Raw genomic sequence first — 66,302 nt, 5'->3', positions numbered from 1 at the left:
AGGGATCAATCCTATCAGGAGAACCCCTTCCCAGGGGACGTGACATCTCCAAAGGCCTTGTTGAAACAGCAAGTGCTGTCAGTGATGGTTGGTGTATTATATACGTGCCGGTGTGTCACTGACCTGTTTTCACAAGATACCCCAATTTTATGGATGAATTAAATGAGGCAGAGAGAGGTGAGGTGATCTACTCACTATCACACAGCTAGTACATGACAAGGCCAGGAATTGAAGGCAGTACTCACTGTTTGCAGGGAAGGGCAGGTGAGAGCTGATGGAGGTGTTTGGGGACAGCTGAGATTCTGGCTATGTGGGACTCTGAAACCTGGAATAAGCAGGTGCCAGGAAAATGAGGGAAAGACGGTGTCTGCTGCCCCCTTGAGGTCATGGAGGTGCTGGGGCTCAGAGCTAAGCCTTCCAGGCTGCCAGAGGCTAAGACCGGAAAGGCCGGTGCCTTTGAGTGCGCAGGTGGGCACTTGAGGCAGGAGGTGATGGTGAAAGGGGGCTTTCAAGTGGGCTATCCTGGATTGCAACTTCACAGCTTGCCACAACTTGCTGTGAAACCCTAAGTAAGTCCCTTATGTTTGCTCTTTATTTTTTCTTTTCTGGGTCCTTTGAGAGGATAAAAAGAGATCATCATTGGCTAGTCGAGGTGGCTTGCACCTGTTAACCCAGGACTTTGGGAAGCAAGACGGGAGGATCCCTTGAGACCAGCCTGGCGACACATGCAGACTCTGTCTCTAAAAAGCATAAAAGTACACCGGTCCGAAACTAGCGAATTATCTCAATTGATTATTCAGTCAGTTACAGATCCAACTCCTTGTTCTATTCTTTCCCTCATTCTCACTACTGCACTTGACTAGTCTTAAAAAAATTAATAAATAAAAATAAATTTTAAACATAGGCCAGGAGCACTGACTTATATCTGAAATCCCAACACTTTGGGAGACCAAAGCAGGAGCATTGCTTCAGCCCAGGAGTTCACGACAGCCTGGGCAACATGATGAAACCCCATCTGTACAAAAAATACAAAAACTTAGCCAGATGTGGTGGCTTGTGCCTATAGTCACAACTACTCAGGAGGCTAAGATTGTAGGATCGCTTGAGCCCATGAGGTCGAGGCTACAGTAAGCTGTGATTGTGCTACTGCACTCCAGCCTGGGCAACAGAGCAGACCCTGACTCAAAAATAAATACAAATTTATAAAGGAGATCATCTTTTATCCTATTAAGCCCTTCCACGGCCTTTATTGTCTCTTTGCAATTGGGAAACTGAGGACCCAATGGGCAGATCCAGGATTGGGGGGCCTGAAGCTTGTCTGGAGGAGGAGTCTTCCTAAGATAAAGAATGCTAAGTTAAGAATACAAAAGGCGGCCAGGCACAGTGATTCACAACTGTAATCCCAGCACTTCGGGAGGCGGAAGCAGGCTGATCACAAGGTCAGGAGTTCAAGATCAGCCTGACCAACATGGTGAAACCCCATCTCTACTAAAAATACAGGTATTAGCCAGGGATGGTGGTGCATGCCTGTAATACCAGCTACTTGGGAGGCTGAGGCAGTAGAATCATTTGAACCTGGGAGGCAGAGGTTGCAATGAGTCAAGATTGTGCCACTGCATTCCAGCCTGGGTGACAGAGGGAGACTCCATCTCAAAAAACTAAAAGACTACAAAAGTCCTGTGACCACTCAAAGCCAGATGACACAGTGGGAAGGAGGAGGAGTAGAGTGGAAGAAGACAGTGGGCTCTCTCCACTGAGGTTAGCACGGTTTGCTTTTCCAAACTGTAAGGAAACATGTGATCTCATAAACACAAGGCCGAGGTCCCTCATAGGGCCTGTGCAAATGTGGGGCTACCCCTGGGCCTGTGATATCTCTGGCTCTGTGCCCCCACCCAAATCTCATCTTGAATTGTACTCCCATAATTCCCACGTGTTGTGGGAGAGATGAAGTGGGAGATAATTGAATCATGGGGCGGTTTCTCCTATACTGTTCTCATGGTAGCAAATGATAAGTCTCAGGAGATGTGATGATTCAATAAGGGGAAACCTATTTTGCTTCGCTCTCATTCTTTTTTTTGCGGGGGGGGGGGCAACTCACTGTGTTGCCCAGACTGGAGTGCAGTGCCACCATCATGACTCACTGTAACCTCCACCCCCCAGGGTTAAGTGATTCTCCTGCCTCAGTCTTCCAAGTAGCTGTGATTAGATGCCCACCACCATGCCCAGCTAATTTTTGTATTTTTAGTAGAGACGGGGTTTTGCCAAGTTGGCCAGGCTGGTCTCAAACTCCTGACCTCAGGTGATCCACCCACCTCAGCCTCCCAAAATGCTGGGATTACAGGGGTGAGCCATCGCACCCAACCTTGACTCTCATTCTCTTTCTTGCTGCCACCATGTAAGACATACCTTTCCCCTTCTGCCATGATTGTGAGGCCTCCCTAGCCATGTGGAACTGTAAGTCCATTAAACTTCCTTTTTTTTTTTAAATGGAGTTTTGCTCTCGTTGTCCAGGCTGGAGTGCAATGGCACAATCTCGGCTCACTGCAACCTCCGCCTTCCAGGTTCAAGTGTTTCTTCTGCCTCAGCCTCCCAAGTAGCTGGAATTACAGTCATGCGCCACCACACCCAGCTAATTTTTTGTATTTTTAGAAGAGACAGGTTTTTCCATGTTGGTCAGGCTAGTCTGGAACTCTCAGTCTCAGGTGATCTACCTGCCTCAGCCTCCCAAATTGCTGGGATTACAGGCGTGAACCACTGTGCCTTTTTTTTTTTTTTTTTGAGAGAGAGAGTCTTGCTCTGTCACCCAGGCTGGAGTGCAGTGGCAGGATCTCGGCTCACTGCAACCTCCACCTCCTGGATTCAAGTGATCCCCCCACCTCAGCCTTCCCAGTAGCTGGGACTACAGGTGCACACCACCTTGCCTGGCTAATTTTTGTATTTTTAGTAGAGATAGGGTTTTTTGCCATGTTGGCCAGGGTAGTCTCAAACTCCTGACCCCAGCTGATCCACCCACCTCGGCCTCCCAAAATGCTGGGATTACAGGCGTGAGCCACCGTGCCCGGCCCTTCTTCTCATTTGTTAAACACACTCACTTTACAGTGTTTTTAATTCATTTAATTGAAATAGCTGTTAGGACTTTTCATGTGCCAAGTGCTGCATAAGGCACATGGGATTGAGAAAACTGCTGCATAAGGTACACAAGATTGAGAAAACAAAGATAACAGCTGTAAGGGACAGCAGAGCCTGACATATAATGGACAGTTAGTCAATGATAATTCCCCACCTCCCTTATTCGTGTCCCTCTTTCAGGAACCAGTGCCAGTGCACAGCTTCCAGGGGTGAGCAATGGAGGACAGAATGGAAGAGAGCAGGAATTAAGCAAGGATGCTAATGCAAGATATTGCCGGTAGGTGGCAGCAGCGTCTGTGAAATGAGCCTAATCTCGTGCAGCCTTGCCTAAATTTCTCCCAAGCCAAGCTGTTTGTGTGCACGTGTATGAACACAGGTGTACAGGTGTGCATGCATATGGGTCAGGTGTATGGGTCACAGGTGTACAGATGTGGGCCTATTTGTATGTGGCTGTGAGGCATGTGTAAACGGCTCCCCGCCGCCCCCACTCCCTAAAGCAGCGCCTCTTAAACTTTTGGGTTCTGGACCCCTGGAGCGTCCAATGAAGGTTTAGGATCCTGCAATGCAAGGTTAGCATTCCATTTTAAAAGGCTCTGGAATCGGCCGGGCGCGGTGGCTCACGCCTATAATCCCAGCACTTTGGGAGGCTGAGGCGGGTGGATCACGAGGTCAAGAGATCGAGACCATCCTGGTTAACATGGTGAAAGCCCGTCTCTACTAAAAATACAAAAATTAGCTGGGGATGGTGGTGCGCGCCTGTAGTCCTAGTTACTTGGGAGGCTGAGGCAGGAGAATTGCTTGAACCCAGAAGTCGGAGATTGCGGTGAGCCGAGATCACGCCATTGCACTTCAGTCTGGGTAAAAACAGCAAAACTCTGTCTCAAAAATAAAATAAGATAAAATAAAAGGCTCTGGAATCAGCTGTGGACCCCTTGAACATTCTTCTGGGTAAGGAAATACACCCAAATGCGTGTGTGTGTGTGTGTGTGTAGGGGGACGTTGTTCTTTTTAACTCAAAGATATAAATAATTACTTTTTAAATTTTTGGATCGGGCTTGGTGGCTCGCGCCTGTAATTCCCGCCACTTTGTCAGGCGGAGACAGGCGGATCATTTGAGCCCAGGAGTTGGAGACCTCCCTGGGCAACATGGCAAAACCACGTCTCTACCAAGACGGATTCTCTCTTGTCCCCTGGGCTAGAGTGCAATGGCTCAATCTCGGCTCACTGCAGTCTCCGCCTCCCGGGTTTAAGCGGTTCTCCTGCCTCAGACTCCCGAGTAGCTGGGATTACAGACACCCATCACCACGCCGACTAATTTTTGTATTTTTTAGTAGAGACGGGGTTTCGCCATGTTGGCCAGACTGGTCTCAAACTCCTAAGCTCAAGTGATCCACTCACCTCGGCCTCCCAAAGTGCTGGGATTATAGACATGAGCCACTGCGCCCAGACCATTTTTTGTTTGTTTTTTGAGATGAAGTCTCTCTCTGTTGCCCAGGCTGGAGTGCAGTGGCATGAACGATCTCGGCTCACCGCAACCTCTGCCTCCCGGATTGAACTGATTCTCCTCGCTCCACCTCCCAAGTAGCTAGGATTACAGATGGGTGCCACCACTGCACCCAGCTAATTTTTTGTATTTTTAGTAGAGATGGGATTTCACCATGTTGGCCAGGCTGATCTTGAACTCCTGATCTCAGATAATCTGCCTGCCTGCCTAGGCCTCCCAAAGTGCTAGGATTTATAGGCTTGAGCCACTTTTTTTTTTTTTTTTTTAATAGATGAAGTCTCACTCTGTCACCAAGGCTGGAGTGCAGCGGTGCAATTTTACTCACTGCAGCCTTCAACTCCTGGCCTCAAGGGATCCTCCTGTCTCAGCCTCCAAAGTAGGTGGGTCTACAAGCATGTGAGCCACTGTGCCCAGCTAATCTTTACTCACTTTTTAAATGAGATTGTTATTTTTTCCTGTTGAGTTGAGTCCTTTGTATATTTTGGATATGAGTGCCCTGTTTGTAAGTATTTTCTCCCATTCAGCAGGTTGTCTCTTCACTCTGTTGATTGTTTTCTTTGCTGTGCAGAAGCTTTTTAGTTTAATATAGTCCCATTTGCCTATTTTTGCTTTTGTTGCCTGTATTTTAGGGGTCTTATTCATAAATTATTTGCCTAGACCAATGTCCAGGAGTTTTCCCTGGGTTTTCTTCTAGTAGTTTATAGTTTTCTGTCTTATGCTTAAGTCTTTATCTCATTTTGAGTTGATTTTTGTACACGGTAAGAGATGGTACAGTTCCATTCCTCTGCCTGTCACTATCCAGTTTTCCCAGCACCATTTATTAAAGAGGAGGCCTTTTCCCCAATGTCAGTTCTTGTTGGCTTTGTCAAAGATTTGTTGGCTGTAAATATGTGGCTTTATTTCTGGGTCTTCTGTTCCATTCCATTGGTCTATGTATCTGTTTTTATGTCAATAACATGCTGTTTTGATTACTACAACCTTTTAATACATTTTTAAGTCAAGTAATGTGATACCTCCAGTGTTGTTCTTTTTGCTCAGGATTGCTTTGGCTGTTTGTGCTCTTTCTTGGTTCCATATGAATTTTAGGATTGTTTTTTCAAATTCTGTAAAGAATGACATTGGTATTTGGATAAGGGTTGGATTGAATCTGTAGATTGCTTTGGGCAGCATGGTCCCCAAATGTTAATAGAGTAAGGAACTATGGGTGATTCCTCCCTCCCCCTTTTTCATGTTTGTCAGGTTTCTCAGGGTTTTTTGGGGGGGAAGGGGGACAGAGTCTTGCTCTGTCTTCCAGGCTGGAGGGCAATGCACTGCTTGGCTCACTGCAACCTCTGCCTCCCATGTTCAATAGATTCTCCTGCCTCAGCCTCCTGAGTGGCTGGGATTACAGGTCCCCACCACCATGCCCAGCTAATTTTTATATTTTTAGTAGAGACAGGATTTTGCTATTTTGGCTAGGCTGGTTTCAAACTCCTGACCTTAAGTGATCCACCCACCTCAGCTTCCCAAAGTGCTGGAATTACAGATGTGACCCACCGCGCCCAGCCAGGTTTCTCAGTTTCTATAATGAGCACATATTACTTTGATATAGGACTAAGAAACCTCATAAACATTGAAGAAAAAACTTTAATACTCTTTTCCATCAGTCTTTCCTTTTTTCCTTAGGGACGATGGGGTTCCCATGTATTTGGTGGTGAGGTAGGGTCCCCAGCAGTCTATTGAGAGAGAGAGAGAGTGGGCAGGTCTTGCTCAGGTGGGGCACCCTGCTGGCCGTTGTGGAAGATCCAGGCAGGGATCCAAGAGTATAGCTGGAGCCATCAGAGAAGGCTTCCTGGAGGCAGAGGCAGTGGAGCTGACCTGGAAGGGTGATGAAGCTGGCACAAGACAGGAATGTGCTCTACTTGCCCCTCACTGAGAACTGCCTGGCCTGAGCTGGACTTCAGCAGTCCTCCTCCCAGGGTGGGTTCCCTTCCCCCTCAAGAGAGTTCAAGGTTGCAGGCAGGGAAGTTGGAACTTAGATTCCGAGTCCTCCATTGGAAAGGGGCCTAAGAGATCATCTGATTTTCCACACAAGTAGGAACTATTGAAGGTTTAAGGCAGAATGTTTTCCCCCATCAATAAGAATGTACCCTAGTTTCCATGCGCAGCTGTTGTCTCATTGGACCCTCAAGAGAGTCCTGGTAAATGCACTGTTTTAATTATTATTGTTATGTTTTTCTTTCTTTCTTTTTTTTTTTTTTTTTTTGAGACAGAGTCTTGCTCTGTTGCCAGGCACCAGGCTGGAGCGCAGTGATGTGATCTCAGCTCACTGCAACCTCCACCTCCTGGGTTAAAGCAATTCTCCTGCCTCAGCCTCCCAAGTAGCTGGGACTACAGGTGTGTGCCACCATGCCCAGCTAGCTAATTTTGTATTTTAGTAGAGACAGGGTTTCACCATGTCGGCCAGGATGGTCTTGATCTCTCGACCTTGTGATCTACCCACCTTGGTCTCCCAAGTGCTGGGATTACAGGCGTGAGCCACTATGCCCGGCTTATTGTTATGTTTTTCAAGAGGAAAGTGAGGCCCAAAGTGGTCATATGGACAAGGTTTTCCTCAGGGTATACACAAAGGTGAATAAAAAATTCTCTGTATAGGCCAGGCGCTGTGGCTCTTGCCTGTAATCCCAGGACTTTGGGAGGCCAAGGTAGGCAGATCACCTGAGATCAGGAGTTTGAGACTAGCCTGGCCAACATAGTGAAACCCTGTCTCTACTAAAAATACAAAAATTAGCCGGGTATGGTGGCAAGCATCTATAGTTCCAGATACTCAGAGGCTGAGGCAGGAGAATCGCTTGAACCCAGGAGGCAGAGGTTATGGTGAACCGAGATGGCACCACTGCACTCCAGCCTGGACAATAGAGCAAGACTCTCTTGCCTGGCACGGTGGCTCATGCCTGTAATCCCAGTAATTTGGGAGGCCAAAGCGGGCAGATCATGAAGTCGAGATTGAGACCATCCTGGCTAACACGGTGAAACCCTGTCTCTACTAAAAATGCAAAAAAATTAGCCGGGTGTGGTGGTGTGCACCTGTAGTCCCAGCTACTGGGGAGGCTGAGACAGGAGAATCACTTGAAGCTGGGAGGTGGAGGTTGCAGTGAGTTGAGATCACGCCACTGTACTCCAGCCTGGGCGACAGAGCAAGACTCCATCTCAAAAAAAAAAAAGACTGTCTCAAAAAAAAATCTGTATATACTCACATCAACCCTGAGATGCTCTCTCTCATGCTGTGCACACATATGCGAGTACACACACACACTCACACACACACTCTCACACACACACACACACACACTCACTCTCTCTCCCTCTGTTTCTCCTTTGCAGCTGTCCTTCCCAGCTTTGGTTAGAGTTGGCTCTGACTAGAGCTGTCAGGCCTCTGTGAAGTCTCCTTGACTGAGTCCCTCTCTATGAGCAAGGGGGAGCCAAGAAGCCACCCCCAACCCCACCCCCAGGCAGCCTGGCCGCCCCGGCCCTGCCCACACAGCCTGTGCTGAGGCGTGCTGAGATCCCAGTCTGGGTCAGGGCTGCCCATCTGCCTTGGTGCTCATCACCTTGACATGAACAGGCCCCAAGGTGGGTGGCCCTGGGTTGAAGCCTCGGAAGGGAAGTTGGCCGAGGGGTCGGGGAGACTCCAGGCTCTGGTGGCCTCCTCAGGATGGGTCACATGTGATGGGAAACAGATCTGCGTCAGGAAGAAATTGCCTTCCAGAGAGAACTTACTAATCACAGGGGCCAGGACTACTTGAGAACATGGAGGAGGTGGAGGTCTCCTGGGGCACGGGGTTCTAACCCCCACCCCAGAGTCGCACGGACTGCACACAGGGGAGGTCTAGTGCCTCCACGGCCTGAAGGAAGGGTCACTAAGGGGCAGAGAGATGGGAGAGAGATTTAGTGGAGCCCCAGGAGGCGTGTCGGGGTGGACAGGGCTCTGGAGGACAAGCGACTGGGATTAGGGGAGTGGCAGGGGCCCAGGGAAGGGGAGGGGCCAGTTCGGAGGGTGGAAGGGGAAGGGTGCGAGGGAAGGGAACACGGAGGCCTGGTTTGGTTCAGAGCTCACTCCAGGAAATTCCTGCCTTGTGTGTCTGTCTCTCTCACTAAACTAGGGCTTTTTTTTTTTTTTTTACAGTTTTGCTCTGCCGCCCAGGCTGGAGTGCAGTGGCATGCAACCTCCACCTCCTGGGTCAAGAGATTCTCATGCCTCAGCCTCCCAAGTAGCTGGGATTACAGGCACAGGCCACCATCCCTGGCTAATTTTTTGTATTCTTAGTAGACAAGGGGTTTCGCCATGTTGCCCAGGCTGGTCTTAAAATTGAGCTCAGACACTCCGCCTGCCTTGGCCTCCCCAAGTGCTAAGATTACAGGTGGGAGCAACTGCGCCTGGGTCAAACTAGGGCTCTTAAGGACAGCAGTGCCTCTCCCTCTGAGACAGGTCCTCAGGTTAGTGCCAGACTTCCCCATAGGCCTATGTGACCCCCCCATACTGGGGCCCCCTCACAAGGGAACTCGGCAGAGATGAGCCAAGAAAACAGCCAGAGACGCAGACACTGAGAAGAGGCCTCACTTTATTGAGAAAACAGAAGGTGGGTCCTTGGTACCAAGATGGAGCCTGGGGCAGGCAAAAAGCTTCAACACGAAGCTTTGAGTTAAGCTTCCTTTCTTGCCATGTTCCACCTCCCTACCCCCAGTTGGGGAAGCTCCTATCACAGGCCCCAGGCATGCTTTTCCCCATCTCTGGGCAAATGCCCAGTAGTTTTACCGATAGATGTCTCTCTCTGGGGTCCAGGAACACGAGGGCAATGTCTCAGTTCTTTTCAGGATGGCAGAGCTTCAGAACCAGCAACTCATACCCTCCATCGTACAGAGGCCCAGAGAGGGACAGAGACCTGCCCAAGCTCCCAGCAAGGAGGCAGACAGTGAAGATTCAAAACCACAGTTGCTGTCTCCTCATTCCCAGGGGAGGTTCTAGATGAGCCCCATTACAGGGATGCATCTGCACTGCCACCCGCCAAGGGACTCCATGCCCATGCTGCTGATGGCCTGGGACCTTTCCTCCTTTCCAAGCTGTCCCTCCCTCTCGAGTCCCTGAGAGGGCAGTCCTGGTGGGGGCAGGAGAGGACAGTGTGGCTAAGGAGCTTGGGGAGAAGACGTCCTCTTGAGAACTGCTTTCCAGCACGTCCCACTTTCTGAAACTCAAGGAGATGGTTAAAAGAGAAAAGCGTTGCTCTGGACACAACTGTAGCATTAAGAACCATAGGTTGGGCCAGGTGTGGTGGCTCACGCCTATAATTCTCCTCGTACTTTGGGAGGCTGAGGTGGGCAGATCACTTGAGGTCAGGAGTTCGAGACCAGCTTGACCAACACGGTGAAACCCCGCTACTACAAATACAAAATTAGCTAGGTATGGTGGCACTGTAATCCCAGATACTTGGGAGATGGAGGCAGGAGAATCGCTTGAACCCAGGAGGCAGAGGTTGCAGTGAGCTGAGATTTTGCCACTGCATTCCAGCCTGAGCGACAGAGCAAGACTCTGTCTCAAAAAAAAGAAGCAGCAGCATGGGTTGGTGCAGGCATGAACTAAAACATTAGATAATATGAACAAAGCTGCCTTTGTTGGACACTTACTATGTACCACAGACGTCGCTCATTCACTCAGTAAGTTACTACTCTGTGCCCATTTGCATTTGCTGGGAACACGTTCGTGACCAAAACAGATAAGATCCTTCACCCATAGACTCTTTCTGAATCTTCTCAACTTCTCACCAGGTAAGTGCTGTCATCCATGATTGAGAAATGGCTCAATAAAATGACATGCCCAAGGTCACATGGCAATGACATGGCAGGCAGGCAGCAAATTATCAAACAGGCAGGACTTCCAAGGCAGGAGGAAACAGATGGGGAGAGGGACCTACCAAGGTCACAGCAGTTTTTTTTGTCAGCTGGCACGTGCCTCTGCTGCCCACATGATGAGGCGCAGAACCCAACACAGGGAGTGCTCAGCCTGTGACCGTGAGCTGGATGTGGGAGTCTCTCCAGGGCCCTTGGTGTACTCAGAGCATTTCCTCTCTGGAGGTGGGAGGAGGAAGGCACAGGAAGTGGACTTAGCAGACCAGAGATGGGATCCTAGCTGGGCCAGTCACTGACAAGTCATATGGTCTTGGGCAAATCATTCCCTTCTCTGAGCCCCAGTTTTCCCTGTAAAATGGAGGTAATGATACTAATGCCTACCTCATAATTGTGCTGTGAAGATGAAATGAGTTATGCCATGCTGTACATTACCCATTGATAGTGTCTCGGTGGCCTTTCACTGAAACAGTGTGTGACAGTGCGCCACACTCTGAAACAGCTCGCCCCCTACGATGGTGCTGGGGCTAGAACCTGGGCAACCTCCCAGGGCGTGCTCTGCCACATCACTATGTCCACCTCAAGGGCCCCCTCCAGCCCCTCTCTAAGCCCCATTTTGAGTTCCCAAGCTGCCCACAGCCTGAACCACACAGCCAGCTGTCCTTGTCACCCAACTCTCAACATCTGCAAGCTCAACATGGGGCAGCCAGGTCCTGATTTGCTCCCATCACTCCTCTCAGCCCCCAGCCCACACTCTTTCTAGTGTGGGGCTCAGAAGTGAAATAAAGGAATAAATACATGATGAAAGAGAAGCATGTGTGTTTTGTGTGTGAGTGTGGGGTCCAGGATCTGGGTGCCAGGGATGGGGGGTGGTCACTTCCTAGGGACTTTGGGGCCTCTGGGGCCAGCTCCATCTGGATCTGTAGCAGATGCAAGGAGTAGCTGCCAGCCATGCCTAGGCGAGGGAGCTGCCGCTGATACAGAGAGGACTGGCCTTTGGACAGAGGCCCAGCAGGTGCCCAGGCTGGACTGTCGTTCCTCCAAGTCCTCTTGGGATGCTAGTGGGCCATCTCCAACTTGACAAGCATTTCTAATTCCAAGCCCAGCAAGCCTCCTTAGAGCAGCAGCCTCTGGCACCCACATCATTATCAGAGAATAATCCTGTATCCAGGGCCCACTAGGTGCCAGTCAGTTTGGTGGCACTTTGTTCACCACCAAAGTGACTTTCAGAGAGGCTCATGGAGGCAAAGTGACTTGCCTAAGGTCACGCTGCTAGCACGTGGCCAAGAATTCAGCAAAACCAGGACTCTTATTAAGTGAGACTGACGGTCATATTAGAGATGGATCAATTCCCTCATCTCAACTCTAGAAGGAAACAGAAGCTCAGAGAGGGCAAAGCCCATACAGCCAGTTAGCTTGAGAGCTGGGATTTCATCCAGGCTTGGGGGCTGCCTGGGCCATGTAAAAAACTAAACTGGAGGGTTCCCATCACCCTCAGCCCTCCCTACTCCCATCCTCTCTGATGACGCTTGACATTATCCATCACTCCCTCCCCCTGGGAACGCCCTCCTCCTCCAGTTTCCATGGTAGCACATTCTCCCCATCCTCCTCCTGCTTCTCTGGCAGCTGCTCATTCTCCCTGGTGGCTCCTGAGCCAGGAAGCCAGGGGATCCCCAAGCCAGATCTCCAGTCTCTCCTCTCTCTCCATCACTAGCCCTGATAGCTCATGTACTCTTCCCTGTGGGTCTCTAGCTCTGACCCTGAACTCTGGCTCCACTTTTAAGCAATAACTGCCACTTACCATGTACTTAGTTTACTTATGTGCAGGGCCCTATCCCTATACATACATTAAATCCTCACAACCACCCATGAAGGAAGTCCACTCTACCGATGAGGAAACTGAGGCTCAGAGAAGGAAAGCCAAGATCTGATTCCAGCCTTAACCACTACTTGTATTGCATCAAGTCGAGGTATGAGGGCTGGGCACAGTGGCTCACACCTGTAAACTCAGTACCTTGGGAGGCCAAGGCAGGAGAACAGCTTTAGGACAGAAGTTCAAGACCAGTCTGGGCAACACAGAGACACTCTGGTCTCTATTCAAAAAAAAAAGCTGGATGCGGTGGCTCACATCTGTAATCCCAGCACTTTGGGAGGCCAAGGTGGGCAGATCACCTGAGGTCAGGAGTTCGAGACCAGCTTGGTCAACATGGTGAAACCCTATCTCTACTAAAAACACAAAAATTAGCTGGGCTGTGGTGGCTCACACCTGTAATCCCAGCTACTCAGGAGGCTGAGGCAGGAGAATTACTTGAATCCAGGAGGTGGAGGTTACAGTGAGCCGAGATGGTGCCACTGCACTCCAGCCTGTGCGTCACAGAGAGACCCTGTCTCAAAAATAAAATAAAATAATAGAAATGAATAAAAATAAAATTGCTGGGGATGGTGACATACACCTGTCAGCCAAGATATTCAGGAGGCTGAGGTGGGAGGATCACTTAAGCTCAGGAGTTTGAGACTGCAGTGAGCTACGATTGCGCCACTGCACTTACACTCCAGGCTGGGTAACAGAGCAAGACCCTGTCTCAAAAAAAAAAAAAGGTTGAGGATGAAGGTGAAGAAGAGGAGATCTGGAACAGTAGGACATTTTGAAATTTTGAAATCAGGGGCAAAAACTTCTCTCCCTCCTCCTGGAGGGAGAGAAATGGAAATTTTGGGGAAAACAGACCTACTCTGCAGTTTTAGAACCCTGTGAAGATCTAGAATTATACTGTCAATTTAGAGTTTAACAGGCACCATGCACAGTATGTTCTGAAACGTGAAGATCTGGAGAGCTTCAGGAGGAACAAAAGTTCATAGAAAATTGCCTGTTTCCTTTAGATTTTTCCATGTGGTTTTAGGTCTTCAAAAAACCTCATTCTCAAGATTAAAAAAAAGAAAGAACATAAAAAAAATTAAAAAAAAAAAAACAACCTCATTCTGGGGTTCCAGCTTCTAAGGCCTTTCTACTTCCCTGATACCTGGAGTTTTTTTTTTTCCTTTTCCTTTTCTTTCTTTCTTTCTTTTTTTTTTTGAGACAGAGTTTCACTCTTGTTACCCAGGCTGGAGTGCAATGGCACGATCTTGGCTCACCGCAACCTCCGCCTCCTGGGTTCAGGCAATTCTCCTGCCTCAGCCTCCCTAGTAGCTGGGATTACAGGCGCGCACCACCACGCCCAGCTAAGAAGCCTGGAATTCCAGGGACCCAAGTTCTGCCACTACAAACAGGCTCTGTGCCTCAGGAGCAAGTAGCCGGACCTCTCTCAGTCTCAGCTCTCTTTGTCTACAATGGGCATAACACTACTTCCTCACCAGGCTCTCCAGAGGATCAGGTGGGCTGATGCACACAAGGCACCTGGCAGAGAGCCTGGCACACACAAGAGCCCAGTGAAGCCCTGTGCTCCAGCTGCACCCTACTCGTTGGGTTTGCCAAGCATTTAAACATCCTCACATGCTGTTTCCTCTCCTTGGTGGCCAACTCCTATTCATCCTTCAGGGCCCCCGACCCTTATCCACCTCTTACAGAATTGCTACAAACGTGTTTTAGTGAAAAGCTAGAAAAGGCACTTCCCCGTGACACCCTCCCTGGGGCTCCCTGTCACTGCACTCATCACACTGAGGTGCACTCATCTGCTGATGCTTTGTCTCCCAGAACTCGCTCAGGATTTTGGAGGGCAGGGCCGAGGGTGACTCATTTCCGAGTCCTGGTGCCCAGAGTACATGCCTGGTGTGAAGCAGATTTCAATAGAAGTTTGCACTACCTTAAACACACATGGTCCAGACCTGGCCCCTGATGACCCAGCACAGATTTATGTATCAGAAGGGGCAAAAACCAGCCAGATCCGTTACAGCCACAGGAGATGGCAATGAGTGGGCTTCAAGAGCAGGCCTATCCTGGAAGGGACACAGTTCTTGCAGGGAGAGTAAACAGCCTGGCTCCAATGTCACCTCCTTCAGGAGTCTTCCCCAGTTCCTAGATTGTCCCCTTTCTCTGCCATACCCCGAGAGCATTCACAGGAGGAGCCCCTGATGAGGAGAAGTGTCTCCTGCCTTACTGACAACCTCCCACCCTCAGACCCAGGGGTCTCTGTGGTCACAGCGTAGGTGGGTTGGAACCCCAGGTCACAGTGGGTTGGCAGGCTGGATCTGAGTGCTGGGCACGGCCCCACATCTTTCCAGGACCCAGGGGAGCCATTTCCTGAAGGAGGCACGTCCCTGGGTCTGGAGCTGCTGGGAGCCTCACCCTGAGAAGGGGGCTATGCTTTGCCCTCCATGGGCATCCCTTCCTCCTAATGTGCCCAAAGCCCCTCTTGGTGCCTAAGTCCCCAGCCCCCTGCATGCTATTCAGTCCCTGTTGGAGTGACAGCCTCCCAGCTTTTGTTCCAAAGATATGGCTGTCAAAAAGGAAAGAAGTATATTGTTTCTTTTTCTTTTTCTTTTGTTTGAGACAAAGACGTCAATTTCTTTCCATCTGTCCCAAAAAAGGAAGAAAATTAAATTTGTTTTTACAAGGATGTCAGCACACTGCTTCAATAGGGAGTCAGGGTGCATCACTGAGGCAGTGTTGGTGAGGGAGGGGAGAACAGTGGGGGGAGAGGAGAGGAGGCACGGGGGAGGTGCAGGGAACAAGGGCAGACACAGATATTCTGGGAAGCAAAGATCCTGAAAAAAACACCAAACCAATGAAGAGAAAAACTTCTACACTAACTCCAGGTGGATGCCACCCTCAGCAGTGTGAAGCGGGCAGCTGGGCTGAGGCAGGTGGAGGACCCGGGGAGACTGGGGGGAAAGGCAGAGGGGAGCGCACGCTGATGCTGGCCTTGCAGTTACAAAAGCTTCTGCCCCAGTTCCTTTAAGGTCAGGTCCCCCTGTGGGCAGTTCCAGTTCACTGGAGTCATTGACACCAGACACATGGGCGCAGCCGGATGTTGGGAGAAGGGAAGAAGATTTCATCCAGGTTCTTATCAGGGGCCCAGGACCCAGCACCAAGTCCAAACTGATGCTTCTCACACCACATCCACCCCCAGAGTCTCAGGCACCACTTACCATCGTGGTCCTCTGTCCTCCAGTATCTGGGCTAGAGAAACTAGGGCTCTGGGGACCCACAAACAGCATCCACCCTCCACTGGAGGACCTAACCTTGAAGCAGAAGCCCACCTCTCTTCTTCCACCCATCCACAACCACCCCTTGGCAAAGAAAGAGGTCCACTCCGGGCCTGGGTTTTGGAATTGGTTTTGGAAGCCTTCTTCTCCCAAGCCTCTGGGCCCCCATTAGTACTCAGGTCTGGGGACCCTACCCCAACCAAGACCCTATCCTGGAACGGCTGGCTCCCCTCTCTGCTGTCCTGTCCCAAGCCCTACTGGGACATTGCACTGTGGCCACTTCAATTCTAAGGCATTCCTGTCTGTTCCAAGGAAACAGATGACCGCCAAAGAGATAAAAGGTACATTGTTTCTCTCTCTTCCTATCTCTTCCTCCCTCAGTCTCTCTCTTTTTTCTCACTCTGTCACCCAGGCTGGAGTGCAGCGGCACCATTATAGCTCACTTACAGCTTCGAACTCCTGGGCTCAAGCAATCCTCTCACCTTCAAGGAGCTGGGCCTGCAGGTGCGCACCACCCTGCCTGGCTAATTTTGTATTTTTTGTAGAGACAGGGTCTTCCATGTTTCCCAGACTAGTCTCTAACTTCTGGGCTCATGCCATCCATCCGCCTCAGCCTCCCAAAGTGCTGGGATTACAAGCTTAAGCCACTGCACCTGGTCCCTCAAGTCTTTTCTGTTCTATTTACAAAGGTGTCAAGTTGCACCTGGACCTCCACGAGCCTAGCCCCTTGCTAGAACTGGGGTCTGGGGCTGCATCCTGAAGTTGAGGCCACAGGGCCTTTGCACGAGCCACCTATCTGGTGACCAGATCTTGAGCTGTAGCCACACCCAACTGTCCTGTCTCTGGGTCTCCCCTCACAGGAGGCCCCTCCCTACTACACAGAGGCCCAGTCTTCCAGCTCAGTTCTCAAGCAACCATCCCGGCCACTGCCCCTCCTGGTCCTGGGCTCGGACCCCCAACTCCAAAAGCTGGGCTCCAAGTTAGAAACCAAGGCTGTCTCAAGGTTGAAGCCCCGCTCCCCTGGAGATGCCCTACTTAGGGACTCAGTTCTAGGGCCACAGATCCCGCTCCTCCCCTGGAGTCACTGGCTCCCCTGCCCCACCTAGAGCCGTGGACGGGGCACCCAGTCCAGAGGCACCGCGCCATCGATCTGCCCTCTGCCTTGCCCCAAGCCAGAGGCCCACCCCATGCCCATCTCACTGCCTGGCCCCGTCTCCGAAGCAGGGTCCCCACCCGGCGGTCCCAAGCCTCCGACCTTCTACTGACCCATTCCAGACCGTGGCCCGCGCCTCCCATTGGGACTCATGTGGCCGCCGGGTCACTAGAGAGGGGCGCGCTGGTGGCCTGGTCAGGCGGCGGCGCCACCGCCGGGACCATCAGACGGGGTGCAGGCGGTGACCCGCTCACGGGCCGTGGCTTCGCGGGCGCGGCTGAAGCTGCTGGGGTCCGGGCGGCCGCAGGGCTTCCGGCAGAGCTGGCGGAAGCAGCGCTTGAAGTTCTCGTCGAGGAAGGCGTAGAGCACGGGGTTGAGGCTGCTATTGGCGTAGCCCAGCGCGATGCACAGGTGCAGCGCGGCCACCACCAGCGGGTCGCGCCGGTCGATGTCCACCAGCGTCCAGACGATGACGAAGATGTGGATGGGCGCCCAGCACACCACAAAGGCGCCCACCACCACCAGCACCATGCGCGTGATGCGCCGCAGGCTGCGGTCCTTCTCCTTGGAGCCCGACAGCAAGCGCACGCTGCGCAGGCGCAGCAGCATGAGGCCGTAGCACACGGTGATGATGAGGATGGGCACCACGAAGGCGAAGAGGAACACGCAGATCTTGGTCACCGTGTCCCAGTACCAGCTGGGGCTGGGGAACTGGAGCATGCACACCACCGCCCCGTCTGGGCCACGGAAACAAGGAAAGACAGATGGGGTGAGGAGCCTGTGCGCCTGAGGGGCCCCCACCTGTTCACCCACCCTTCTAAGGCTTGGGCAGGTCCCACCTCCCCTCCCAGCCTTTGCTCAAGGGGATTCTTCTGTCTGGAATGTCCTCCCCGGCTTCTGTAGTTGGTGAACTCTTGGTTATCCTTACAGACCAGCAGGATCGGCCCTCATCTGGGAGGTCCCCTTTCCATGTTCTCTCCTGGCCCTTTAATCAGCTTTTGTGTCCATGCGCGGCAGTAATGAAATCATTTAGCTCAGCCCACTGAATGCCAGTCATTGCAGTAACTCAAAACACCCTGACCCATTTCCAAACTAGCTCCACTGGGGACAGGACTGCTAAGATGGACTTAGCATGAGTTAGGAGCAGGACTCAGGCCCTACTCCACAGTATGAGCAAATTACTAAACCTCTTGAAACTTCAGTGGAGTCGAGCTAATGACAGGATCCACATCTCCAGGATTGTTGTGACAAGTAAATAGGCTAAGGCCCCTAAAGCATTTAGCACAGTGGGTTTAAGTTCTTGGTGTACCCACAGGGAAGAGGGGCACATATGTGTGGGAGTCTATCACTCAGGGATAGGGCCAGCCTCCCCAGAGGGAAGCAGGTCTCAGTTGAATCACAAGAACCTCCTGGCCAGGCGTGGGGCTCATGCCTGTAATCCCAGCACTTTGGGAGGCTGAGGCAGGTGGACTGCTTGAGTCTAGGAGTTCAAGACCAGCCTTGGCAACATGGCAAAACCCCATCTCTTGGAAAAAAAAAAGTAGCTGGGTATGGTAGTACGCGTCTATAGTCCCAGCTACGTGGGGGGCTGAGGTGGGAGGATCACTTGAGCCCGGGAGGTTGAGGCTACTGTGAGCCGGGATAGTGCCACTGCACTCCAGCCTGGATGACAGAGACTCTGTCCCATAACAACAACAAAAACCTCCTTCCTTCTGGGAGGAAAGCAGATTTCAGCTTAACTGCAAGGACTTCCTTCTTGAGATAGGAAGGGCAGCCAGGATAGAATGAGCTCCCCATTCCTGGAGTGTTGGGCTGGGCTTGGGCTGGATGAACACCTGGGGGGTGCTGTGGGATTCTGATACAGCCTCAAGGCTGGCCCAGGGGACTCCCAGGATCTCTTGGAATGCTAGGGTATAAGAAGCCACACAGTGGACTGGAGCCTGAGAGGTGAGAAGGGTTGGGATCCACAGACATGGGGGTCCACAGGACATGAGGCTGGCGGGACCCCTAGAAATGACTAACTCCAAGACCTTCACTGTGTAGAAGTCAGAACCAGAACAGCGCTTGTTTAAGGTCACATAGCAAGTGGCCCACAGGTCCAATAAGTGCTGATGGCCCACACTGGGGAAGTGTGTGTGTGAGGGATTGTGCAGTGAGGAGGCCCATCTGGTCCAGCCCCAGCAGGAATGCAGTTAATGGCCCATAAACTGAAGGCTGACAGTGAGGAATGGGGCCCTGCTGCTGAGTTAAAACCAATGGCTCGTAGGCTTAGAAGGGCACCAGGGGTTCTGCCCTTGTGAGGGTCAAGGGTAACCAAGAAGCTTGTTCTCTCCCACCCACAGCATGGGCCTTCTGCAAACTTCCACCCAAGGAGTTAGAAGGAGGAACAGACCTGGGGGCAGGAACCCTAGGCTGCAGGCCAAATTCCACAAAATGCCTGGCTGTGTGACCCTAAGGAAACTGCCTGACCTCTCTGATTCTCTTTTCTTACAGTGACATGGAGGTGGGAGTCCCTGCCTTGTCCATCTCACAGCCTTAATCATTTAATAGCTGCTATTCATTGGGTGTTGGTGATGAGCCAGGACTTGTCCTAAGTATTCTATACATATTATCTCTTTTAACCTTCTCAACATCCCATAATATTGTGTGGCTCAGAGAGGTTAATTAGTTACTGTGTCTGTGGTGCCCTTCTAAACTGTATTTCTCACTTCAGCTGCATTAAGGTGGGGTCATGTGACCAGCTGTCACTATTTTGAGAAGTCTTGCTTTGTCGCCCAGACTGGAATGCAGGGGTGCGATCTTGGCTCACTGCAACCTCTGCCTCTCAGATTCAAGTGATTCTCCTGCCTTAGCCTCCCGAGTAGCTGAGACTATAGGCATGTGCCACCACGCCCAGCTAATTTTTGTATGTTTAGTAGAAATAGGGCCATATTGGCCAGGCTGGTCTGGAACTCTTGACCTCAAGTGATCCACTGGCCTTGGCCTCTCAAAGTGCTGGGGTTACAGGCGTGAGCCACTGCACCCAGCCAACATTTCAAGTAGCTGTGCTTTCTCCCCGCTCCCTCTCCATATTCATCTGTGGGCCAGATGCCAGCAGTAGAAGATTCAGAAACCATCACCAGGAGCCTGGGTCCCTGAATGACTGTGCTTCTCCCACTCACACAGGCTTGTGATGGGAGTGAGAGAGAAACCTCCACTGTGTTAAGCCCCTGAGCTTTGGACAATGTCATAGCAGCTCCCCGAATGCAGTTACTATAATAATTACCATGTTAGCTCCTATTTGTCATTCCCTGTGGGCCATTCTCTAGGCCTTGCTTCGGTCATCCAGGCCAGTGGTTTTCAAATTGGGATGAAAGGGGAGTTTAAAATGGGACTGCAGATTTTGCGGCCTCCACGGCTCACTGGTCAGTGAAACCATTACCTCATTGCATATCTATCCATATCTCTAGAGATCAGTCATCCACACACCCCTGGCCAGCCACCTACAAGTACATGACCAGCCACCCATAATCGCCTTCATAAATTCATACATTCCCATTGGCCAGCAACCAGTATGACCACTGATCACATTCACCCTCACAATAGTCAACCATCCTCATGCCTCACTGGCCAGCCATTCCCATTCCCATTGGCTGACCTTCTACACTCCCACTGGCCAACCACCACATCATCACTGATCTCGATCAGAAGCCAACCTCTGCTGGTGAACCACCTACACTCACCCTGGTAAGTGCCCTGCAAGCCCACAAAGGCCCATGTGCTGCCTCCTGCGGTCAGTGGCCTGTGCCACGGCGTACTCGCTCACTCACCCCGGGGACGCGTCACTGCCATGACCATGATAGGCACGCCAACACCTGAGGCCAGGACCCAGATGCAGATGTTGATGAGCTTGGCCTTGGCAGGTGTGCGGAAGTCCAGGGCCTTGACAGGGTGGCAGACAGCGATGTAGCGGTCGACACTCATCATGGTGAGCGTGAAGATGCTGGTGAACATATTGTAGTAGTCAATGGAGAGCACAGCCTTGCAGAGCAGCTGGCCGAAGGGCCACGTCTCCATCAGGTACTTGGCACTCTGGAAGGGCAGCGTGCTGGTGGCCAGTGCATCGGCCAAGGCCAGGTTGAAGATGTAGATGTTGGTGGCTGTCTTCATCTTAGTGTACCTGAGAAGGAAATGCATGTGTAATTGATCCTATTTCACAGATTTCAGTTTCCCAGCACTTTTGGAGGCCAAGGTGGGTAGATCACCTGAGGTCAAGAGTTCGAGACCAGCCTGACTAACATGGTGAAACTCTGTCTCTACTAAAAATACAAAAATTAGTTGGGTATGGTGGCAGGCACCTGTAATCCCAGCTACTAGGGAGGCTGAGGCAGGAGAACTTCTTGAACCTGGGAGGCAAAAGTTGTAGTGAGCCTAGATCGAACCATTGTACTCCAGCCTGGGTACCAAGAGTGAAACTCCATCTCAAAAAAAAAAGGGTCAGGGGCAGAGGTGGGACTAGAACCCTGCACTATCTGATTCGGCATCACTCCTTTCACTACAACAGAAGCAAAAAGAGTTCTCTGGTTGTGAATAACTTTGGCAGAAGTTTTAAGAAAAATCCTGGGCCAGGCAAAGTGGCTCAGGCCTGTAATACCAGCACTTTGGGAGGTGAAGGCAGGTGGATCGCTGGAGCCCAGGAGTTCAAAACCACCCTGGGCAACACAGTGAAACCCCATCTCTACAATAAAAAAATATATAAAAATTAGTCAGACATAGTGGTACATACCTATAATCCTGGGAGACTGAGGTGGGAGGATCACTTGAGCCCAGGGTGGGGTAAGCTGAGATCCTGCCACTGCACTCCAGAGTGGGTGACAGAGCAAGACACTGTCTCAAAAATAAATAAGTAAATAAAAGAAAATAAAAAGAAAAATCATTATCTTCCAAGAAGTATTAAGTAATATGTTTAAAAATAAAACTGGGCTCCAGAAGAAAGCAGAGCTGGGTTCTAATCCTGCTTCTACTATTTATTATATTAGCTGAGTGACTCTGAGTTAGAAACTTGACCTCTCGAAGGCTCTGCATCCAGAACTGTAAAAGAGGGGTGATGTTTGTAGCAACCTCTTAGGATGGCTGTGAACATTTAATAAGCTAATACAGCACTTAGCTGCAAGCCTGATGCACGGAGAGCACTCCAGACATGATTGCTGTTATTTCTCTTCATAGATAAAGATTGGAGGGGGCTAGACCAGAGTGACTTGATTCTCTAGCTTCTGCCACTGACCTGGCCTTTGGGGAATATGCTTGCTGAGGGAGGGACACTGCCTAGCATATTGGCTGGGGCCTCAGGCCCCCGGGTGTCCTCTGAGGTAGACCAGAGCTCTCAGCCTTTCCTGTGGCCCCATCCGGGCCTCCCCATCCCCGTGCAACTGGACTCACTTCTCTGCAGAAGCCACAGTGCATCCCTCTTCCCATCCACAATGGTGTGGGGAAGGGGAGCAGTGACATCCGACCCAGGGCATGAGCCCAGGGGTCCAAGCCGGATGTCTGCAGCCAAACTCAGCAACCAGCCCTCCCAGCTTCCCTCCATGCTCTCTGCGCTGCACAACTATCTTGTTTGGCCAGCATTTACAGCCCTGGCCCCTTCTTCACCAGGGCCTGGGCAGGGCACCAGGTAACCCCAGGGAGAGGCTGCATACGCTGAACCAGACCTTCCCAAATGCAGCATCGCCACCACAGCAACACATGAGCACCTGAGGCAGGGCTATGCAACACTGCTCTCATACTTCTGGAGCAATCCGAAATACCCAGAGGAGGGTTACGTGAGTGACTCCTCAAATTCCAGAGCAGGAGGAGAGATGCACTGAGGGGAAGTGATTTTGTTAAAGCATGGTCCAAGGGCTCTCTTCAGAATTGCTGAAAGAGCCTGGAAGAAATGCAGAACCCTGAACTGCACCTCGGATCCAATCAATCTTCATTTCTGGAACTGATCCTGGGAATCTTCATCTTTTAACAAGCACTTCCTCACCCCCAAGTGATTCTTATGAACTCTAAAGTCTGAGAATTACTATGTAGCCTAAAGCCTACATCTGGGACAGACAGGGAGACTGAAGCCCAGAGAGGCAGTATGACTCACCCAAGGTCACACAGCAACAGTGGCAGAGCCAAGGCGAGAACTGAGACCTCCTGACTCCCCGTGCTCTCTTTCCTCTACCCCAAGGCTGGTCCCATACTCCGTGCCTCCATTTCCTTTAGAATCTCTCTGATCCCATGCCCAGCCCTGGACGCCTAGGACGAGGCACTCAATGTTTTGGAATGATAGAACACACTTGCATCAGCTAAGGCTGTTCCTGCATGAAGTGACTGGTATTTTTGGTTAGAAAGAAACTGATGCACTCATTGTCCTCCAGGGCAGCATCTGTCCTACTCCCTCCCAAACAGCTGTCATTTGCTCTGGGGCTGGAGAAGGAAAAGTTTTGCTCGGAGACAGCAGAATTGCAAGTCTCAGGAAGTGTCTTCAGTGGGATGCAGGATCACAGCTGTGTGAGAGGCGGCCTCAACCCCACAGCTGACTCGTCTAATTTCTCTGCTCTTACGCAGAACAATTAGAGGCTGTTCTTTGCCTGCTATTTTGATTTGTGAAGGATCCTTCCATTCCCAGAGGGGGCTGGGATGCTGGGAAGTGGGTGATGAAGCTGCTGTAGTTGGTCCAAGTGGGCTGAGCAGCCCAGGGCTGACTGCCTGCCAGGCGCCCCCACCCCTCCCCCCGCCACCCTCTCTCCCCTCCCCCACAGCCATGCCCTGTCCTTCTGGCCACCTTAGACTCCCTTCTCCAGCCCAAGACAAATCACGGCATTCCCCTGCTCCCAATCCCCCAGCGACTTCCCAAAGTTCCCTCTGTTCCGCAAGCTGCCCCAACCACCTTTGAGATCTCAGATTCCAGCACCTTCCCTTCCACCGATGTGCCGCTGCCACACGCTGGCCTCTTTGCTGTTCCCTGGACAAGACCACTCCCACCTCCCCACTTTGGGGCCTCTGGATTTGCTCTTGCCTCTTCCTGGAACCCTCATCCCCCCATATTTTGCATGGCTTACTCCACCACTTAATGCAGGACTCAATTCAAATATCACCTCCTCAGAGAGGCCCTCCCAGACCACTCTATCTAAAATACCATCCTCCCCACCAACTCTCTCTAGCGCCTTCAGCAGCTTCATTTTTCATTGCAGCACAAACCACCCCCTGACTTACATTCATCTTTTTTGCCCTCTTGGCTTTCTCACCCATGTTAGTTCCCTGAAGGCTGAAGACTGTCCATTTTGTTCCCTGCTGTATCCTTGGGCCTACCAGCAGTGCCCAGCAAAGAAGCAGGCTCTCGAGAGACATGCGTGATGTGGATGTCTTAGTCCCACCTCACCAGCTCGCGTGGGGACACTGCAGCAGCTTCCTTCCCCCCACAATTCATCACCCATATAAGTCGGCGGCTCACTCTAAAAGACAGATTTGGCCAGGCATGGTGGCTCACGTCTGCAATCCTAACACTGTGGTAGGCTGGGGTGGGAGGACTGCTTGAGCCCAGGAGTTTGAGACCAGCCTGGGCAACACAGAGAGGGGAGGGGAGGGGAGGGGAGGGGAGAGGAGATTGGCTGGACACAGTGGCTCATGTCTGTAATCCCAGCACTTTTGGAGGCTGAGGCGGGCGGATCACGAGGTCAGGAGTTCAAGATCAGCCTGGCCAACATGGTGAATCCCCGTCTCTACAAAAAATACAAAAATTAGCCAGGTGTGGTGGTGGCACCTGTAATCCCAGCTACTCAGGAGACTGAGGCAGGAGAATCACTTGAACCCAGGAGGCAGATGCTGCAGTGAGATAGTGCCACTGCACTCCAGCCTGGGCAACAGAGTGAAACCCTATCTCAAACAAAAAAGAAAAGAAAAGAAAATTTTATTTCTGCTAGTGTAACACAATGACATAGTGTAAAAAGTCATGCAGGACAATAATGAGAACAGCTGCCCCTCTACCCATCCTGGCTCACTTACTCCTCTGCCCTGCTCCCCAGAGCCAACCACTCTGAATGTCTATAGCTATTCTTATAGTGCTTATCTCCACAATTTCAAAGAATATGCTTAAGTGGCTAGTTCTTGATGCATCCATTTTAGACAGTGTCTGTTGAAGCGTGGGCTTGGTTAAGCAAGGCTATGCCTAAATACCATATCCCAGTGCTTTAACAAAGGAAAGGGTTAACTTTCACAGAGCCCATTCAGTGCTTACAGGACAACTAAATTCCAGGGGGCAATTCCAGGCTGCTTCACTCCTGTGGCCCCGCTATCTTAACCCAAGGCCCCCTTGATCACCAGAGAGGGAGAAGAGGCAGTGCAGGGTGGTCTAAGCTTTAGTCCACTGGCAATGCCTCACTTCCACATGAAGCTGACTGGCTGAAAGTCGTCATGTGGCCATGCCCAGTTGTAAGGGGTTGAGAAATAGTCTTCTACATGACCCAAAGCAGGGAGAAGCAGATATTAGTGAGCACTAGTCATGTTCCCCACAAGTCCCTATTACAGTAGATGAGGGCTAACTCATCACGTCACCCAACTGTTCTCTCCATCCTCCCAACATAGTTATGTTTCTAAGAGACGGGGTCTTGGCTGGGCATGGTGGCTCATGCCTGTAATCCCAGCACTTTAGAAGGCCAAGGCAGGTAAATCACCTGAGGTTAGGAGTTCAAGATCAGCCTGGCCAACATGATGAAATCCTGTCTCTACTACAAATACAAAAAATTAGCTGGGCATGGTGGCGGGCATTTGTAATCCCAGCTACTTGGGAGGCTGAGGCAGGAGAATTGCTTGAACCCAGGGAGGCAGAGGTTGCAGTGAGCCAAGATAGTGCCACTGCACTCCAGCCTGGGCAATAAGAGCAAAACTCTGTCTCAAAAAATAGAAAAGAAAAGAAAACAAAGAAAGAAAGAAAATCCTAAGAGACAGGGTTTGCAGGCCGGGCGTGGTGGCTCACGCCTATAATCCCAGCACTTTGGGAGGCTGAGGTGGGTGGATCACGAGGTCAAGAGATCGAGACCATCCTGGTCAACAAGGTGAAACACCGTCTCTACTAAAAATACAAAAATTAGCTGGGCATGGTGGTGCGCGACTATAGTCCCAGCTACTAGGGAGGCTGAGGCAGGAGAATTGCTTGAACCCAGGAGGCAGAGGTTGTGGTGAGCCGAGATCGTGCCATTGCACTCCAGCCTGGGTAACAACAGCAAAACTCCGTCTCAGAAAAAAAAAAAGAGACTGGGTTTGCTATGTTGCCCAGGCTGGAGTGCAGTGGCTATTCACAGGTGCAACCCGCAGTGCTCTACAGCCTCCATCTCCTGGGCTCAAACAGTTCTCTGGCCTCAGCCTCCTGAGTAGCTGAGTGTGCACCATCATGTCTGGCTCCAATGTAGTTTTATCACCATCTCCCGCTAACTCAGTATTAAGGGTTTACATTCTTATGACTTTGTAAATCTTATCCACTGCTAAGCCAAAAAGCACACTATAATTACACTTTTTAGTGCAGACATTTAATTTTCCCCGAGAGAATAATTGCACCAATTTTTTCCACTTTCTTAGTTCTGTGTGCATATTGCTAAATCTCCTCAAACACTCCAAAAGACCTATGAGACACCTCTTCCAGGTGATCACATCATCTACCAGTTCTTTTTGTTTTCCTAGTGAGCTATGTCCTGGACCTTTCTGCCCCACTTTCCATCTGCACTGTTTGCCTCTGGGTCAGCTGCACACCTGTCCTCCTCGGCTACAGCACCTGTTTCCTGGCTTGCAAGTCTTCCTCTGTCTTGATCTATGCCCTCATTTTGGTGGAATACATTCTCTAATGACTTCCTGAGAAAGGGCACACACGAGGTAGAATTTTTACACCCTTGCTTGGCTGAAATTTTTTTTTTTTTTTGAGATGAGTCTTGCTCTGTCACCAGGCTGGAGTGCAGTGATGCGATCTTGGCTCACTGCAGCCTTCAACTCCCTGGTTCAAGCGATTCTCCTGCTTCAGTCTCCGAATTAGCTGGGATTACAGGCGTGTGCCACCATGCCTGGATAATTTTTGTATTTTTAGTAGAGATGGGGTTTCACCACGTTAGCCAGGCTGGTCTCAATCTCCCAACTGTGCTGGGATTACAGGTGTGAGCCACCGCCGCCCAGTCAAATGTCTTTATTCTATCCTAACTCCTGATTTCTTTGTCTGTATATGAAATGGTAGGTTGGAAGTCATTCTCCATGAGAATTTTGAAGGCATGGCTCCCTCATCTTCCAGCCTCCAGCGTTGCTACTGAAGCATCTAACACCATTCTGATTCCTGATGTTTTGTATGTAATCTGTCCTCTCTACCTGCAAAACTTGTAGGTTCCTCTCTTTATCCCTGGCAGTCACGCTTTGTGACAGTGTGCTTTCGGAGGCTCTTTGTCATTTGTGTTGGGCTCTCTCAGGGTAACCACTCAGCATTTGTTACCTTCCTTCCTTCCCCACCTGTCCTCGGTGAACTGGTGCTCCACGTGTGTGTGAAGAGTCATGTCCTTCAGTATAAAATGTTCTCATATAACTTCCTCCCCTTTGCTTTCTCTGGGATCTTTGGAAAATGCGTTAGTCAGATATTAGACCTCCTGGATCGATCCTCTAATTTTCTTACATCGTCTTTTTGTTATATCCTCTGGGAAACTTCCTTTTCATCGTTATCTCTCAATCTTTCCGACATTTTTTTTTTAAACAAGATCTTGCTGTTTCCAAGGCTGGAGCACACTGATGTAATCACAGCTCACTGCAGCCTCAGCCTCCTGGACTCAATCGATCCTTTCACCTCAGCCTCCCAAGTAGCTGGGATCACAGGTGCGCGACCATGCCCTGCTAATTAAAAAAATTTTTTTTGGAAGTGATGCAGTCTCCCTACGTTCCCCAGGCTGGTCTTGGACTCCTGAGGTCAAGTATTCCTTATACTTTGGCCTCCCAAAGTGCTAGGATTACAGGCATGTGTGATCATGCCTGGCCCTTAACTTTTTTTTTTTTTTTTACATGGATTCTAACTCTGTCGCCCAGGCTAGAGTGCAGTGGTGCTGTGATCTCAGCTCACTGCAACATCCACCTCCTGGGTTCAAGCAATTCTCCTGCCTCAGCCTCCTGAGTAGCTGGGATTATAGGCACCTGCCCTCATGTCCAGCTAATTTTTGTATTTTTAGTAGAGATGGGGTTCACCATGTTGGCCAGGCTGATTTCGAACTCCTGACCTCAGATGATCTTCTTGCCTCAGCCTCTCAAAGTGCTGGGATTACAGGCATGAGCCACCACACACAGCCCTGGCCCTTGACGTTCTGAAAATTTTGACTCTCATGTTTTGTTTTTCCAGTGCCCTTTCTTCTTCTCTTGTCATTCCTTTTTCATACAGCATTTATAGCATCTTGTTTCAGGAACATAATATCTTCTCTCAACTCTCTGAGAACACTAAGAAGTCTTGCTTTATATTTTCTTCTGCTCTCCGCATCGTTTACTGGCTTCAAACATCTTTGTTCCTTTGTCTGCTTTAGCCTTCCTCTCTTATCCTGGAGACTTCCTCCAAGTATCTGGTGATATGTAACTAAACTCAGATTTTTTTTTCTCTTTTTTAGTCTCTGAATGCACTAAACTCGGATTTTTAAGTGAACCACTAAATAATTGGCAGGTGTGTTTGTGTGTGTGTGTGTGTGTATCAGTGTGAGGGCCCTGTCAACTAGTGGGCTTCACTATAGGGGAACTGAGTGATGATCTGGCTTTTACACTGAGGGACATGTAAATATGAGTTTTTGTAGGTCTCTTCTCTGGCCTTCAGGGCTTCAGAAAGAATCCTCAAATCTCCCACCTGGGTTGCATACTTCTGGCTGTCAGAATTCTGTTGGCAGAACTGGAGAACGGGGCCTGGGAGTCCCCCCACCTCCCCACTTACAAAAATAATAAAAATAGAGATGGGGGGGGTCTCACTATGTTGCTCAAGCTGGTCTCTAACTCCTGGGCTCAAGTGATCCTCCCACTTCGGCCTCCCAAAGTGCTGGGATTATAGGCATGAGCCACTGCACCTGGCCTCCCACTCCCTATTTTACCTTTGGTATCTTGCCCTGACTCTTTCTGTGACTGCTGGCCCTGAGTCCAGACTTCCTCCATATTAACTTCTCTAGAAAAGAAAAAGCCTTGCCTTCCTGCAGAGTGGAGGGGTAGCCACCTGGTTGTGCAGGGTACAAGGATGGGGGTGCCTAACAGTTCCAAGCACTCCCTCTAGACAATCCTCCTCCTGCCCCTGTTTTCTGTCCCACACCTCACCCCTGCTGTCATTTCTCTTCCAGTTGCTTCTCGTGGTCCAAATATGTATTGACAGCTCTTAGAGAAGGTAAACGGAAGCGCAAGAGGTGACGTGATTTATCCAAGGTCATATGACTAGTAAGTGGCAGATCTGGTATTGAACTCAGTCTAAGCGCCAACATCTGGTAACCTGTTACCTTCCTTGAGTAGAGTCGGGGTTTCGTCATGTTAGCCAGGGTGATCTCAAACTCCTGACCTCAGGTGATCTGCCTGCCTTGGCCTCCCAAAGTGCTGGGATTACAGGCCTGAGAAACCACTCCTGGCCTAGGCTGTTTGCATTTCCTGCAAGGAAGGGAGGTAACAAGTACCTTCCTTCCCTGTCTCTACTCCCCACCTCTCATAGTAAAAAGTCAAGAACGTGAAGTTCTTATAAACTAGCGTTTGCTCACTCATCCAACAGGTATTAAGTGGACACTCAATCCATGCCAGGCACTGAATAAGGGATCTAGGTATAATGACGACAGTCTGGCCTCTTGAAATCTATGACCTTAGGGAGGAGGGCAGACATTGAACAAACTGCTTCGTTAATTAATGAACAGTTACCTGCTATTACCAAGATGCCACAAAGCATAAGAACAGGGTATATTGAGGGTCGCTACCCAGTGGGAGTGACAAGTTGGGGAGTGTGGAGGGACCCTGGCTTAGAGGAGAAGGTCAACAATGGCTTTTCCAAGGAGGTGTGCTATGAACTGAATTCAGTTCCCCCAAATTCATATACTGAAACCCTAACCCCCAATATGATGATACTGGGGTTCCTCTTACTGCCAATTTCTTTTTTCAAATAACTGTTTTGTTGTTGTTGTTTTCTTTATGCTGCAGTTTACATATGAGAGCCCCAAGCCCACACAACACTTGGCTTTCTGGTTTTATTTATTTGTTATTTATTTCTGAGACAGGTTCTCATCCTATTGCCCATGCTGGAGTGCAGTGGTGCAACCATAGCTCACTGTAGCTTTGGCCTTCTGGGCTCCAGTGATCCTCCTACCTCAGCTTCCCAAGTAGCTGGGACTACAGCTGCATACCACCACACCTGGTTAATATTTTGAATTTTTTGTAGAGACAGAGTTTCACCATGTTGCTCAGGCTGGTCTCAAACTCCTGGGCTCAAGCAGTCCACCCACCTCAGTCTCCCAAAGTGCTGGGATTACAGGCCTGAGCCACTGCACCAGCCTTCGCTATTTCTTCAGTGTCCACATCCACAGAGACGCTGCTTCTTCCAATCACATGTGCCATTTGATTCTCAACTGGTACATGCAGAATCTCAAAGAATCTGGCTCTCCAGCACTCGTACCTGGGCCCTTCCGCTTAAGTGCACTCACGTCTATTTGGGCTGGACCTCTGTCCTGGTCTCATCACCCCTGAGGTGTCCTCAGGTCAGAAATGCAAACAGGTTTGGCTAAGACGCAGTGGCTCACACCTGTAATCCCAGCACTTTGGGAGGCCGAGGCAGGCAGATCACCTGAGGTCAGGAGTTGAGACCAGCCTGACCAACATGAAGAAATCCCGTCTCTACTCAAAATACAAAAATTAGCCAGACGTGGTGGTGGGTGCCTATAAGCCCAGCTACTCAGGAAGCTGAGGCAGGAAAATTGCTTGTACCCAGGAGGCAGAGGTTGCAGTGAGCTGAGATTGTGCCACTGCACTCCAGCCTGGGCAACAAGAGCAAAATTTCAAAGAAGGAAGGAAGGGAAGAAAGGAGGAAGGGAGGCCACTTTTATATTTTTAGTAGATGGGATTTCACCATGTTGGCCAGGCTGGTCTCAAACTCCTGACCTCAGGTGATCTGCCTGAGCTTATTCTTATTTTCTCTCTGTGTCTCTCTCTCTGCGTCTCTCTCTCTCTGCCATGTGAGGGCAGTGATGAGGCAGCCATCTACAAGCCAGGAAGGCAGCCCTCACCAGAACCTGATGGTGCTGGCAGCTTGGTCTTGGGCTTCTGTCCTCCTGAACTAGGAAAATAAATCTCTGTTGTTGAAGCCACCCAGTCTATATTTTGATCTAAGACACAGCGACATTTCTGCCAGGTTGGGAAGGATGAGAGTCAGCCATGTGAAGAGAAAGTAGAAGGTTGGTCCAAAGAGAAGGAACAGCATGTACAAAGGCCCAGTGGCAGGAAAGAGCTCGACAAGCTGCAGGAATGGTCAGAAATCATGTGTGACTACAGTACAGAAAGGAAGTAACAGGAGATGCAGCAGCAGAAACCTGCAGGAGTCAAATCATGCAGGACCTTCGGGCTAGGCAAGAAGTTTGGCTTTACTCTGAGTGGGACAGGAGGCCATTGAAGACTTTAAACAGAAAAGTGATGTGGTTCATTTATGTGAGTTTCTTATAAGATCATGCTGGCCGGGCGAAGTGGCTCCCGGCACTTTGGGAGGCCGAGGAGGGCGGATCATCTGGGGTCAAGAGTTCAAGACCAGCGTGGCCAACGTGGCTTGGCCTCAATCTCCTGACCTTGTGATCTGCCCACAGGCAGATTACCTGAGGTCAGGAGTTCGAAACCAGCCTGGTCAACATAGCGAAACCCCATCTCTACTAAAAACACAAAAATTAGTTAGGTGTGGTGGTGTGCACCTGCAATCCCAGCTACTCAGGAGGCTGAGGGAGGAGAATTGCTTGAACCTGGGAGGCGGAGATTGCAGTGAGCCAAGATCACACCACTGCACTCCAGCCTAGCAACAGAGCGAGACCCTGTATCACAAAAAAAAAGAGATCATGCTGACTACTGTGTGGAGGCTAGATGGAGCACGAGGCAGGAGGAGGCAGGAGACTAAGCTTTCTAGAAAAAGAAATTGGTTATGGCTCCATTTCCTAAAACTCTACTGTTGTTCTCTATTTTTTGTTTCTATTATAAAAGGTTGTGGATATGAAATTGGGCCTTTACCTTATACCATATACAAAAATTAACTCAAAATGGATCAGCCATAAAAGTCCTAGAAGAAAACATAGGGGAAAAGCTTCATGACACCAGATTTGGCAACGATTTCTTGTTTTGTTTGTTTGTTTTCCTTTCTTTTTTATTTTCCTCCTTTTTCAGTTTCTTTTTAGATTTGGCAATGATTTCTTGGACATGACACTAAAAGGCCAAGCAACAATAACAAATACATTAAGTTGGACTATACCAAATTTAAAACTTTTGTGCATCAAATGACACTATCATCCCAGCACTTTGGGAGGCTGAGGCAGGTGGATCAGTTGAGGTCAGGAGTTTGGGACCAGCCTGGCCAACATGCTGAAATCCCATCTCTATAAAAAAATTTTTTTTTAATTAGCTGAGAGTGGTAGTGTGCACCTGTAATCCCAGCTACTAGGGAGACTGAGGCACAAGAATCGCTTGAACCTGGGAGGCAGAGGTTGCAGTGAGCCCAGATCGTGCTCTTGCACCCCAGCCTGGGTGACAGAGTGAGACTCTGCCCCCCCGCAAAAACCCAAAAACAATATTGACACTATCAGCAGACTGAAACGGCCACTCATGGAATGGGAGAAGAGATTTGCAAATCACATATGTGATAAGGGGTTAATACCCAGACTTATATAAAGAATTCCTACAACTCAACCAAAAGCAAGTAAGTTAATTAAAAAATGAACAAGGGCCAAGCATGGTAGCTCATGCCTGTAATCCCAGTGCTTTCGGAGGCTGAGATGGGTGGATCACTTGAGTCTAAGAGTCTGAGACCAGCCTGGCCAATGTGGCAAAACCCCATCTCCACAAAAAATACAAAAATTAGCTGGCCATGGTGACATGCGCCTGTAGTCCCAGCTCCTTGGAGGGCTGAGGTGGGAGAATCACTTGAGCCCTGGAGGTCGGGGCTGCAGTGAGCCATGACTGCACCACTACACTCCAGCCTGGACAACAAAGTAAGACTCTGTCTCAAAAAAAAAAAAAAAAAAGGACTTGAATATTTCTCCAAAAAAGATATACAAATGACCAAGAAGGCCATGAAAAGATGCTCAACCTCACTATCATTAGGGAAATGCAAATCAAAACCACAATGAGACAGTACTTCATACTATTAAGATAACAACAACAAAACCCAGAAATCAAGTATTGGCAAGGATTTGAAGAAATGGAGAAACTGAAACTCTCATGTTCCGTTAGCAGAAATGTAAAACAGTGCCGCCCCTGCGGGAAACAAAACTGTAACTCCTCAAAGATTTGAAAATAGGACTGCCTTATGATCAATCCAATTCTTCTTCCAGGTAGAAGAATTAAAAGCAGGGTTTTGAAGAGCTGTGTGTATACCCACGTTCACAGCAGTATTCTTCGTAATCGCCAATATCAATGATATGTGGGAAAGAACCCACACAGCCCTTGACAGATGGAGAAACAAAATGTGGCATAGACATACGATGGAATATTATTCAGCCCTAAAAAAAGAAGGAAATTTCTAGCCTAGGCAACATGGCAAAAGCCAGTCTCTACAAAAAATACAAAAATTAGCTGGGCGTGGTGGTGCATGCCTGTAGTCCCAGTGGCTGAGGAGGGACAACTGCTTGACCCCAGAAGTTGAGGATGCAGTGAGCCGAGATCATATCACTGCACTCCAACCTGGGCAGCAGAGTAAGACCCTGTCTCAAAAAAAAAAAAAAGAAAAGAAATTCTGACACCTGCTACAACATGGATGAACTTTGAGGACATTGTGCTAAGTAAAATTAGCCAGTCAAAAAAGACGAATACTGTATGATTCCACTTACATGAGGTGCTAGAGTAATCAGATTCATAGTGACAGAAGCACTGGGGTTACTAGGGGCTGGGGCAAGGGGAGGATGGGCAGTCGCTGTTTAAGGGGCATGGAGATTCAGTTTGGGAAGATGAAGAAGTTCTAGAGATGAACAGGTACTTAATGCCACTGAATTACACCTTTCAAAATTGTGAAAATGGGCTGGGCACGGTGACTCAGGCCTGCAATCCCAGCACTTTGAGAGGCTGGGGTGGGTGGATCACCATCCGGAGATAGAGACCATCCTGGCTAACAACGTGAAACCCCGTCCCTATTAAAATACAAAAAACTAGCCAGGTGTGGTAGTGCACACCTGTAGTCCCAGATACTCAGGAGGCTGAGGCAGGAGAATCACTTGAGCCCAGGAGGCGGAGGTTACAGTGAGCCGAGATTGAGCCACCGCACTCCAACCTGGAAACATAGTGAGACTCCGTCTTAAAAAAAAAAAAAAAAAAGTTTAAAATTGTATTTTTTATGTTGTGTATATTTTATCCCAATAAAAAAAAAGTGGGTAATCAAGAGCTGTAGCTGTGTTTGTTTTCTCACCAGAGTGAGGTGAGGGGGTCCTTTCCAACCATTCAGATCTTGGCTCATACCTAGCCTGGTGATCTTGAGCAAATCACTTCACCTTTCTGAACCTGCCTCCTTGTTGGTAATTTCAGTGTAATGATGCTTTCCAGGAGCCACACGTGTAAAAGTGTGCAGCTTACAGGCCAGTGTGTAGTTGAAAATTGCAGCTATTGCACTCCAGTCTGGGTAACAACAGCAAAACTCTGTCTCAAGAAAAAAAAAAAGCTAGAAAATTGTAGCCCTTTTGGAACCCCCCCAACCTGGTTATTTTTCTTCCTTTTCTTTTTTTTCCCCCAAGTAGCTAAGACTACAGGTGTGTGCCATCACACCAAACTAACTTTTTAAATTTTTTTTGTAGAGATGGGATCTCGCTGTGTTGTCCAGGCCGGTCTCAAACTCCTGGACTCAAGTGATCCTCCCACTTCAGCCTCCCAAGATGTTGGGATTACAAGCATGAGCCACTATACCTGGCCTGCTTTTTTCTTTTGGGGTTTAATCATCACCCATTGGATCCAACCAGTAGGGACTGGAAAGGTCTGGCTGAACCTCTGTTGACCCTGAGATACCTTTGGGAAACCCTTTGCTTTCTTTCTGACTCCAAATCCCCAAAGCTTCCTTAACACCAAGCACCGAGTGGCTAAACGTGTTCGTTTCAGAGCCCTACACTCCTCTGTTAAACAAACCCCATTGCAGGGGAATCATCACCACCTCGATTAATTTTCCTTCAGTTTGATGGAGACTGGTAGTACCCTGCAAAGCCAGGCCACATTCAATCCACACTCGTTCCCAGGCCTCTGGAGAGCTGGGCTTCCCTACTCAATACCCAAGTGCTGACTGACAAGTAAGCTCCTGATAAGAATGTTCTCTCTAGGCAAAGCCAGAGCAGTTAGAGCGGCCGATATCTAAATGCCTGGTGCCCAGGCCAGGTGCAGTGGCTCATGCCCTGTGGTCCTAGCATTTTGGGAGGCTGAGGCAAGTGGATTGCTGGAGCTCAGGGGCTGAAGACCAGCTGGGACAAATGGCAAATCCCCATCTCCACAAAAAGTGCAAAAATTAGCTGGGCGTGGTGGCGTGTGCCTATAATCCCAGCTACTCCGGAGGCTGAGGCAGGAGGATCGCTTGAGTCTGGGAGGTTGAGGTTGCAGTGAGCCGTGATCGTGCCACTGAACTCCAGCCTGGGTGATAGAGCAAGATCCTAGCTCATAAAAATAAAAATAAGGCTGGCGTGGTGACTCATGCCTGTAATCGCAGCACTTTTGGAGGCCGAGGTGGGCGGATCACTCAAGGCCGGGAGTTCAAGACCAGCCTGGCTAACATAGTGAAACCCCATCTCTACTAAAAATACAAAAAAAAAATTAGCTGGGTGTGGTGGTGTATGCCTGTAGTCCCAGCTACTCAGGAGGGTGAGGCAGGAGAATCACTTGAACCTGGAAGGCAGAGGCTACAGTAAGCTGAGATCACACCACTGGAGCAAGACTCTGTCTCAAAAATAATAATAATAAGGCCAGGCGCGGTGGCTCACGCCTATAATCCCAGCACTTTGGGAGGCCAAAGCGGGTGGATCACGAAGTCAACAGATCAAGACCATCCTGGTCACCAAGGTGAAACCCCGTCTCTACTAAAAGTACAAAAATTAGCTGGGCATGGTGGTGTGCGCCTGTAGTCCCAGCTACTCAGGAGGCTGAGGCGGGAGAATTGCTTGAACCCAGAAGGCAGAGATTTCGGTGAGCCGAGATCGTGCCATTGCACTCCAGTCTGGGTAACAACCGCGAAACTCTGTCTCAAAAAAAATAATAAAAATAAGTAAATAAATGCCCAGTGCTCAGGTCAATACATTCCCTCCTTTGTGCAAGTTGTCAGTGGGAGGCCAGCTTTGGGTGGGTTGTTTGTTTCCTTTAGGCAATATTCTCCTATGTGCCAAGCACTATGCCAAAAGCAGTGAATGCAGGATTTCATCTCAGCCTCATTCTGCAAATGAGCTAAGATAGCCGCTCACCCAAAGACACACAGCTAGGAAGTGACAGTGACAGTATTTACATGCAGACCTATCTGTTTTCCAGAGCTTAAGCTCATAACCTCTTGAGTCTATGTCCACTTTCCCCAGCCTCCTTGCCTCCTGCACCTGTGAAATCTTGGCCATGGCGAGGAGCCAGGCTGGGCTGGGAATGAGCCCACTCCATAGCACACTCCTCTGCTTCTCACATATTCCCCAACCCTGCCATGGTGTAAGGATTTGGAGACAGTGCTCACAGCCTAGGTGGGGTCAGGGAGAGACAGACTTATAAACATCAGAACAATGTCACAGGCATGAATGTGGGGCCCAGTGGAGCAAGTCGGAGAGGTCAATTCAGAACAAAATGGACACCTCTGGTTCCAAGGGGGTGGCAGCCAGTATTTATGGATAATAACTGTGTGCTAGGTCTTTCTCAGGTGTGACTTATAAGCTCCTTACACCTGTGTTTGTTTTTTTTTTGTTTGGGTTATGGGTTTTTTTTGAGATAGAGTTTTACTCTTGTTGCCCAGGCTGGAGTGCAATGGTGCGATCTCTGCTCACCACAACCTCCACCTCCTGGGTTCAAGCGATTCTCCTGCCTCAGCCTCCTGAGTAGCTGGGATTACAGGCATGAGCCATCAAGCCTGCTCATTTTGTATTTTCAGTAGAGACAGGGTTTCTCCATGTTGGTCAGGCTAGTCGGGAACTCCTGACCTCAGGTGATCCACCCACCTTGGCCTCCTAAAGTGCTGGGATTACAGGTGTGAGCCACGAAGCCCAGCCTGGTTTCGTTTCTTAACACATAATAAACATGTGTTGGACACTTACTACAGTCCAGGCACCGGGATAAGCATTTTACTTTATTTATTTTAAATTTAAATTTTTTTTTTTTGAGACAAAATCTTGTTCTGTCGCCCAGGCTAGAGTACAGTGGTGTGGTCTCAGCTCACTGCAACCTCCGCCTCCTGGTTCAAGCGATTTTCCTGCCTCAGCCTCCCGAGTAGCTGAGATTACAGGCACACGCCACCACATCCAGCTAATTTTTGTATTTTTAGTAGAGACGGAGTTTCACCATGTTGGCCAGGCTGGTCTCGAACTTCTGACCTCAAGTGATCCACCTACCTTGGCCTCCCAAAGTGCTGAGATTATAGGCATGAGCCACTGTGCCTGGCCCCACATTTCACATTATTTAATCCTCACTCTGGGGCAGACAGTGTTTAATATTTCCAATTTATAGACAGAAGGAGAGAAACTTGCCCAAGACTGCAGAGTGAGAAATAGGCTGAGCAGAGTCAAACCCAGTGCTCTTCCTCAAAACCCCAGTGTCTTCTTCTTAGCTTCAGTTTTAGCTTCTGTCCCATAGACCCGAAGTACTCTGTGTGCTTCACATACTCTTTTTGCCAGGTAGTAGCTCATGCCTGTAGTCCCAGCTACTAAGGAGGCTGAGGTGGGAGGATCACTTGAGTGCAGGAAGTAGAGGCTGCAGTGAGCTACGATTAACACCACTGCACTCCAGCCTGAGGGACAGAGTGAGACTCCATTTCATATATATATAAGCTCCCAGGGGGCAGGAATCACTCTGTCTTGGCTATCATGAAGAGCCTAAACCTACAGCAGCATCCAACACAAAGCAGGCACTCAAAACATATTTGTGAAATGAACAAATGTTCATGTGTCTGTCTTACACACTAGACTGGGACACCCTTCAGTCAGGAACTGTGTCCCCTTCATGCTGCCTCCTAGCACCCATCACAGGAATCCTGTGTGCAGGTGTCAAGGTGCCCTGATCCGCAGTAACGAGCCACAGACCAAAGAGATCAGATTGGGCTATCTCTTCCTCCTCACCCTCCCTTCCCCTTGCACTCTCTCCTTTCGTCCTTCTCCCTCCCTCCCTCCCTTCCTACCTTCTCCAATGCTCACCCTGGACCAACCCAGGTCGCCTGAAGGATGCCCTGAAGTCTGATGTGACTCAGCTTCGCTAGTGGTGAGGGAAACGTTCATTCCGATTATTTAGCCAAGGTAGCTAATTTGTCCTTAACTAAACTGAGGGGATTTTTTCCCACGGATGCACAACAGCCCATGAGTTCAAAGTGGGGGCAAGAGACCTAAAATCAAAACCAGTAACAACAACAGCAACAAAAGGAGAACTTCTACACCCAGCCCCACTGACCCTGTGGCATCCCAGGAGCCAAACAGAACAAACAGCTCCAGCCTAGACCAAAGCTCGTTTGGTCTCCAACCAAATCCGGTGTGGATTGCTGGAGTATTTAGAATTAATTTTATTCCCAGTTGCTTTTCCAGTGCCCAAAAATAACAGCTTCTCAATATAAATGCAAAATCATTTGCAGACATAATTAAGTGAGGGATCTCGAGCCCAACTTGGATCACCGAGGTGGACCCCACTCCAGCGGCAAGTGTCCTTGGAAGAGAAGAGGAGAGTGCTGTGTGCAGAGGGCGGCAGAGATTAGATGATGTAGCCGCATACTAAGCCTGGAGCCACCAGAAACGGGAAGAAGCGAGAAAGATTCTCCCCAAGAGGCTTCAGAGAAAGCATAGCCCTGATGCCACCTTGATTTTGGATTTCTGGCCTCCAGAACTGTGACAGAATGAATTTCTGTGTGTTTTTTTTCTTTTCTTTCTTTTTTTTTTTTTTGAGACAGAGTTTCGCTCTTGTTGCCCAGGCTGGAGTGCATTGGCAAGATCTCAGCTCACCACAACCTCCATCTCCTGGGTTCAAGCGATTCTCCTCCTGAGTAGCTGGGATTACAGGCATGCACCACCACACCTGGCTAACTATATTTTTAGTAGAGATGGTGTTTCTCCATGTTGGTCAGGCTGGTCTCGAACTCCCAATCTCAGGTGATCCACCTGCCTCGGTCTCCTAAAGTGCTGGGATTACAGGCATGAGCCACCATGCCCTGCCTAAATTTCTGGGGTTTTTTTTTTGTTGTTGTTGTTGTTGTTGTTTTAATATTTATTTAAAAGCCTATGGCACCCATTATACACAGGCGGTCTCCCATCCAAGTACTAACCAGGCCTGACCCTGCTTAGCTTCTGAAATCAGACACGACCCGGCACGTTCAGGGTGGTATGGCTGTAGACTAAATTTCTGTTTTAAGCCATCAAGTCTGCGGTAATTTATTTTGGCAGCCCTAGGGAACTAATCCGATAAAAGTACAAGTAGTCTCAGCTACTGGGGAGGCTGGGGCAGGAGGATCACCTGAGCCTGGTAGTTCAAGGCAGTGGTGTGCCACAATCACACCTGTGAATAGCCATTGCACTTCAGCCTGGGCAACAGCTTTAGGTCCCATCTCTTACAACAACCAAAAAAAGGGCAGCCCAAGGAGAAGCATGGACTTTGACACTGGACACACCGATTGAAGCCCCAGCTCTGTCCCTAATTGCATTGATCTTGGGTGAGCTCTAACTTCTCTGAGCCTCAGTTTACTCCTCCGTGAACTGGTTACAATGGTCTTTCCTGCCTCGTGAGGGTGTGGGGAATACCAAGGTAATTCCTGCCACGTTCCTAGCCTCTGCCTGACCCACCCATAACATAGTGGCTTTTCTTGCTCAAGTGAACAAGATGGATCCAAAATGCATTTTTGAGGTGTCCCTGGAGTCCCAGGCCCCCTAACTTCTCTGCTGGCTCTTGGTAACCTGCCACCACTGGGGTGGGACACAGAGCCCTGTGTTGGAACTTCAGCACTGGAAGAGGCTCCAATCTGTAACAATGAGTTCAAACCTCCCCTCCCACTTTACAGATGGGGAAACTGAGGCCTGGAGAGGGGAAAACAGTTGTGCAAGGTCACACAGAAAATCAGTTCTCCTGACTTCTGGGAAACCAAGTTCCTTCTGCTTCTCCAAGCTGACCTCCTAGGAACTAAGTCTCTGATGAGGTTCAAGGTGGCTGAGGCCAAAGGGAAGGAGGATCCTGTCCAAGACTTCAGAATTTCTGACAAGGCCCTGTCCCTTGGCAGATGTCTACTCTAGGTCCCTGTGTTCAGTGAGTAACCAGTGTAGGTAGGTCCATGAATGGAACCATCTCAATCGCCATCAGCATGTCACCACCACCTTCATCCCAGCAGCCATGCGGACTCAGTGCTTACACAACTGACACATTCTATTGAATGTTACTATGACATTTACAGAGATCATCTCATTTAATCCCTCCAAAAACCCTACAAAATTGCTGCTCTCGTCTCTGTACAGAGGGGGAAAGTAAGCCTTGGGAGGGTAGACTGAAGTCAATAGTGTGCCCCAAAACCCATGTCTACCCAGGACCTCAGAATGTGACACTATTTGGAAATAGGGACTTTGTAAATGTAATTAGTGAAGATGAGGCCATACTAGATTAGGGTGGGTCCTTATATGACTGGTGTCCTTACAAGAGAGGGTCGGGTATGATGGCTCATGCCTGTAATCCCAACACTTTGGAAGGCTGAGGCAGGAAGATCATTTGAGTCCAGGAGTTCAAGACTAGCCTGGGCAATATAGTGAGATGCTCCATAAAACAGGGGTGTCCAACCAGTTTTATAGGAACTGGCCCACACAACAGGAGGTGAGCAGTGGGCAAGCGAAGCTTCATCTGTATTTGTAGCCGCTCCCCACTGCTGGCATTACCACCTGAGCTCCGCCCATGTCAGATCAGCTGTGCCATTGATTCTCACAGGAGCATGAACCCTATTGTGATCTAGGTATGCAAGGGACCTAGATTGCAAGCTCCTTATGAGAATCTAACGCCTGATGACCTGTCATTGCCTCTCATCATTCCTAGATGGGACCATCTAGTTGCAGGAAAACAAGCTCAGGAGTCCCACTGATTCTACCTTATGGTGAGTTGTAAAATTATTTCATTATAGGTAATAATAATAGAAATAAAGTGCACCTTATGGTGAGTTGTATAATTATTTCATTATATGTAATAATAATAGAAATAAAGGGCACAATAAATTTAATGTGCTTGAATCATTCCAAAACGATCCCCATCCCCCACTCCCACCCCACCCCTGTCCATGAAAAACTTGTCTTCCATGAAACTGGTCCCTGATACCAAAAAGGTTGGGGACCGCTGCTATAAAAAAAATAGCCGGGGTTGAGTAGGGTGGTTCACAGCTGCGATCCCAGCACTTTGGGAGGTGGAGGTGGACAGATCACAAGGTCAGGAGTTCAAGACAAGCCTGGTCAATATGGTGAAAGCCTATCTCTACTACAAATGAAAAAATTAGCTGGCATTATGGCACACGCCTGTAGTCCCAGCTACTCGGGAGGCTAAGGCAGAAGAATCGCTTCAACCCAGGAGGCGGAGTTCGCAGTGAGTGGAGATTGTGCCACTGTGCTCCAGCCTGGGAAGCCGAGCAAGACTCTGTCCCCTACAAAAAAAAAAAATAGCCAGGTATGGTGGCGCACCCCTGTGGTCCCAGCTACTTGGGATTGCTTGAGCCCAGGAAGTCATGAGCCATGTTCATGCCACTGCACTACAGCCTGGGCAAGAGAGAGAATCTCTGTTTCAAAAAAAGGACCCAAGACACAGAGACACACAAGGCCATGTGAAAACAGGAAAAAATTACAGTGAGGTAGCTGGAATGCCAAGGATTGCAAGCAACTACAGAAGCTGGGACAGCAAGGTTCTCCCCTGGCGCCTTCAGAGGGAGCAGAGCCCGGCCATCACCTTGACTGCAGACTTCTAGCCCCCTGAGCTGTGAAATGTCTGCTGTTTTAAGTCTCCCAGTTTACGGCAGTTTGCTACAGCAGCCCTAGGGAACTAACACAAAGGGGTTAGCCATCTCAGCAGCCATGCCCTAAAACACAGAAGCAATGTCTGTTAAAATTCCTCCACATCCCAGCTCTCACAACAGAAGGTCTTTTTCCATCAGGAATATAGAACGTTAGCCTAGAATGAACGTGGGCCGGGGAGAGTGTTTACGAGCACTTACATGCGCCAGTCTCTCTCCTAAGTGGCAGCCATGTGAGCATAAGCCCACTGAATCCACACAACCGACACAGGAAGGGAGCACTGTTCTCCCCATCTTATGGGGGGGAGTGTTGAGGCTCAGAGGGGTGAAGTAACTCACCCCGAGGCCCACAGCTGGGGGTAGCAGGGCCTAGGTTAGGTCTCTGGTTCCTTGGACTCCAGATCCACACTCCTAACCACCCCCCAATCTTCTCCCTGCAGGTCAAGTTCATTCCCTTTATTTTACAAATGAGGAAACCAAGGCATATCTACAGTAGTGATCACAAAGGCTCTTCAATGGAGCAGCTTCAATGAAGCAACTGCCAGTCAGCCAGGGTCCAGCTGGGGCTCCCTCTATTTGCAGACAAAGGGTGGTTGCCCTCCACGACTGGCAAAACAAGCCCAGCTGGACAGCAAGAGCTGCAGGCTGCATCCCTGCCCACCACTTAACGAGAGTGGCAAGTGGCCAGAAATTAATTAGCTGTCTCAGTTTTGGCAGAGCCTGAGGAAGGAAAGTGGTTAATTATAATGAAGCCCAGAGAGCATGTCATAGGAGAAGATTAAAGGCTGGAACAGAGAAATCCAGGCCCCAGAGTTGAACGTGAGTGGGGAGGCCGGCCAGGTCACACTCAGCGAGAAACAGGACATATGCCTCATTCAGCTCAGTTCGAGAGCAACACTCACGGCAGCCAGGGAAGAGCAGCTCCTCCCCACCACCCTGGCTCTGATCTGGCTTAGGGATGGCTGGACCAGGGATGGGGCAGCAGGCACGACGAGTGCCCAAGAAAGCAGAGTCCCGCAAGGATGTGGCATACCAGCCCATGGGCCTCTGGAAATAGGACATGCGCCTTGTACACACACCTAGTGACACGCTGTCTGAGTGTTAGACCCTCTGCTGGGGCGCCAGCTATGAACAAAGGATATACTCCTTCCACCCCACACCCGCTCATGGTGGGGAGAACAGAGCGGGGGAGCAATCAGGTGTCTGAAATAGTGCATAGTCCCTGCTCCAATGGCGGGGGACACACAGGACTCGGTGGGAACACAGAGGAGGGTTACCTGTTGGCTGGAGGGGCAGTGAGGAGCCATCAGAGAAGGCTCCCTAGAGGAAAGATTTTTCTAAGCTGAAAAGTAAGGGTTTCTCTGAAGGAGACAGCGGCCCAGGGTTCCTGCACACTGTACTGCCCTCTTGTCTCATAGTTGGGGGATTTTTATTATAGATCCCAACAACTCCACAGAGCAAATCACATTAACAAAGTGTCATCTGGATATTTAAGAAGTACTTGGATGGGCACAGGGGCTCACATCTATAATCCCAGCACCTTGGGAGGCCGAGTGGGGAGGATCACCTGAGCTGAGGAGTTCGAGACCAGCCTGTGCAACATAGGGAGAGCTTGTCTTTGTTAAAAATTTTAAAATTAGCTGGCATGGTAGCACACGCCTGCAGTCTCAGCTACTCAGGAGGCTCAGGTGGGAGGATCATTTGAGCCCGGAAGATGGAGGTTGCAGTGAGCTGAGATAGAGCTACTACACTCCAGCCTGGATGACAGAGTAAGATCCTGTCTCAAAAAAACAAAGAAAGAAAAAGACAGATGAGGGATGGGAGGGAGGGAGGGAGGGAGGGAGGGAGGGAGGGAGGGAGGGAGGAAGAAATCCTGTCAAGAAAGAAAGAAGAGAGAAAGAGAGAAATAGAGAGAGAAAGAAGACTAAGCTAGAAAACAGGATTGAGGATGAATACCACACCGTTCCTGTCCTCCAGGAGCAACTGGTAAAAGGGAATGCAGGCACAGAAACAAGCAGCAGCACTGTCACGATGACACACTGGTTCAAGGCCGGGCACGGTGGCTCACACCTGTAATCCCAGCACTTTGGCAGGCCAAGGTGGGAGGATCATCTGAGATCAGGAGTTTGATACCAGCCTGGCCAACATGGTGAAACCCTGTATCTACTAAAAGTACAAAAATTAGCCAGGTGCTGTGTGCCTATAATCTCAGCTACTCTGGAGGCTGATGCAGGAGAATCCCTTGAACCGGGAAACCAGAGGATTGCGCCACTGAACTTCAGCCTGGGTGACAGTCTGAGACTCTGTCTCAAAACAAACAACAACAACAAAAAAAAAAAAAAACACTGGTTTGTGACCACCTACTTTTGTACATGTCTTCCCTCTCTCTAGGTGACAGGTGCTGGGTGAAGATACTGTGATTTATATCATTGCATTTAATCCTGCTAACCAACTGCAGTAAGCACTGCCACGGCATTTGGTAGATGAGGGGACTGAGGATCAGAGAGGCAGAGAAACTTGCCCAGCGGAACACAGCTGACTGGTTGTAGCACCAGGACTGAAGCCCAGGCAGGTCTCTCTGGCCCCAGGATGGTTAGTCTGATGTGTCAACTTGGCTAGACTATAGTACCCGGCTATTTTATCAGACACTAATCGAGGTGTTGCTGAGAAAGGATTTTGCAACTGTGGTTAGCATCAGCAGTCAGCTGACTTTAAGGAGATTATCCTTGATCATCCGGGTTGGCCTTTTCCAATCAGTTCAGAGATCTTCGAACAAAACAGATTTCCCAGAAGAAACTCCACCTGCAGCATCAGCTCCTGCCTGAGTTTTCCGCCTACCAGTTTCAGACTTGTCCAGTCACACCCCACAGCTATAGAAGCCAACTCCTGGAAATATATCCTACTGGTGCTTTGTCTCTGAAAGGATCATGCCTGATATCCACCCAAAGCCCACGCACTAGGCAGAGGCTGGTGCCAGGGAACCACACAGTCTCCTGGGCTGGAAAAGGGCAGTGACACCCACCACCACCTGGGGGGCTTTGCTGTCAGATGCTTACTAACCAGGTGCGCTTGGGAAAAGCCTTTCATCTTGAGCCTCAGCTTCTTTACCTGTAAAATGGGCACATTACATTGTTCCTACCTCATGCAAGTGTTGTGAAAACCCAGTGAGATTTCCCACATAAGGTCTGTAGAGAGCCTTTAATCTTGTCAAACACTGGCTCATTTTGCCACAGCTGTAATTTCTCCGTTCTTAATGATTTTGAGTCCATACCATCTGCCAAGTTAATATTTCAGTCCCACAAGTCCATGTAAATAACATCCACAAGTTTATTACTCTTCATGACTGTGGTGTGGATGTTAGTTTCCCTAACCTGTCCCAGCCCAGCTCCCCAACAAAGAGATACCCTTTGAGGACAAGGGGCTAGGGAGCCCCCGTGCACAGCATTATACATGTTCTCTCATTTGAATCACACCCATCCCAGGAAGTGGGTCTCAGTATATTCCCATTTTGTTTACAGAAGAAACTGTGACCCAAAAGATGAGCGATGCCCATCCAGGAGTGTAGATTAAACAGAACTGAGATCCAAAGCCAGGTGTTCCAAAAAGCCCAGACAGATGCTAAGCTTTTGGCCCTGCTGTATGCTACTTTTTTTTTTTTTTGAGACAGAGTCTCACTCTGCCACGCAGCCTAGAGTGCAGTGGCACAATCACAGCTCACTGCAGCCTCCACCCCCCGGGCTCAAACAATCCTTCCACCTCAGCCTCCCAAGTAGTTGGGACTACAGGTGTGTGGCACCATTCGTGGCTAATTTTGTATTTCTTATAGAGATGGGGTCTCCCTATGCTGTCCAGGCTGGTCTTGAACTCTTGGGCTCAAGCGATCCTCCCATCTTGGCCTCCCAAAGTGTTTGATTACAGGAGGAGCCACTGCGCCTGGCCTGTTACTTCTTACGCCATCTCTGCCTGGGACCCAAAAGAGCTTCACTTTTCTTTTGTTTATTAACAATGGATTATTTTAAAAATTATTTTAATGACATTATAAATAAGTGTGTTCTGCTTCACTGCCTCTCCCAATCCCTGGCTATATGAAAAAGTCATTTTCCACAGTGGGAATCAGAGGGTATCATAGGTTCAACCTTTTGCATGGACATTGCTTCATGGACATTTTGTACACCTGAGCTCTGAGAGTCAAGGGGGCCTCAGTTCAAAGGCTGGCTCTGCCACTTCCTAACTGCGGCCCTGGGCAAGTAATTATCCCTGAGCCTACAGTTTTCTCTTCTGTCAAATGGAGAGAAACATGGTACCAGTTTCATAGAGTTGGCTGAATTAAATGAGATAAGCTATGTGCGATGCTTCACACAGAGCTTGGCACAAAGCTGGCCATGCTGTCAGCATCCAAGAAAGCTCAGCCAGGCACGGTGGCTCATGCCTGTAATCCCAGCACTTTGGGAGGCCAAGGCAGGAGGATCGCTTGAGTCCAGGAGTTCAAGACCAGCCTAGGCAACACAGTGAGACCCCATCTCTACAAATAATAAAAGAATTAGCCACGCATGGTGGTGCCTGTGGTCCCAGCTACTCAGGAGGCCGAGGCGGGAGGATCACTTGAGCCCAGGCAGTTGAGGTTGCAGTGAGCCATAATCACATCACTGCACTCCAGCTTGGGGAACAGCACCAGACCCTGTCTTAAAATAAAAGAAGAAAAAAGAGAAAAAGGTCAGCAGTTCTATTTTTGGTGTTAACTCAGGCCGAGTCAGTATGCTATGCTTTGCTGTTGAGCCCTCTCTTACGTGGGATGACAAGGCCTAGGCAGGTGGAAGGAGTGTCTTGTGGCTAATCTGCCCCTCCCAGCAGGACAGCGCCATTCCCTCCCCTCATGGAGGAATGGAAAATCACTAGATGTGGGGTATTTCCCAGCACTGTGGGAGGATGAGTTTTTTGTAACCAAGGGAAACAGATGATCTCCATCTGTCCTGCAGGGGCATCTGGCGGGGCTAGGAAAAGCCTCGTTTCCGCCCTGGCTTAACTCCTGCCCCTGGTTCCCAAGTGCTGGGCAATGATCCAAAAGGCATCATTGTCACCGGCGGCTTCCAGCTGTGGGTCAGGCCCTGCGCTAAGTCTACAGAGCATCATCTCCCTGAACCTTTGCCTTCACTGTTCCCTCCGCCTGAAACACTCTTCCTCCGAGCAACAGTCTTCTGCTCATTTGTCTCCTCTTCTCTGACCTCTCCACATACAGGTAGGTCCTGTTTAAGGCACTTTGTAGATACTGTGGTTTTTACAAACTGAAGGCTTGCGGTAATCCTGCTATGAGCAAGTCTATTGCACCATTTTTCCAACAGCAAGTGCTCACTGTGTGTCTGTGTCATATTTTGCTAATTCTTTCAATATTTTGAACTTTTCATAATTATTTTATCTCTTATGGTTATCTGTGATCAGCGGTATTTTTTTTGAGACCGGGTCCTCACTCCGTTGCCCAGGCTGGAGTTCAGTGGCATCATCATAGTTCACTGCAGCCTCGACCTCCCAGGCTCAAGCAATCCTTCCACCTCCGCCTCCCAAGTAGCTAGGATTACAGGCATGTCCCACCACACCTGGCTATTTGTTTTTCATGTTATAGAAATGGAGTCTCATTATGTTGCCAGGGCTGGTCTCGAACTCTTGGGCTCAAGTGATTCTCCCGCCTCAGCCTCCCAAAGTGCTGGGATTACAGGTGTGACCATCATGACCAGCCATCAGTGACCTTGGATGCTACCATTGTAATTTTTGGGGTGCCACAAACCACACCCCTGTAAGATGAACTTAATAGATAAATGTGTACATCTGACCGCTCCACTGACCAGCTGTTACTTCATCTCCCTCCCTCTCCTCAGGCCTCTCTATTCCCTGAGACACAATGATATTGAAATTAGGTCAATTAATAACTCTACAATGGCCTCTAAGTGTTCAAGTGAAGGAAAGGGCCAGGTGCAGTGGCTCACAGCTATAGTCACAGCACTTTGGGAGGCTGAGGTGGAAGGATTGCTTGAGCTCAGGAGTTCAAGACTAGCCTGGACAACAAAGTGAGGCCCCATCTCTACAAAAAAATTTAAAAATTAGCTGAGTATGGTGGCACACACTTGTGGTCCCAGCTACTTGGGAGGCTGAGGAAACAGGACCCCTTAGACCCAGCAGTCGAGGCTGCAGGGAGCCGCTGCACTCCGGCCTGGGTGACAGAGCAAGACCCTGTCTCAAAAAAGAAAAAGAAAGGGTCACATGTCTTGCACTTTAGATCAAAATCTAGAAGTAAGCTTAGTGAGGAAGACATGTTGAAAGCCAAAATAGGCTGCAAGCTAGGAGGCCTCTTGACGCCAAACAGTTGTGAATATAAAAGCAAAGTTATTGAAGAAAATTAGAAGTGTTACTCCAGTGAACGCACAAATGATAAGAAAACGAAATTGGCCAGGAGCATTGGCTCACGCCTGTGATCGGAGGCCAAGGTGGGCAGACCTGCCTTGGCAATGAGACTTCATCTCTACAAAAATACAAAAAACGCTTTCTGCCCGTGGACGCCGCCGAAGCAGCATCGTCAAAGTCTCTCTTCTCCCCGCGATCATGTCTAAGTCCGAGTCTCCTAAAGAGCCGGAACAGCTGAGGAAGCTCTTCATTGGAGGGTTGAGCTTTGAAACCACCGATGAGAGCCTGGGGAGTCATTGTGAGCAATGGGGAACGCTCACGGACTGTGTGGTCATGAGAGATCCAAACACCAAGCGCTCCAGGGGCTTTGGGTTCGTCATGTGGAGGAGGTGGATGCAGCCACGAATGCAAGGCCACACAAAATGGATGGAAGAGTTGTGGAACCAAAGAGAGCTGCCTCAAGAGAAGATTCTCGAAGACCAGGTGCCCACTTAACTGTGAAAAAAATATTTGCTGGTGACATTAAAGAAGACACTGAAGAACATTACCTAAGAGATTATTTTGAACAGCATGGAAAAATTGAAGTGATTGAAAGCGTGACCGACTGAGGCAGTGGCAGGAAAAGCGGCTTTGCCTTTGTAACCTTTGAGGACCATGACTCCATGGATAAGATTGTCATTTGGAAATATCATACTGTGAATGGCCACGGCTGTGAAGTTAGGAAACCCTGTCAGAGCAAGAGATGGCGAGTGCTTCATCCAGCCAGAGGTCGAAGTGGTTCTGGAAACTTTGGTGGTGGTCGTGGAGGAAACTTCAGTGGTCGTGGTGGCTTTGGTGGCAGCTGTGGTGGTGGTGGATATGGTGGCAGTGGGGATGGCTATAATAGATTTGGTAATGATGGAGGCAATTTTGGAGGTGGTGGAAGCTACAACGATTTTGGCAGTTACAACAATCAGTCTTCAAATTTTGGACCCATGAAGGGAGGAAACTTTGGAGGCAGAAGCTCTGGCCCCTATGGTGGTGGCGGCCAATACTTTGCCAAACCACGAAACCAAGGTGGCTGTGGCGGTTCCAGTGGCAGCAGTAGCTATGGCAGCGGCAGAAGATTTTAATTAGGAAACAAGGCTTAGCAGGAGAGGAGAGCCAGAGAAGTGACAGGGAAGCTACAGGTTACAACAGATTTGTGAACTCAGCCAAGCACAGTGGTGGCAGGGCCTAGCTGCTACAAAGAAGACATGATTTAGACAAATACTCATGTGTATGGACAAAAAACTCGAGGACTGTATTTGTGACTAATTATATAACAGGTTATTTTAATTTCTGTTCTGTGGAAAGTGTAAAGCATTCCAGCAAAGGGTTTTAATGTAGATTTTTTCTTTTTCTTTTTTTTTTTTTGCACCCATGCTGTTGATTGCTAAATGTAATAGTCTGATCGTGACTCTGAATAAATGTCTTTTTAAAAAAATACAAAAAATACAGGCATGGTGGTGTATGCCTGTAGTCCCAGCTACTCAGGAGGTTGAGATGGGAAAATCACCTGAGCCTGGGAGGTCGAGGCTGCAGTGAGCTGAAATTGCACCACTGCACTCTAGCTTGGGTGACAGGGCAAGATCCTGTTGCAAAAAAAAGAAAGAAAGAAAGAAAACAAAATACACTTACTGCTGATATGGTGTAAATAGAAGATCAAGCCGACCATAACATTCCTTTAAACCAAAGCCTAATCCAGAGTAAGGCCCTAATTCTCTAATTCTAAGAAGGCTGAGAAAGGTGAGGAAACCGTAGAAGAAAAGCCTGACGCTCTGAAGCTGGCTGAGGCTGGTTCATGAGGCTTCACGATCACTGATGCAAGTGGCTACGCTACACAACAGAGCCTCAATGGAGACAAAACAGCCTTCTACTGGAATAAGATGCCATCTAGGACACTCATTCCTAGAGAGAAGTCAGTGCCTGCTTCAAGGACAGATTGATGCTCTTCTCTCTCTCTCCCTTTTTTTTTTTTTGAGAGAGTCTCACTCTGTCACCCAGGCTGGAGTACAGTGGCATGATCTCAGTTCACTGCAACCTCCACCTCCTGGGTTCAAACGATTCTCCTGCCTCAGCCTCACAAGGAGCTGGGATTACAGGTAATCCCAGCACCATCGCACCCAGCTAATTTTTGTATTTTTAGTAGAGATGGGGTTTCACCATGGTGGTCAGGCTGGTTCTCAAACTCCTGACCTCAGGTGATCCACCTGCCTCTGTCTCCCAAAGTGCTGGGATTACAGGATTGAGCCACCACATCAGTTTTTTTGTTTGTTTGGTTTGTTTTTGTTTAAAGACAGGGTCTCACTCTGTCACTCAGGCTGGAGTGTGGTGGCACAATCATAGCTCAATGTGGCCTCGAACTCCTGAGCTCAAGCAACCCTCCCTCTTCAGTTTCAGGTATGAGCCAGTGCACCCAGCCAAGCTGATTCATTAGGGGCTAACTCACCTAGTGACTTTGCTCATTAACCATTCCCAAAACCCTAGGGCCCTTAAGAATTATGCTAAATCTACTCTGCCTGTGCTCTCTAAATGGTACAACAAAGCCTGGATGACAGCACATCTGTTTACAGAGTGGTTGATGGAGTATTTTAAGCCCACTGTTGAGACAAACTGCTCAGAAAAAAAGATTCCTTTCAAAATATTGCTGCTCATTAATAATGCACCTAGTCACCCAAGAGCTCTGATGGAGACGTACCAGGAGATGAAGTTGTTTTCATGCCTGCTAACACAACATCCAATCTACAGCCCATGGATCAAGCAATCAAGTATTTTTTAAGTCTTATTACTTAAGAAATACATTTTGTAAGGTTAGAGGTCTCATAGATAGTGATTCCTCTCATGGATGTGGATAACGTAAATTGAAAGCTGGAAAGAATTCACCGTTCTAACTGCCATTAAGAACATTTGTGGCCAGGCGTGGTGGCTCACACCTGTAATCCAGGACTTTGGGAGGCTGAGGTGGGAGGATCCTGTCAGGCCAGGAGCTCCAGACCAGCCTGGGCAACACAGAAACTTCAGCTCTACAAAAATTAAAGATAAAAAGTAAATAAATTAGCCAGACATGGTGGCACAGACCTGCAGTCCCTGTTACTTGGGAAACTGAGGCAAGAGGATCATTGGAGCCCAGGAGTTTGAGGCTGAAGTGAGCTATGATCACCACACTCAGTCTGGGCAGCAAAGTAGGACTGTGTCTCTCAGGGGAAAAAAACAATATTAACAGGAGTTTGAAAGAAGTTGATTCCAGCCCTCATGGGTGACTTTGAGGGGTTCAAGGCTTCAGTGGAGGAAGTAACTGCAGATGTAGTAGAAATAGCAAGAGAACTAGAATTAGAAGTGGAGCCTGAAGAGGTGACTGAATCGATGCTGCTGCAATCTCATGAAAAAAGTTTAATGGATGAGAAGTTGCTTCTTATAGATGAGCAAGAAAATGGTTTCTCTTATTTATTTTTTCTCAAAATGGAGTCTTGCTCTGTCACCCAGGCAGGAGTGCAGTGGTGCGATCTCAGCTTACTGCAGCCTCTGCCTCCTGGGTTCAAGCAATTCTCTCCCCTCAGCCTCCCTAGTAACTGGGATCACAGGTGCGCACCACCACACCCGGATAATATTTTGTATTTTTAGTAGAGACAGGGTTTCATCATGTTGGCCAGGCTAGTCTCGTACTCCTGACGTCATGATCCTCCTGCCTCAGTCTCCCAAAGTGCTGGGATTACAGGCATGAGCCACTGTGCTCAGCTGAGAAGTTACTACTTATAAATGAGCAAGAAAGTGGTTTCTTGAAGCCAGACACGATGGCATGTGCCTGTACTCCCAGCTATTCAGGAGGCTGAGGCAAGAGGATCACTTGGGCCCAGGAGTTTGGGGCTGTAGTGAGTTATGGTCTTGCCTGTGAACAGCCACTGCACTCCAGCCTGGGCAACACAGTGAGACAAAAATCAAAAAGAAAGAAAGTGTTTTTTTTGGTTTTGTTTTGTTTTCGAGACAGGGTCTTGCTCTGTCACCCAGGCTGGAGTGCAGTGGTACAATCTCAGCTCACTGCAACCTCTGCCTCCCCAACTTCCGTAGTCCTCCCACCTCGGCCTCCCTAGTGCTGGGACTACAGGTGCACACCACCACACCCAGCTAATTTTTGTATTTTTTTTTTTTTTTGTAGATACAAGGTTTGGCCATGTTGCCCAGGCTGGTCTCAAACTCCTGTCCTCAAGGGATCCACCCATCTCAGCCTCCCAAAGTGCTGGGATTATAGGCATGAGCCACCCTGTCTAGCCGAAAGTGGTTTCTTGAGATGGAATTTACTCCTTGTGAAGAAGATGCTGTGAACTTTGTTGAAATGACAACAAAGGATTTAGAATGTAACATGAATGTAGTTGATAAAGCAGCAACAGGATTTGAGAGGACTGACTCCAATTTTGAAAGAAATTCTATTGTTGGTGAGATGCTATCAACAGCAGTGCATGCCACAGAGAATTCTTTCATGAAGGAAAGACTCAGCTGATGCAGCAAACTTCACTGTTGCCTTGTTTTAAGAAATTGCCACAGCCACCCCAGCCATCAGCAGCCACCACCCCGACCAGCAGCCATCAATATTGAAGTAGGACCTTTCACCAGCCAAAAGATTATGATTTGCTGAAGGCTCAGATGATCATTAGCATCTTGTTAGCAATAAAAGTATTTTAAAATTGAAGTATGTATATTGTTATTTAGACATAATGCTTTGACACACTTAATAGACTACAGTATAGAACTAGAATTAGAAGGTGATTAGAACTAGAATTACAGGCTCACATGGAGATGTGCACCTGTAACCCCAGCTACTCAGGAGGCTGAGGCAGGAGAATTGCTTGAACCCAGGAGGTGAAGGTTGCAGTGAGCTGAGATCGCAGTGCACCACTGCACTCCAGCCTTGGCGACAGAGCAAGACTCTGTCTCAAAAAGCAAACAACATTTTTTTTTTTCTGAGACGGAGTCTTGCTCTGTTGCCAGGCTGGAGTGCAGTGGCGCATTCTCGGCTCACTGCAACCTCCGCCTACTGGGTTCAAGTGATTCCCCTGCCTCAGTCTCCCAAGTAGCTGGGATTACAGGAACGTGCCACTATGCCTGGTTAGTTTTTTGTATTTTTTAGTAGAGACAGGGTTTCACCACGTTGGCCAGGATGGTCTCAATCTCCTGACCTTGTGGTTCACCCGCCTCAGCCTCCCAAAGTGCTGGGATTACAGGTGTGAGCCACCTCGCCTGGCCTTTTCTTTCTTTCTTTTCTTTTTTTTTTTTTTTTTTGGTGACAGGGTCTGACTCTCTCAGCCAGGCTGCACTGCAGTGGCACAATCTCGGTTCACTACAGCCTCGACCTCCCAGGCCCAAGTGATCCTCCCCTCCCATCTCAACCTCCCGAAGTAGCTGGGACTACAGGTGCATGTCACCACACCTGGCTAATTTTTTTATTTTTTTGTAGAGGTTTTGCCATGTTGCCCAGGCTGATCTCAAACTCCTGGGCTCAAGCAGTCTGCCCATCTTGGCCTCCCCAAGTGCTGGGATTACAGGCATGAGCCAGCAGACCTAGCGGTAAACAACTTTTATATGCACTGGAAAACCAAAACTGTATTTGACTTGCTTTGAGATCCTCACTTTATTGCAGTGGTCTGGAACCCAACCCCCGGTATCTCTGAGGTGTGCCTGTACAACTGCAGCCCCGCCGCCCTCTCACCCAATGCCCGTTTCAGTTTACTTCGCTGCTTATAGCCTTGGCCTTATATCTATTTGTTTATTGTCCATCTTTTCCACACTAGACTGTCAGCTCCATGAGGGCAAGGACTGTGTCTTTATCACTGTTGGATCCCAAGTACCTAGAACTGTGCCTGGTACTTCGAGGGGTACAACTGACAATATAGAAGTTTCTCTCATTCCCATTTCACACACAAGAAAACAGACAGCATGCTGAGCCCAACACTAGACAGCCAGCAAGAAGCACACCGGGATTTGAACCCTAGTCCATCTGTGGCTGAAGGACAGGGCTGCCTCCCCTGCTGTTGGCCTTGCCGCAGTGAACCTGGAGTTCTTTAGGCCTGGCATGTGTTGTCAGTGGCCCCTAGGCCAGACTGTCCTGTGTAAGAACTCACTTCTTGGGTCAGGTGTGGTGGCTCATGCCTGTAAATCCAGCACTTTGGGAGGCCAAGGCAGGTGGATCATGAGGTCAGAAGTTCAAAACCAGCCTGATCAACATGGTGAAACCCCGTCTCTACTAAAAATACAAAAATTAGCTGGGCATGGTGGTGCGAGCCTGTAATCCCAGCTACTCAGGAGGCTGAGGCAGGAGAATTGCTTGAACCCAGGAAGCAAAGGTTGCAGTGAGCCGAGATTGTGCCACTGCATTCCAATCTTGGCGACAGAGCAAGACTCTGTCTCAAAAAAAAAACAACAACAAAAAACAGCTGGCGTGGTGGCTCATGCCTGTAATCCCAGCACTTTGGGAGGCCGAGATGGGCAGATCACAAGGTCAGGAGATCAAGACCAACTTGATCAACATAGTGAAAACCTTTCTCTACTAAAAATACAAAAATTAGCCAGGCATGGTGGCATGTGCCTGTAATTCCAGCTACTCAGCAGGCTGAGGCAGGAGAATCGCTTGAACCCAGGAGGTGGAAGTTGCAATGAGCCAAGATCACATCACTGCACTCCAGCCTGGGCAATAAAGTGAGGCTCTGTCTCAAAAAAGAAAAAGAAAAAAAAGACAGACTAGGAAATCTACAGAAGACAAGCTTCTTTCTGCACACACCCTTCCTGGCCAGAGACAAAGCTGCTGATTTCTGCAGCTGCACTGGGAACTATAAATCAGTAGAACACGGCCCAGACACCCCCCATTCCACCCCACACCCCCCAGCCGGTAATGGGGCTGCTATAGCCTGCAGAGAATGGTAAATTGCTAATTTAAGCCAGGCTTTCTGCTCTACCCTACGATTATCCCTCTTCCTGTGCATGTTATGACGTTCCATGTGGTCAATTTGATTTTGAGGTCCCAGGACTCTGAGGTTAATGAAATCATGGCTTGCCCTTGCACAGCCCCTGCCTCTCAAAGTCCAGACATCTGCCAAGGAAGGGGAAAGAGAAGCTGGGATCACAGAATCTAAAAATCATTATTTTTAAAATCTCAGGGTCAGGCGTGGTGGCTCTCACCTGTAATCCCAGCACTTTTGGAGGCTGAGGCAGGTGAATCACTTGAGGTCAAGGATTCGGGACCAACCTGGCCAACATGGTGAAACGCTGTCTCTACTAAAAATACCAAAAAAATTAGCCAGGCGGGGTGGCACACCCCTGTAATCCCAGCTACTCGGGAGGCTGAGGCAGGAGAAGTACTTGAACCAGGGCAATGGGGCATACGGAGTTTGCAGTGGGCCGAGATGGCGCCACTGCACTCCAGCCTGAGCAACAGAATGAGACTCCATCTTAAATAAATAAATAAATAAAATCTCACCCATAGTGAGAGTGGCCTGAAATTCTGCTTGTCTTTTCCCCAATCTCAGGGCCAAACCTCCGCCCAGTGATTTCCTAGTGTCTACTTGCACACTTAAGTGACAGGAAGCTCCCTACATTACACAGCATCCCATACTTTCTTGGAGAGCTTCGACGGTGGGCAAATTCCCTATAGAAATAATGAGATGTGTGCAAAGAATGTTCACAGCATCATGTATTATTACTATTTTTTTCTTTTTTTTAGAGACAGGGACTTGCTACATTGCCCAGGCTGATCTTGAATTCCCTGGGCTCAAGTGATCCTCCCACTGTGGCCTCCCAAAGTGCTGGAATTATGAGAGTGAGTCCCCATGCCCAGTCAGCAGCCTGGGTGACAGGACAAGACTCATTATTTAGATTGGCATAATATTGGAAATAATGAAAGTTGCTGGAAAAAGAACACATTCATACAATGTAGCCATCAAAAATCATGTTTTCAAAATAGAGGAGCACATGCTTACACTATCGTGTTCAGTGAACAGGCATCTCACCAAATACTACATGTAATGTGATCATGACTTCAACTTGTGATACTGATTCCACCAAAATGTAAAAACACAGCTGGGTGTGTTGGCTCATGACTGTAATTAATCCCAGGACTTCAGGAGGCCAAGGTGGGAGGACCACTTGAGTCCAGGAGTTCAAGACCAGCCTGGGCAACATAAAGAGATCCCCATCTCAAACATAAAAATAAGCCGGGCATGGTGGCTCACATCTGTAATCGCAGCACTTTGGGAGGCCGAGGAGGGCCACCATGCTCAGCTAACTTTTTAATTTTTTTTTGTAGAGATGGGTCTTACCATATTGTTTGGGCTTGTCTTGAATTCCTGGACTCCAGTGATCCTCCTGCTCTGTGTTAGGATTACAGGCATGAGTCACTGCACCCAGCTGAGAATTATTTTTTTCTTTTTGAGACAGAGTCTTGCCCTGTCGCCCAGGCTGGAGTGCAATGGCATGATCTTGGCTTACTGCAGCCTCCACCTCTGGGGTTCAAGCAATTCTCCTGCCTCAGCCTCCCAAGTAGCTGAGATTACAGGCACCTGCCATCACGCTCGGCTAATTTTTTGTACCCTTAGTAAAGACAGGGTTTCACCATGTTTGCCAAACTAGTCTCAAACTCCTGACCTCGTGATCTGCCTGCCTCAGCCTCCCAAAGTGCTGGGATTACAGGCATGAGGAGAATTTCTAATATTGAGTTGATAAAGTTTCCCTATAACACCCACTCAATAATTCTAGTTCTGGCTCACACCTGTAACCCCAGCACTTTGGGAGGCTGAGGCAGGCAGATCACTTGAAGCCAGGAGTTCGAGAACAGCCTGGCCAACATGGTAAAACTCCATCTCTACTAAAAATACAAAATTAGCCAAGTCTCTTGGCACACACCTGTAATCCCAGCGACTCAGAAGGCTGAGGTAGGAGAATCGCTTGAACCCAAGAGGCAGAGGTTGCAGTGAGCCAAGATCACGTCACTGCACTCCAGCCTGGGCAACACAACAAGACTCTGTCTCAAAAAAAAAATTCTAGTTCCTCTGAGGCTCGAAAAGTGTCAATCAAATGAATGCAAAGCAAGTCTTACTCCTCTTCTAAATAGTCATAATTATAGAAAATGTTTATGGCCCACATACCAAATGCCTAGCTCTCTGCTGAAGTCCCTCACAGCAGGCCTCATGAACTTCTCATGAGCACTCTATGAGGGTCTGTCACTACTCCCATTTCACAGATGAGAAAGCTGAGGCTCAGAGAGGTTGTGTATGTATTGCTCAAACTCACAGTCTTAGTAAATGGTACAGCTGGGATGTAATTCAAGGTCAGTCTGGCTCTGATACCAGGCTCTCAATCGCTGTCACCCCATGCAGAGGCCTTAGAGATTTGCAGACAGCAATCTACCCTCTTCCCCGTCCCCGTTCCTTGCTTCTGTATCTAGACGTCCCCAGCGCTTGCCTCCATTCCACCATGTCACGAATAGCAGCAGCAGATGGACATGGAGTGGTTCTGGAGTCAGATAGGCCAGGGTTTGAATCTCGATTCCACCCTCACTTGCTGTGAGAGGCGCTAGCTCCCTCTGAGCCTCTTGTCCTCATTTGTAAATGAGAACAGAAAGGCCCCATTGCAGGGCTGGAGTCCACGTTGCATGCTTAAACCTCAATGTGGCCTCTGGCTCCAGAAGCCTCCGGCATGTGGCAGAAGCTCAGGAAGAGGCTCCTCAGTGTCCTCAGTGACTCCTATGGACCCACCCCAGAGCATCTATAAGTCTCACACACACTCACCAGGGAATAAACCCAAAACCCCAGAAGGAGCAGGCTCCGGGCAAGACCAGGAGATGCAGCAGGAACAGCAGCCAGGGCTGCTGCCTGTTCTCTCTGTTCAGCCTCATCAGAAGTCATCTGGCCCAGTCTCCTCCTGCTGTCATTGTCTCCGTCTCCGTCTCCATCTCCTCCTCCTCCTCCTCCTCTTCCTCCTCCTTCTCCTCCTTCTTTTTGAAATGGGGTCTTGCTATGTTGTCCAGTCTGGTCAACACCTTAGCCTCTTGAGTAGCTGAGATTGCAGGCATGGACCACCATGCACAGCTTCCTGCCTTCTTGTTAGGTCCAACAGCACTCCATTTCAGAAAGGGGACAGCTGAGGGCAGGGTTTTAATGGCCCCGTCAAGGTCACATGGCTCTCTTTTCATTGCCCTGAGCCACCCTCTCTAGTCTCCCCACATTGAGCCCCTCCCCATCCAATCCACCCCTCACCCCCCACCAAATTCTTTCTCTTGAACACCATTCTGCATAGATTGCTCCAAAATCCCCCTCCCCATGGCCTGTGACCCGAAGCTCCCTCATTTCCCTGCAAGCCCACCTTACCATGGGACACCTGAGGACCTGTCCAGCCTCAGCTCCCACATCCAGACTGGAACCTCAGCACGGCCTCTGGCTGCTCCCACAGTCAGGCCTGGCCTGCCTCCCTCTCCTCAGTCCTCCCTCTCCCCAGCCCCATGAGAACAACCGCCTCTAGTTACCTGGGGCTGCTCTAACAGGGGCTCTCCTCAGGAATTGCCGGTGGCTCCTGAGCCCAGCCAAGCTCAGCACCCAGCAGGAGCTTTTGACACCATGATGAGGAGGAGAACACCTACTTGCTACACCTTTCCTGCCTTTGTCCCTGCAGCCCCTTCATCCTCACAGCTACCCTGGTCCCCAGCACTCTCAGCTCGGCCTCAGTGAACTGGTCAATCATTGCTCCTGTGGCTCCATCTGTCTGGAATGCTCCACCTGCACCTCTCCGGGAGCCAACTGCTGCTCCCGCTCCACCACGCACAGGCATCCCCTCCTCCGGCTGGGTCTGGGCCTCCTTGGACTCCCATAGTTCCAGGAAGCTGCACTTGTCCATGGAGTTGCAACTAACCAAGGGGCACAGGCTTGGCTGTGTTAGGAGACAGAAGCCACACAGAGGTTTAAGCTCTGGGTCTGGGCAGTGGAGCCGAGGCTGCATAGACCAGGCATGGGTCAGCATCAGCAAATGCTTTGCTGACTGAGTACATGTGCAGGCAATCCAGGACATGAGAAAGGGCCCATGGTGGAAAACATAGATGACCAGGCCTCAACAGCCCACCTACACTCTGGCCACCTGCAGCCGCTGCAAGAGTGCCAGGTAACCACAGCACAGGGCACGCCAGGTGCTAAGCTATGGCCTTTCCATGTTCCATCTCCTTTAGTCCTCCCAATAACCTGTCATATCACCCCAATTTTTTAAATGAAAAAATGAGCTAGGCACGGCAGCTCATGCCTGTAATCCCAGCACTTTGGGATGCCAAGGCGGTGGATCACTTGAGATCAGGAGTTCGAGACCAGCCTGGCCAACATGGCGAAACCCTGTCTCTACTAAAAACACAAAAACTAGCTGGGCGTGGTGGCGTGCACCTGTAATCTTAGCTACTGGGGAGGCTGAGGCATGAGAATCACTTGAACCCAGAAGGCAGAGGTTGCAGTAAGCTGAGATGGCACCACTGTATTCCAGCCTGGGCTCCATATCAAAAAAAAAAGAGGCTCAGGGAAGTTAAGCTGCTTTTACCCAAAGTCACACCTCTGGGACATGAATAGAGACCAGGCACTCCCTGACCTCTAGCCACAGCCTTTACCACTGCACTGTGCCATCTCACTGGAATCACTCCTGGCCCCGGGGCCCTGGGTCCTGACCCCAAGAGAGGGGAGGGAGACAAGAAGCGAAAGGGCTTCCAAAAACAGGACAGGGATTCAGTGCTACAAATTCTGCTAAGAAGACACTTCAGCATTTTCCCCAGCAGCCTCTGGAACCTCTAAGGGAGACAGAAGAGACAATCAGCACCCTTCATTCACCCGTCCCGACCCTGCCTGCCCGGCCCAACTCCCCTCCCTGCGGGTGCTGCAGTCACCTCGGATAGGAGGGAAAACGAGGTGCTTTGCCAACATCATCTCATCCAATCCGGAGGACAGTGCTATTACCCACATCTTCCCGATGAAGACAGACAAGCAGAGGCGATCCTGCTTGCTAAAGCTCTTAGGAGGTGGCAGAGCCAGCATTTGATACAAGGAGAAAAATCAGAAGAGACATGGGCTGAGGTGAGATCACAGGGCAGAGAAGCACACAGGCTGAAGTCGTCTCTTGGAGGCTGGCCGGGCTGACAGGAAGCAGGGGGGTGCAGCAAGGGTACAAACCTGCTGAAACCAGGCTCAGGGCACAGAGGAGGCAGGGAGGCAGGGAAGGCTGTGGAACAGACAGGAGGCCAGGTAGAAAAGCACTGACTGCTCTTGCTCAGGTTCTGGGTTGGGCCACCAAGGAAGCTCTGGGCCAGACAGGAGGAGGAATGGGTCCCCTGCCACAGGTGAGGGGCCTGCTAAGCCCATCACACCTCACCTACCCAGTGGGATGCCTGTGGGAAGTCTCCAAGATGGCAGCCCAGCAGCCCAGAAAGAGGAGTTGTCCGGCATCTGCTCTGAGGACCGGGGCATCCCCATGGACAGCCCGAGGCAACATGCTGACCAATCCCACACGCAGGAGGAGGCAGTGGGACCACCTGTCCACAGAAATCCCACTCCCACTTCATAAAAGCCTCATTCCCCGGAGCCACAGGCTGTTTGCTAAAAGCGCAATTCCCAGAGGCCCCTCTCACACCTCAGGCGGCTCCTTGGAAGGGAGAGAGGCCAGAGTTTGGAGCCTGCGGGACAAAGGGTGCTTCTGTCCTGGAATTCTGAGGTTCCTGGTTCTTCCGTTCAGGCCCTCACCAGCGGCCTGCTTCCTGGCCACAGCTCCTCCGGAGCACAGTGCACTGTTTTCTCGGCATTTAGCACACAGTGTGTAGAATGTTGTAGAATGAGTTAATTATTTTCAGTTCTTCACAGAGCCCCTCCTTGTTCTCAAAGGGCTTAGGGTCTAAAAGGCTCATATATCACACATTATACCACTTAATCCTCACCCCCACCCTGGAGGCGCCGTCGGTGTTCCCACTTCAATGAGAAGAGCTTCAGACAGCTCGTCACTAGCCCGAGTACACAGCAAGTAAGTGGCTTTGAACTCAGATATGTCTGGCTCCAGAGCCACAGCTCTGCCCACTCTACCACCCTGCTTCCTTCCCCAAGGGTCTCTGAATCTTCCCTTGCACACCGTCCCTTGTCCCCATCCCCCACCCCACAACAAGCTGCCTAAGCTCAGGACTGGCTGGCAGAATTCACTCATTCAATCACTCATTCACTCAACCCAGCAACCAACTCATGTGCTGGTTGTGGCAGGCCCTGCTTGGCTCCCAGGAAACCGCAGATGGAGGGCAGCTCGGGGAGCCCTTCAGGGGAGCAGGGATTTTTCTCCAGCCCGGGCTGCCCTCTCCCCACTGCCCTTGGGACTCTTCCAGCAGAAGCCAAGACCCAGGCAGCTGCCCTGACCTCAGCCTCTCGTTCACTGTTCACTGGGGAAGGTCTAAACGCCAGCCCTCATCATTCCCCCTCCCCAAAGGATAGCAGCTTAAAATGCCCAGGCTGAGTAATGCGGAGGAGCACAGTCCCCAGGTCTCTGTTCTCTGAGGATTCTAGGACCAGAGGAGGGACAGAGCCAGGCACGATGGCTCTGCCTGTAATCCTAGCACTTTGAGAGGCTGAGGCGGGTGGATCACTTGAGCTCAGAAGTTTGACACCAGCCTAGGCAACATGGCAAAACCCCGTCTCTACGAAAAATACAAAAGTTAGCATGGCATGTGCCCGTAGTCACAGCTACCCAGGAACCTGCGGTGGGAGAACCACATTAAGCCCAGGAGGTTGAGGCTACAGTGAGCTGTGATCATGACGCTCCAGCCTAGGCAACAGAGAGAGCCTGTCTCAAAAGAGGAGGGACAGGATTCTGCCACCCTCCTTCCAGACAATGCTTTGACTGTCCTCTACCCCAGGCAACTCTGGTGAAAAGTTCTAGAGTTAAGTCACAGACTGGGGTTCTAGCTCTGGGCCTGCTCCCAGCTGGGGTACCCTCCGAGAGCAACTCACCTTGCCTCTCTCTGAGCCACAGATCCCTCATTTTATCTGCAGGTGCTGGTGATGATTCTAATGTTTGCCCCACAGGACTGAAGGTGAGGATTCAATCATTCAGACCCTGAGATACAGTTTTCACATAAATGGTTGACCAGCGCAATGTCTTAGCAACGTGGGGACCCCAAGGGGCCTGCTAAGCTGTTTGCATACACTGGGCAATGCGATTCCTGGAAGGCTGTGTGGGAATGCCCCTAGCAGGCTGAGCCCAGAGCCCCCCACAGTGGACTCTCAGCAGTGGGAGTCCCTCCCCTTGCTCAGTGGTAGTGGGGAAGCTGTGCTGAGTCAGCCCACCAGCCAGAGGCCCTGGGGAAATGGTTGGAAATGAGACTGAACACACTGCTGCTCGGCTTTTCCCAGACTTGGGTACCTGGAGCTCCCCTAGACAGGGCGGGTGCCAGGAACCCGGAGATCTCAGAATCACAGCTCCTCTCAGGCCCACCTTAGGACAAACGCCTCCTTCAAGCTCCCCTCTTCAGTCAGATTCCACAGGATGTAGAAATCCCTCCTCCTCACTATATAGACAGCGTCCATTCACTGGGTGCAGGCGCCAGGCTAGCTGCGGTATGTGCTCTCACTGACACCTCACAGCAACCCTGTGGGAGAAGATTTCCCCTTATTTCATTCTACAGATGAAGAAACTGAGGCTCAGAGATGCTAAATGATTCATGCAAGTCACACAGCCAGTTCCTGGCAGAGCAGGGATTAATGCTAGGACTGGCCTGCCTCTAAGCTTGCGAAGTGGGGAGAATCACTGACAAAGACACAAAGCCAAGATCAGTCCTGCATATGCTGGGGGGAAGGCTCCCACTGTTGCTGGTGATGAGTCATGGAAAGCACAGGAAATTCCTGTACCCGACATTCTTTCTGGAGGAGCAAAGATCCCCCAGAGATCATCAATGCCGAAGCCCACTGACACCCACACACCTCATCCCATGCTCCAACACACCACGTTCTGCCCCACAGACACCCCATACCCTGGAATTCATATTTTCCAATTGAGGAGACTGGGTCTCTATTCTTCGGACAGGGAAACTGAGGCGGATGGGAGGAGGGACAGGAAGAATACTGCCTGGGCAGCCATGATTGGGCTGAGACTATAGTTCATCTCTCCAGCCTCTGAGTCCACGGCCTGAGCTACACCCTGCATGGTGGCACCAAAGCCCAGAAAGGTTTAGGGCCATGTCCTCGGTGCAGGAGCATGCAGGACCCATTTTCAACTAAGAGTAAATACGAGGGCATCTGTGTTGTTTTAAGGATGAAAGTTTTCCTCTCAACCCTTATTGGCCATGTCTGGGCTTGTGGGGCTGTATCAGAGGGGCTACTTCTGGGGCAAGCTGATGTCTTAGACTCTTTGAGAAGGTCCCGGCTCTCTCCATAAACTCCAAGAAAAGCACCTCACTTCCTGGGGTGAAAGCTCAAAATCCACTCCAGCCCAGACCAACCACTGCCGCCTTTGGCAGAAGACTGCTAAGGAGGCAACAAGAAAATGGGAGAGGGCGTTTGTGAGGAGGGCGCGAGGCTTCTCTGAACCCTCTTCAGAGCTCCTGACCAGGTGGCCACTGGGGAAGGGAACAGAGAAGTGGTGGCGGCCCACAGCCGCCGCCCATAGTATCCAGGACGCACTGGCAAAGGCACACACAGCTGCACAAACACAGGTACCACGGCCACTCTGGAAGCTCTGCTGCCCTCGGGGTTTCAGGGTTTGACAAGAAATAACAGTGGCACTGTTGCATTCAGATAGAATCACAAACTGACAGGGACGAGCACACACCAACCCAGGGACCCTAACAGATGATCACCAAAAATGACTTGGTAAGGGCCCCACGGCGAGGTGCCAACACCCAGCACCCTCCTGTGTGCCCTGCCTGCACGGCGCCCCCACACCCATCTCCCCAAAAGTCCGAGGCACCTCAGAGCAGCTCTGCCCACCCCATGGACATGTTTCCGACGTCCAAACATACAGCTGTCCTGTCACAACCACCCAGTCACAAACTGTGACAGACACATAAACGGACGCCAAACTGTCCCACAAACAAGCAAGGGGATGCCAACAGATGATCAAATGTAATTTAGTCAAGCTGGGTGCACCCCTCCACCACACACACACACACACACACACACAACACTATGATACACATTCCTGTATCCCCCTCGGTGTAAGTGGCCTCGCCTCTTGCTGGGCCCCAGGTGCTCCTCCAGGAAGTGCGGAGGCGCGGGGAATCTGGGGTCCGTGCTTGGGGTCCCAAGTCCGTGATCCCCACCCTCACCCCGGGCCCCAGCGCTGCGGCGCCGGCCCGCAGCGGACTCACCGGACGATGCCAAACATGACGAGCAAGTTGCCCAGCAGCCCCACGGCGCACACAGCCGAGTAGAGCGCGGTGATGGCGATTGCCAGGGCGAGGGACGAGGCACTCCGCTCGCCCGGTGGCCCCGACGCATTGGCGCCAGCGCTGGGGAAAGCGCTGGGGTAGGTGTCCGAGGCGTTGGCGAGGAGCGTGGGCTGCAGCTCCGCGCCTGCAGATGGGGCTGGTTCCATGGCTGCCGGCCGGCCACGCCGCGTCCCTCTCTACTGTGCGCCCTGGGCGCGGGGACCCGGCGCGAGGGGCGCGCGAAGGCAGAGGCCGCAGCCCCGACGCCGCCAGCTGCCGCGCCCGGGTCGCCCCGCTGTCTCTGCGCCTCCTCCGCCTGCCTCACCGCCCACACCAGCCCAGCCTCCGGCGTCCGCCCGCTCTCCTCGCCCGGAGCTCTATGAGCCCGGAGCAGCCGCAGGCTCCTCGGACGCGCCCGCCGCGCGCACCACGTGGCCCGGAGGCGGCCGCCAGTCTGCGCCCGCGACCGGGGGCGGGCGCTGCACCACCGGCTCAGAGCTGGGCAGGGGAGGCCTCCCGCCCCCTCCTAGGGATGCTTCGCCCGCTCCAGTGCGCCCAGTCCCAGCCTGGACTCTCCTCCCCACCCCCTTGCCACTTTGGTGTCAGAGGGACCTAGGTGTGGGTCCCTACTCCCGCCCCTGCACTAACCGGCGAGTGACCTTGTGTAAGTTACTTAACCTCCCACACCTTCACTCTCGTTGTCTGTGACAGGAGGAAAATCGTTCCACCTCCCTCAGAGGGTGATTGGGGAGACTGAATAAAATGATTCGAACAAAGAGCTTAGCGCAGTGCCCTGTGCACAGTTGTATGCTCCGTAAATAACCCGTATTATCCGAGCCTTTCTTGCACCCCATTCATTCGTTCAACAAATATTTCAAGGGTGCCCAATAGAAAAGCCAAGTATTTGGCGGGACCCTCCAGTACACAAAACCAGAGGCAGCCTCTGCTTCCTGGGACTCACAGCCCAGTGCAGGAGAGAGAGAGAGCAATCCTAACATGACACTAAGATATAGGTAGAAATTGAGAAAGTGGCAGGGTCTACAAAACCCAGCGGTCAGGACAGCGTCCCTGGGGAAACCATACTTGAGGTGTGGTGTGAAGTTTGGGGAGGAATTAACTTAAGGAATAAACAAGGGAAGAGGATTCCGGATACAAGAAGCAGCGGGACTGAAAGGAAGTCAGGAAGAGAGAAGGCAGGAAGTGAGGGGGATGAGGTGATGGGCAGGCTCTTGAAGACCACCTTAAGGAGCACTCTGGCGGCGGTGCGAGCAGATGGAAGTGGGGCACTTGGCTAAGTCATCCTTCTCCTTCGGGTGCCCAG

At 50.1% G+C, this 66,302-nt stretch overlaps 1 protein-coding gene and 1 pseudogene across 3 annotated transcripts; one reads left to right on the top strand and one right to left on the bottom strand.

Annotated features, from left to right (window-relative positions):
- Nucleotides 1–9,214: 9,214 nt before the first annotated feature.
- On the bottom strand, nucleotides 9,215–65,362 carry OPRD1 (opioid receptor delta 1). Of its 3 annotated transcripts, none has more exons than XM_002750522.7 (3): nucleotides 64,922–65,362; nucleotides 20,615–20,964; nucleotides 9,215–17,542 (listed from the first exon to the last, which is right to left on the bottom strand). In XM_002750522.7, the coding sequence occupies exons 1-3, from the start codon at nucleotides 65,146–65,148 to the stop codon at nucleotides 17,001–17,003; spliced, it is 1,119 nt and encodes a 372-aa protein (XP_002750568.3). In that variant the 5' UTR covers nucleotides 65,149–65,362; the 3' UTR covers nucleotides 9,215–17,000. The 3 variants fall into 3 exon arrangements, with proteins under 3 accessions (XP_002750568.3, XP_035164301.2, XP_035164299.2); XM_035308410.3 differs by lacking the exon at nucleotides 64,922–65,362 and adding an exon at nucleotides 24,033–24,180; XM_035308408.3 differs by lacking the exon at nucleotides 64,922–65,362 and adding an exon at nucleotides 24,065–24,180.
- LOC128932611 (heterogeneous nuclear ribonucleoprotein A1 pseudogene) lies at nucleotides 48,696–50,010 on the top strand (annotated as a pseudogene).
- Nucleotides 65,363–66,302: the final 940 nt, after the last annotated feature.

Source organism: Callithrix jacchus, chromosome 7, assembly GCF_049354715.1.
Source record: "Callithrix jacchus isolate 240 chromosome 7, calJac240_pri, whole genome shotgun sequence".
NCBI classification, from domain to species: Eukaryota; Metazoa; Chordata; class Mammalia; order Primates; family Cebidae; genus Callithrix; species Callithrix jacchus.
This window is presented reverse-complemented; position numbering and strand designations above follow the sequence as displayed.

Excerpts from the sequence above, each read along its gene's own strand:
- OPRD1 (XM_002750522.7), bottom strand. The coding sequence starts at position 65,148 with ATGGAACCAGCCCCATCTGCAGGCGCGGAGCTGCAGCCCACGCTCCTC. Across the intron at positions 20,965-64,921 it reads GTCATGTTTGGCATCGTCCG|GTACACTAAGATGAAGACAG; the intron begins GTGAGTCCGCTG and ends TTTCCTTCTCAG. Across the intron at positions 17,543-20,614 it reads GGCAGTGACGCGTCCCCGGG|ACGGGGCGGTGGTGTGCATG; the intron begins GTGAGTGAGCGA and ends TCCGTGGCCCAG.